We start from the raw sequence: 72089 nt of genomic DNA on the forward strand, positions 1-72089 counted from the left end.
ATCAGTAATGGTGCAACATGCTCGCAGTGTAATATTCCAAGTATATTCAGTGTTTCGTTTTGTTAACAGGCATGCTGTAGTAAGGTGGAAAATATTTCACTATATCTCGTGGCAGGGTCACAATCCGAATACCAGGAATGTGGAAGAATCTATCCAACTCACAACCTAACCAGGAATAAAACAGGTAAGACGAATCTCCACTATCTTTCTTATCGTTAGCATTATTACGCCATAATTATCTATAGTAACGTAACGTGTGATTTTGAGTTGCGGTTTTAAGAAAATTTCGCGAATAAAAGGAAATAAATAGAATGTCGTAATGATCATGAAGTAATGAAAATATTACTTTAACTACTTGGATATTCTTATAAAATAGTATCGAAAAAAACAATGCCACGTCTCTTTTAAAAAGTGACTGTTTTTATCAAGAAATGTTCACATACTAATTCATATTTTTCAACAATTATTTCATATAAAAATATTTAATCATAAAATTAGTGGGCACCGGGTTTGAACCGGGTGCCATTCACTCGGCAATCGAATGCTCTAGCACTGATCTACACCATCGTTTGGTTTTAATATGACAATGAGAGGGAATACAGGAATCAAAAAGTTGTGAAGTTAATTTTTTCTAGCACGGAGGAATGGCTGGATAAAAAAAATGTGTACGACAAAACGTTAAAATTGATTTCATTTTGGTCGTAGGTTTACTTTACTTGGCTACGGCCTCTTTCTGCAAACAAAATATTATGTTTAATTTAACGACGCTCGCAACTGCAGAGGTTATATCAGCGTCGCCGGATGTGCCGGAATTTTGTCCCGCAGGAGTTCTTTTACATGCCAGTAAATCTACTGACATGAGCCTGTCGCATTTAAGCACACTTAAATGCCATCGATCTGGCCCGGGATCGAACCCGCAACCTTGGGCATAGAAGGCCAGCGCTATACCAACTCGTCAACCAGGTCGACTTCTGCAAATATTCCTACTCATAAAATAAAATATCACTTTTCACACTTGTATCGTTAATAAATAGGGCTACTCAGCATCTCGTTCTACATCATACCATTACAAATTTTTCAATGTTATACGAGCATTACGGTGCTGAACTTCTATTGTGTATTAATCGGGTTTAATGCTCACTTTAACATATTGTCTTCTGTTTCTCTCTGGTCTCCTTGGTAACTGAGTAATTCTAAATCTCTTCCTTTCAGCTGGCCATCATGATCCCATTTATCAGCAACATTTAGTAAGTATATCATTGAACTTCCTTTAACTTCTTGTACGAGTATGTGAACGTTTGTTATACCGTAGAGGTGGGTAAAGTCAATCAGTGGGTGTATAATCGATCATTCGCGATTTTTATTGAAATTTATAGATTCTCTGAATTACTTGTTACAATTTTGTTATGCAGACTTCATTGCCTGACATTGTAAATGTAAGCGACAGGGACAACAAAAAGCCTGCGAATGTCAACAATGGGAACACTGTGTAATCACCGTTGAAGTAAACACTGTTATTCTTAACTTTTTTCTCTTAAACGAAAACAAAATCTTATAAACTCTAAATTATCGTCAGCAGTGAAAGGAGATAGTAAGTATACGTAAATACTTTTCGTTGAGATTGTATCCTGAAATAACAGTTTTGCAGTTCTTAAATTAAGTATTGAAACTGATTACTTTAAGAAAACTGTACCTTTGTAGGGTTAAGTCGATCATGCCTTCGACCTACTCGAAGCAGATAGGACCAGCAGGAAAAAAAATTATTCACCGCAATATCTCGAACTAACACTTATAAACAGAAAAGTGTCCTAGTATAGCTTATATTGATGGCATAGTGGGAAGAGGGGAAGGCGGAATTATGGTGATTTTCTTGCAAAAGAGAAGCACTACCAAAGGAACATATTTTGTATACCCCTTTGTATCTGACGATGGGAACAAAGTAGTGATAATGACAAGAAGAGGGGGAAGATTTCAAATAACATCTCACATAAACCTAAGCAATGTTGAATAGCATTTTAGATTATAATTGAAGGGTGGTATTTCAATGCAAGTTTTTAATTCTTAAATCTTTGTTTGTTAGTAGGCTTATGCGAAGTACTAAATGAGATTTTATGTTTTATAAGTTGTCAATCATAGTCAGGTTTGTATAGTGTAGACCTATAGGCCTAATTGCATCGAATTGTATCATCACAGTAAGAAAAGATGCACTATATATTCCTGTAGGCATATATTGTAGATTATTATTCTTTTCTACACCCCTTATCTATACTAATAATAAATCTGTAGCCGAAATTTTTCCGGTAATTTTCGATTTTCCAAAAATAATTGGTCCTAACATATATAATTAAACGCCCTGAAACCGAAAATCGCTTTTTTGAAATGTTTGTTTGTATGTCTGTCTGTCTGTCTGGATGTTTGTTACCTTTTCACGCGATAATGGCTGAACGGATTTCGATGAAAATTATAATATAAATTAAGTTCGTTGTAACTTAGATTTTAGGCTATATGGCATTCAAAATACGTTATTTAAAAGGGGGGTTATAAGGGGGCCTGAATTAAATAAATCGAAATATCTCGCTTATTATTGATTTTTGTGAAAAATATTACACAACAAAAGTTCTTTAAAAATCATTTCCGATAAGTTTTATTCTTTAAAAAATTTTGATAGGACTGATATTTAATGAGATAAATGAGTTTTAAAATTAAAATAACTGCCATCTAAGGCGGTAGAGTGAAATAAAAAACAAATGACTTCGTCTATAAGGGGCCTTGGACACAACAATGGAAAGCTATTAAACATAGCCTACAGAGAATGTTTCTATGTTTGTATGAAGTAATATCGGAAGCTAAATTAACCGATTTGTATAATTAATTATTATTTCACCATTTGAAAGTGTAGTTTCTCTAGATGGACATAATGCTATAATGTTATTACAGTAACTTCTGAGTGAATTGAGGACAGGTAAGATTAAAATGGCTTCTTATGCACAGAAAACTTGATACCCTATTCTGTATATTCGTTTCCTGTATTTCTTAAAATAATGGTTATGTAAGTTACATCCGTTATCAACACACTTTTCATATAATATAATATAATATAATATAATATAATAACATATAATGTAATATAATATAATTTAAGTTATTTCAAGGTTTCAGAACCATAGTGGGCCAAGCGCCATTTACTGAATACGTAGAAAACAAGAGTGAAAATAATTAAGTTATTATCATAATTCAATGGAAACATATAGCAAGTAAAATAAAGTATACACATTAAATCTAAATTATGTTAATGTTCATTAAACTATGGTTGCATGTAATAAAAATTAAGAAACATGTTAAAGGAATTGTCATTGCACCAATGAGTGGTCTCTGGACCAAAATGATCGCATTTTAATTATTTTAAATACAATTTAAATTAAGTAACATATTAAACAATTTATCCTTCTATGAAACACGAATGTTCCCTGGATCAAATGTCCTACTTTAATTATGTAATTACTTTATATTTATTTCTAACGGGTGCAGCGGAGCGCACGGGTACGGCTAGTAACAAATAAAATATATGCAATAAACTTCATTTGCTTTTTAAAAACATGAACAGTGATCGACTTTACTCCGCAACATTTTATCATTTTGAACAGATGCTATTCTTTTAAGTCAAAGAATCGAGTAGCAATTTGCTGTTGTACAACATTTTGAATAGATAGCATTCCCGTAAATCCAGGAAACAAAGCAGCTGAGGAGAGCATGGGGATATAGTGTGAATAAAATGTAACGTGGACTGCTGTACTGAACATCATTGTGCGGACCAGAACATGAAGTGGTAAAACAATTAATGTAATACAATGCATTGTTATTTTTGCCAGATCTTGCGTTTTCATGAGGTTCCAAATACGAAATGCTAGTAGATTTTCAAGAGATCATAATCATAACACATGTTCGATAATTTCTATTCCAGTGTCAAGATGCATGCACTTACGCAAAGACTGGATTGGTGAGTAGTACATGTAATGGAAGTATGATGTATGACAGTTGACCCCATGGGACCATTACGTACTGCTGTAACACTGGGACCTTCTCCCACCACCTGGGTTGGAAGCAGAGACAGAAAGAAGAAGAGAATCGGTGACCGATCCTGTTTGTCCTGAACGTATGGAATTCATTTACCTTAAATCAGACTCTCAGATTTGTGGGTTTGCCATGTAGTAAGTACCCACAATTTCATACTTTCAGAGCTAAGACAATAGCAATATTGTTTTCAACATATATGTGTGAGAAATTATTTTCTCGCATAAATATCATAGTATATTCCGTCAACGCAATTTTTTCCGATTTTGCTTTCTTTTCCGAGATAAAAATTGTTTTATATAAATACATTTCGTAGCGTATTTCTAGAATATCATTAATTTAATTCTCAATATGCCCAGTCAATTTAAAAAAGCAGTATATTGTGATAACGCAGGGATCCTACAAAAGACCTTTCCGATTTCGAACAGATTTAATTTACGTTCTATAAAACTGAGGTGCATGAAAATAGCACTAATGGAAAGAGAAACTCAAAACGTTTAGTTCCTTACCCTATAGATGTTCAATGTGTCCCCCCTCCTTAGTAACACGGCACACATCAAGCCTATAGTCAAGTTCCACGTAGGTACCGGATTTTCGAATCCCCAGATTCTGAGGTTATGTCTGTTCATCTTACCAGAAAGATGAGAAGTGGCTTAGTCAGAAAACACCACGGAACGAATAAATACATCATCGTTTTCAATCAAAGTATGCATACTTATGCATAAATTTCTTCGTAGCAATTTGTCCTCTGGTTTTAGGGCTTGTAGTCGATACGGATGAAATCGCAACTGCTTACGACGAATCTTGCATTAAAATCAGTGTAGATACCATTTACGCATTTTTCATAAACAATGAACGTTTGGTACGGCCGCGAACATAATTTCATCGACACACACTTGTGTTATAACTAAGGAGCGGATTTCTATGTAATTAAATATTCTTTTTGCGTGTGATAAAAACAATTAACAAAGTTAAAAATTCCGAACATGAAGTTTCAAGTTTAAAACTCGAATTTTATATAACATAAAAACACATATTTTCACAAAAAATTGTGTAAATACTGTAACTTTTTATACTGAACAACAATTTAATTTTATTATCTCAACAATAACTCTTCACTCTCTACAATTTAACTGCATTCCCGTCAACAATGGGATTTGCTCTCCGCACAGCAACACAGCGTTCGTTAGTGCACTCCACAGACGACAATGACAATTTACTTGGACTATTACGAACAACAATGAACTGTTAATCTTAACTAATATTTACAAAGCACTATTTACAACACAGAACTGTCAGTTCTCAGTTCACAGCTCGTTTGTCTTGGCTAGTTCTTCTAGCTCAGTCACTCGCGTTCACAGAATCTCGAACCCCAGACCTTCAGAGACAGTCCACTGTACTCGAACTCAGGTCCCTCCAACTGCGGTCCACTGCACTCAAACTCAGGCCTTCTAATGCTCACACAGCTGCGGACGCACACTCAAGTCGAACTCCGGTATACAAGACTGGCTGGCTTGCTCTGTTCACTGACTGTAACAACGCTGGCTTACTGACTGGCTGAATAAACTGCTCAAGTTCACTCGCGTCTCTTCTTTTATAACTAAACCATAGTTACGAGAAATTTCTACTGTTGTCCAGAGATAGCTCTCTCGAATTATCTGGATATCTCCGTCACTCGAACAATCCGGACCCCTCTCCTCTCTACCGCGGTCGCTCTTTCCCCTGTCTTCTCTCCGCAGCACATGCCACAGGGAGCAGATGCGCGCGTAACCCGCCCAAAACACGGCCGACTTAGCACTTCCTTCTGCTGGTTGTGAGTTCGAACCTCACGTGGCCGTCACAATACATATTTTCAGGATATCTATTATAAACACATAAATCTTGTAGTTTTGTACTTAAATAATTTTTTACAAGAACTTTTAAATATTTTAAAACTAAATCAATTATGTCACTCAGAAGTACGTTATGTTTTAAGAATTCTCGGTTGCTTCGTGTTTCTAAGCGCTCCGTGGTGTATCCGTGATCCATTTTCGTAATAGTATCGCCTCAAGTTCTGAGAACTGCTAGGCAGCATATCAGTGTTATTATTAGAGAATAAATTAACATGGACAAGGAGGAGAGATCTTGCAACACATAATTAGGAATGTTTATTGTTGCTGAAGATAATTTCATTCCACGCTTTGTTTGTGAAACACAACAGATAAGAGCTCGGGTATGAACATTATTTAATTTAAATAAATCTCTCGCCTCTCGCTCATGTCTATCAAGTAAGGCAATACGTCTTGTTGTGACTCCCTGTTATCGGGCTTCGTCAATCGATATCCTTCAAGATATACTGAAAGATGGTTGTTTAAGAAACGATTTAGCTTTCTTATTAGCAAATCTAAGCTTCTTGTGTGATACCATAAAAAACTCGAAATATCCAAAAACCTGTTGTCTGAAACAGGAGGTCCATGCCGTGAAAATTAAACTAGACTCGCTACCAGGTTCAGAAGTACATGTACTAAGGGACAAACTCCAGAATGTTTGGGAAAAACAGGGCATATAAAAAATGTGTAAAGTTGCTCAAGTATTGGAGGGTGTGTCTGTAGGTGAAATTGACGGTGTTTGTGTTTGTGACATTCCTCTCCTTAAATATGCACGTCTGACGTCCTGTGATGTAGAAATCGTTGCTCAGAGATAATCGGCATGCATTTGTGATGGAGAATTTGGAGATGACCTTTGTTGTTCACTGCAATTCTCGGCCAACTACTAGCACTCAAGTGTGGTTGGTGAGTATCTAGTAACATTTTTTTTTCGAGCTAAGTAAGGTATTTTTGTCATATTTAAATATATATATATATATATATATATATATATATTTTATTTCTATCAAATATTTTCGTACTTTTTATCACATAAAAAATAAATATATTTACATTTTTTAGCACATTAAAATCCGCTCCCTAGTTATAACATTCATTTACACTGAAAATCGACATTAACACAAACACGTACTTTTGTATCGTAGGCCTCCGTTTGACAGTTATTTACAAGTCTCCGGCTTTCTATATTGATGGCTCTGAACTGAGACACTATTCGTCTGTGAACGGTTCTCATTTTAAGCATCTGTGATAGTTTGGTTAGTTATAGTGTTTTGTTTAGTTTTATGATTTTACATACTTATTTGTCTCAACTTTGAAGTCCACGAAACAAGTTTAATAAATCGTTAAAAGACATGAAACAAGTGAATGGGTCAAATTTCTACACAGTCATGCTTTCAACTTAAATGAGATTCGGAATATGTAAATTTTAATATAGGATGCTATTTAAAACAAAAATAAAGTTCACTGTCACAATCTCATGCCTGAATAACTTTTTTCTAACACTGGTATCATATTGTATGGTTTATCTCCAACAGATTTTGTATATGTAAAACTTTTTTTTTTCTGTAAAATTAAATTTAAGAAGTTATAAGTAATATTCCATATATTTTGAACACTATTGTAGCCTTTAATTATTGAAACAAAAGCAAGCATGTTTAGAAAATAATTCTCTAGTTTAGAAGTTGTTTACATTTAACTTCTTCCCACAGATTAATAGACATGGGTTCATAGATCCAAAGAAGACGGAAGCTTATTTGAGCGCAAAAATTAAAAATGACTACAAGAGGAATATGGCCTTGAAATACAATCAAGAATGTGCTGATTATGCTAATGCGATAGCTCCAAGTAAGTTTATTAGAAGGGCATTCCATTAATTTAATAACAAACAATAATTAAGCGAAACTTCCTTGCGTCAAGTTTTGCTTCTATTAATTTTGTTCTTCAAAGCGACCTGTTAGGAACTTAATTCCATCTGACCCCTGCTGATACTCCTGGACCGAGTAAGAGCGGGCGGGAGAAATTTTGGTCATTTTTCAGCCAATAATCGCATTTTTGTCAAAAATGAATCAGCAATCTCTTATTTTTATGTTTAACAAGTTTCAGTGGTCTGGGGAGGCATAAAAATTGTGACATATCTAAATCTCTTCACCCTTGCATTTGAATTCCGTGCAAATTTTACAAGTTGTTTTTTAATCTCCTTTCAGCACATTTCGTCACCCTCAAAGTGTAAAGACTCTTACAATTTTTATGCTAGGAGTGTCACATTTTTACTGCATAACGTGGTTAACGAAAGACAGTATTATTACTTGATAAAGTATGTAAATACTTCCGAAGTAAAAAAAGAAAACATACTTAGTCAACACTAAAAAAAAATTATATTTTGAAGTTTCTTGTTAAAAAAGAATCTCTCCATTTATAGATTTCCATTAAAAGTTTTGGCTACTTAGATTTTTCAAACCATATCAGAGATTCTGTAAAAAAAAAAAAAAAAAAAAGAGGTTTCAAATTTTGTAAGACGAGATAGATTTTGAAAATACATTTTTATTCTGCTTAAATTTGAATAACTCGAAAACCACTGATGTGAACATAATGAGACATAAATACAAGAGTACTTATGCCAAGGGGATGAAGTTTACAAATCATAAAACCTCTATCTTAAAAATTGTAGAAAATATAAATTTTCCGCGCCTGGTAGTAGTTTTTTCTGTAACACTACTAAAATGGAAGTGAGGTCTGAGTGACCATTGTGAATTAATTGTATAGCCATCATCATCATCATCATGAATCAGACTTGTTGGCCTATTATATTTTCAGGAATATGAAGAGAGTGTTTGTCCTTCCAACGCATTAATTGATTATATTTTTCCAATTAAAATTGTCGTAAAAACCCTAACCCTGGTTACCAGCAACTATTACTTATACTGAAGCTCAGTTACATTATATCATTGAAATGAAACGTTCTATTCAACAATGCCTCAAGGCGAACAAGTGATTAAGGAAGAGGAAGCAGGGGAAGGGACGAAAAATCGAAGATTGTGCAGGAAAGAAAGACAAACGAATAATAATTAGGAAGAAGAAGAGACCCGACAATGACGCAAAAGTCTTCTCTTTACCTCAGCTCCGTTTTTGGTAACATTAACGCGCATCGGAATCAATTTCAAGTTATTCACTCGCATATTTTTATTTGCAGAGTTGGCAGAAGGCATGAAGCTGAAATGCCCAGTGACAGCCACCATGTATTACGGCTGCATTCTAGCGTACTGCAATATGGTAAATATATTTCAAGGACGAAAAGCACTAGAAGTTACTACCACCAATTGAGTAGTCTTTGAAGTTATTAAAAACCTTAATTTAGCATAATTTACTAACACATTCCATACTCCTATTTCGCTAACAAGCATTAACTACATAATTATAAAATTCAGGCTGTCAGCTGGAAGGTTGTTCGCCTATTCCAGTAAGTAGAATAAGCATACTTAAAACGTTAAGGTGGAGTAATTAACTATTAATTTACATATTTTGTAAAAGAAAAATATCCATTAAATATAATAAAGTGTATATATGATACATTATTTTCAGCGATGTCCGAGAGCTGATCTCGAAAAAGGTAAGAAAACACAACATTTCGGTAATTAAATATAGAATTTCTGTTATCTGCATTGTTACCTCAGGTAATATTAAATAAAATATACTTTATTCTGGTATGAAACAGAAATTATTTACTCAGTTTATATGTGCTGAAATGTAGCTTCATATCCATAACGTTGATTGAATAAGTTTTCATTTCTTGCAGATGGCGACTGTGCGATATTCAAGAATTATATGCAGGAGAATTGTAATTATAAGTAAAATGATGAAGGTGTAAATTGCAAAAAAATAAATAAATAAAATAATACTACATTATAATATGAATTACTAATTTGTGTAAATAATTATATAAGAGTAATGAAATAAAATGAACACGATATATTTTTTGTGGAATATGAAGCATACAAATCATACATTATTGCGGCCTGCACCTCATTCAATATCTTGTTTCATCTGAAGAAATTTAGGAATTGTGTCATTTCAGTACCAAATCTAACAAACTAGACACACTTCTCCTATTTTTTCGTTCCCGCCACAGGAGAAACTACTGCAACAATGTGTCTCCGAGCCACAGAGCTAGGCAGTAGCGCGTTTTCCTACTGATCAGGAGCTGTGCTCGGGTGTGGGTTCGATTCCCGCTTGGGCCGATTACCTGGTTGGGTGTGCTTCGAGGTTTTCCCCAACCGTAAAGCGAATGTTAGGTAATCGACGGCGAACCCTCGGCCTCATCTCGCCAAATACCATCTCGCTATCACCAATTCCATCGAGCTAATTAACCTAGTAGTTGATACAACGTCGTCAAATAACCAATTAAAAAGTCTCCGGGCTGTATCTCACTGAACAACTTGCTTGTTGTTGTTGTTTAGTCAACTGTCCGAAGACTAGGTGGAAACTCATAAGTGACATTGATAAGGCATCACTCATGAAGCAACTAGGCCAGGAGATAACAGGGTATGGTGGCCAGTTACTTTCCGCTTCCATTGCATACATCACTGACTAGTTAGTACATGTTACACTAATCAGACTTCACATGTATACAAACAAATTTGTTATTCGTGTGATACATATCATCCCGAAAAGACAAAGTATATGAATATGTCTCATGACCAGAATATAGTAAGAAATGGAAATATAAAAATTGGAGATTTATCCTTCGAAGAGGTGGAAAATTTCAAATATCTTGGAGCAACAGTAACAAATATAAATGAAACTCGGGAGGAAATTAAACGCGGAATAAATATGGGAAATGCCTGTTATTATTCGGTTGAGAAGCTTTTATCATCTAGTCTGCTGTCAAAAAATCTGAAAGTTAGAATTTATAAAACAGTTATATTACCGGTTCTTCTGTATGGTTGTGAAACTTGAACTCTCACTCTGAGAAAGGAACATAGGTTAAGGGTATTTGAGAATAAGGTGCTTAGGAAAATATTTGGGGCTAAGAGGGATGAAGTTATAGGAGAATGGAGAAAGTTACACAACGCAGAACTGCACGCATTGTATTCTTCACCTGACATAATTAGGAACATTAAATCCAGACGTTTGAGATGGGCAGGGCATGTAGCACGTATGGGCGAATCCATAAATGCATATAGAGTGTTAGTTGGGAGGCCGGAGGGAAAAATACCTTTGGGGAGGCCGAGACGTAGATGGGAAGATAATATTAAAATGGATTTGAGGGAGGTGGGATATGATGATAGAGAATGGATTAATCTTGCTCAGGATAGGGACCAATGGCGGGCTTATGTGAGGGCGGCAATGAGCCTCCGGGCTCTTTAAAAGCCAGTAAGTAAGTATAATAATAATAATAATAATAATAATAATAATAATAATAATAATAATAATAATAATAATGTGGTTTTTAATCAACGATACTAACAGCACATGACTCGATGGTTTAGCGATAAACTGCTCATAATATTGCAGTTGTTATGTACCACAGTATTCAGCAGCAGTGGAAGCCCGGACGTGTTCCTGTTAATGTGGGCTCTTTGCTTCCTACACCCCAATTAAAATCGCATTCCTTTTTATTTGTCCTGAAGACTCACAGTAGTTATTTTTTGCCGGCGTCAGACATATGGTTGCTAATATTATAGGATATGCAGAGTGATTTATGGAGGCCATCATTTTGCGCTAACTAACAAGACTGCAGCGTGACGCGCATAACGCAGCAAGTTTGACGGATTGCGCCAGCAAAAACACGAGGCGGTGGCGCACAATACAAATGACCGGCCGCCAGCCGCCTTCTTGCGAGGAGCCAACTGCCGCCGAAAGTTATGTGCGGCCTTTTTGTCGAGTCTACTGCGAGAATCGCTCCATGAAATATCACTTAGTGACTTGGTACAAACTGCGAGGGATGATGACTTTTCAAAACAGGCTAACAAATTAATGTGGTCACGCTGGAGGAGCTGCACTTCAAGAAGTTATGAAACTTTTCCCCCGCCGGGGCACCGCCTGGCTGGATTCCTCTAAGCGGGCAATAGCTTGAAGACTGGCAAGTTCACACCTTTCTTCTGGGATACGTGGGTTATTTCTAGGGCTAGGATTTTGATGACCTATAAATCATGAAAAAATGTCCTAAAAACAATGCATTTATGACCTAAAAATCTTTCAAAAATGCTCTTAAAAATGCTCTAAAAATTGAGGGGTTACGTGGACTAACAGCTTATGTGCAAAACCATACTTCTGAGTAAACTGAAGTTGAAAATTACGATATTACTTTTTGTGTGTTCCTGTGATATTCCAGCAAACTTTTAAAATATACAGGATGTTTCAAAAATACGGGGCATAATTTCAGGTATGTATTTCCCACATGTAGACTATCAAAATAGTTCATTACAAAATGCGTCCGGAAATGCTTCATTTCCGAGTTATGGCCTTCACAACATTGAAATTCGCCGGAACGTTTTTCTTTCCGCAGGTCGTTGTCATTACAGAAGATGTTCAAAATGTCCACCTCCTGCTTGAATACAGACCTCACATCGATGTCTCATTGACCTGCGAACACTATCCCAAACTCCAGGAGTATTGCGTATGTTCTCAGGATACAATTGATACTCTTTCAACAGTCTCCAGACAGTCGTATGAGGAACATTGACTTGCAACGTTACCCTTCGTGTGCTGATAGGAGTCATGTTCACAGCCTCCAGAATCTCCTCCTGTACTTCTGGAGTTGTAGATCTTGGTCGTCCCATTCCCAAACCAGGAGAGTTAAATTTTCCATACTCGCACAGACGGTAATGGAGACGTACAAATGTCTTCCGATCTGGACATTGTCGCTGTGGGTGGGTACCTCTCCTGGTACAAACGACGAGCCAGCGCAGCATTGCCGTCCGCCTTACCGTACATGAAGTGTATCTCTGCCAGCTCTTGATTTGAATACATGTCGCACAGTCTAACGCCTACACAACACTGAATGTAACCTTCGCCTCGGAATGAACTGTCAGAGTACCCTCTTAATGCCTCCTTTGACGGCAACGACCTGCGGAAAGAAAAACGTTCCGGTGAATTTCAATGTTGTGAAGGCCATAACTCGGAAATAAAGCATTTCCGGACACATGTTGTAATGAACTATTTTGATTGTCTACATGTGGGAAATACATACCTGAAATTATGCCCCGTATTTTTAAACACCCTGTATATTATCAATATAGCATTCCTTAAACACAAAAATGTAACCAAGTAATAGCTATTATTGAACTACAATATTTAAAAAAATGTTAATAGCGACTTCCTTTTAAGTTGTTAGTCCATAGAACGCCAATAAATGGTTTCTATCGGAGAATATTATGTAACATAAGAATGCAAACACTTCTATTAACTTTGTACTTTACTGCACAATATCACAAATGCATAAATAAACTCTATTCTTTCGTACTATACTGTGAAAATAACATATACAAAATTAATTAATGATTTTATTATATAAGTTAAATTAAAGACATATTAATATTTTAACTATGTTGACCTTTGTTCATACATTTTTATGACACTAAATAAAAAGTTACGTGTTTTTAAAATTGAAATTTAATGTACAAAACAAACATGGTTTTCATTCATCTTCATCTGTGACTTCAGATCCATCACTGCACTTTTAAATCTGAGTAGACCTATATCTGTCCAGAATTCCCTGTAGCCACATAGCATTATCTTTTGTCATGAATTTCAACAAGGACATGACATCCCCAATCTTTTCATTGTTTAGTCCAGGTGCAGTGCAATCTTCCTTGGTCGATTTGTGTATTTTCCACTATTTTCAGTTGTAGCAACAGCCCCCACTTTCAAAGCTTGCTGACATGTTTTCATACGGGCTTCTGTAATTTGCAACACTTTCAGTAAAAATCCTTTACATACAGTTACATTAGTGCCCTCTAATTTCACGTTGTATACAAATGAATACTAACGAGTTCTTCCAGACGTAAGTTTTTTTTGTGTTACGGAAAGGTTTTTTTTTTTTCAGTGTAACCTAACAACATTGTGTCCTGCAGTTTTTTTTCTCCAATACTCCAAAATCCACTGAAAAGTCTCTGCTGATCAAGATGACTGAATTTACCTGCACAATTCAATTTAGGTCTGCATTTGTGTTCACACTGAACAGACACAACGCACGTTGCCAGTCGGGCCGCTAGACACACTGTAAGAACCAGCTACAGGATGACGGATCTCTCGCATACTCATACAACGCTGCTTCTGCTGCCCTTTAGGAATAAGGTAGAGAAACAAGATTTTGTTACAATATAAAGCACACAAGAGAGTGTCACAAAATGTGATCTGTGAAATAGCGACTTAAAGTCACTTAGGTTGTTAGTCCATGTAACCCCTCAATTGATCTTACATAATTGGCTTAGTACGAAAAGAGGTTTTGTACTACTTAATATTTAGACTAGTAACTAAATTAAATTTTACATAACTTTTTCTAAGTAGTACACTTTAATTAATATGTAGTTTCCATGTATGATCGTTCACCTCTGCGTCGGCATGTGGACGTGAGGTCAGCAGTCGGCTGATCGGTCTTGGCCCTTCATGGGCTGTAGCACCATGGATTTACTTTACTTTTAGTTTCCGTGTAGTCTACCACAAGGCCACTCTTATCCGGAATTAGCAGGTATAGAGGAGTGTATATTGAAGGGGTGGTTGGACTGGTCCATTACATGGGGTGTACTACGTTAAAATGGCAATATTTGTGTAGAAAAACGATTAAAATATTGTAAAAAATAATGATTATTAATAGACAAAATATGTAAATAAAATATCAAAGGAAATAAACATTATTTTACATTAATAATGGGGATTTATGACCAAAATTAAATGAAAATGCCTAAAAAAAAATGGCCGAATAAAACAAAAGATGCTCTTATGAGCTGAAACAGGCAAAAAATGCAAAAAATGCCCTAAAATATGTCTTAAAACACTCAGTTTATCACATAACATATAAATACTAAAGCAGCTATGTTTCTGGCTTACTATAAAAAAGATGCAATGTCATCAAAATCCTAGCCCTACTTATTTCTATACACTTACAGTCTTACTAATAAACCGTGTATAGTTTTTATACGAGACTTATGCAGAGTTGAGACAGAAAACGTTACTAATAAACCGTGAATAAGCTATGGGCGTATAAACAGGCTGTAACTATACAATGGGAATTGCTTTGCAGTAGTTATATACACGAAACCCCTTGTTTAAGCGTTGTATATAGAGAAAAAATGGCCGCCCCTTTAACAGCTGTTCGTATCGACTGTCATTTTATGATGATGTTTACCTTGTAACCACAGAAAAACAAACCAAAGATCATAGAATTATTAGAATAATATTGCTGTAGCTTGTACTCTTTGACCAAAATGTAGTGTAGTAATCGATTAGAGCCAGTTGTACTATCGATATTTAACACGCCACACTAGAGAGCTCTACCGGATCCAGTAGAGAACCTCAGATATTCTATTACCTTTCGTAACGAAGTAATGACGAAACTATGACGTAGCTGTGTAGCAGTTATACTGTTATACACGACGTATGTAGTGATTATTAATAAGGAATTTACACACGACTTATAAACGAGCTACTCATTGTATAAGTATAAGACAGTTAAACGTCAGTATATAGAGTTTTTTATTAGTAAGACCGTATATCTTTCAGAGGTTACATCACTCACCATTAAATTTTAAGGTTTATTAATATTATTTCTCCATATCACAACTTCAGACAGGATCACAAATGAAGTTGTGTTGGAAAGAATGGGTGAAGAAGGAATTATGCTGAAACTAATCAGGAAGCGGAAAGGAAATTGGCTAATAAGAATAATAATAATAATAGCAATAATAATAATAATAACAATACTAATAATAATAATAATAATAATAATAATAATAATAGTTTTATTTTCCCTGGCAGAGTTAAGGCCATCAGACCTTCTCTTCCACCCAACCAGGATAGGCAAAGAGAAATAGCTACTGATAATATACACTACACTAGATAACTGCGTGGACTATCCTCTGCCTAAAGCAGGCCTACGTCATTCCGACGTACATTTCCAGCGAGCTGTTAGACGAGTCTACTGTTCCGAAGAAGCGGGCGCGCTCAATGAGCGCCCTTTGTGCAGGCCTGCTCTAGTTGCTGTCGTACAATTATATCGAAAAAAGCAAAAGGACTTTCTTTTTCCGTTACCTCAACCAGAAGAGATACAGATAATTTCCAGACTCTTAAAATGGGATATATTATCCCCTTAGCGCATCACACTCCTATGGAAGAAATCTTCATGATGGGAGTAAGGTTTATCGGAATGCCTGTTGTTTTAGGTATTCATATACTTAAGGATATGGGATAAGCCTCGTCTGGAAACAACTAGGGGATTAAGAGGAATTTCGCCGTCATGCACACTATTTAAAATCCGCTCAAAAAATACATGCCAGAGTACAAGATCCTGTGCGCAAGTTCTTGTCCCACATTTAATTTAACTGACAAAATTCTAATCCCACAACTCACGGAAAAGAAGGAAGAAGGATTCAGTTTCCAATAAGACTGAGCCTCTCCACTTTGGCATACGGAGGTCCGGAGGTACATAAATCAACACCTACCACGTCGATGGATTGGTCGTGCAACGGACACAGACAGCGCTTTCTACACATGGCCACACCGCTCACCGGACTTCACAGTGTGATTTCTTTCTGTGGAGTTTCGTCAAGGGCAATGTTTACTTCTTCATCTTCTACGTCACGGTTTAGGCTTTGCATTAGCCTGTTCCGGCTCCAAATTGTTGCTGCCTCCATTTTTTCTTAGGTCTTCCTAAGTTCCTTTTTCCTCGTGGTGAGTAATTGTATGCTGCTTTTGGTATTCTATTGTTCGTCATCCTTGTTAAGTGGTTTTCCCAATTTGTTCTTTATTTCACTATTGTTGTATTTAGTTCCTCTACTTTTAGTTGTTGTCTTATTTCTGTATTGTGTTATTTGTCTATTCTTTGATATCCTGCTATTGGCCTGAGGAATTTCATTTCAGCAGCTTGTATTCTAGCTATATGTTGTGCCGTCATTGTCCATGTTTCGGATCCATAAGTAATTGTAGGAACTGCCACCGTCTTATATAATTTCATTAGGGAGTCTTTTCTGGCTTTATTTTTCAAGGTTCTTTTTAGTGTTCCTGTTATATATATATATATATATATATATATATATATATATATATATATATATAACAGGTAGTTAAACTTGTGGACAATGTTTACATACTTCTAATTCCAGCGACAATGGCCGAATTGAGAAAACGCACTAACACAGCAATCAGGAACGACACACAAGACATGCTTGAGAGTGTTTGGCAAAAATGGAATCACCGCCTGGACATTTGCCGTATTACACGTGGGGCTCACATCGAGCACATCTAATTGTCAGTATGAAACTTCAAACTTCCGTCTTTCAAATAGGCCTACTAGTAAGATTATATACAGGGCATATCAAAAGTCCGGTAACACTTTCAATATTTTATTACACAAAAACTACTAATGATAGCACTTTCAAACACACGCCAGTTTAAAGTCAAACTCTCAAAGTTATTCAGCCGCTTAATTTTCAGCGACGAAGCGACATTCCATACGAGTGGGAAAATTAACAAGCACAACTGTCGTGTACACAGAAACCCCACAGAATCATTGAACATGCGCATGATTCACCAAAGGTGAATGTTTTCTGCGCGTTGTCACAACGAAAACTGTACGGACCTTTCTTCTTCATTGAGGCTACTGTGACTGGACATTCATATCTGGACATGTTGGAGCAATGGATGGTGCCTCAACTTAGACAAGATCTCGATGACGATTTCATCTTTCAGCAAGATGGGGCTCCGCCACATTTCCACAATGCAGTCCGTGCTTACCTGAATACGGAGATGTCTGATCGTTAGATAGGACGTGCTGAAGTAAGGGACAGATGTTTCATGACATGGCCACCAAGGTCACCCGATATGACTGCATGTGACTTTTTTCTATGGAGGTATCTAAAGGACCGTGTGTTTGTACCGCCTTTGCCACGTGATTTAGAGGAACAAAAACCAAAATTCGAGAAGCTGCCGCCACGGTCACAGAGGATATGTTGAAAAGGGTATGGGAAGAGTTTGATTATCGTTTGGACATCTGCCGAGTCACTCGTAGTTCACACATTGAATCTCTGTAAGGTGTAAACAGAACTTTGAGAGTTTGACTTTAAACTGACTTGTGTTTGAAACTGCTATCATTAGTAGTTTTTGTGTAATAAAATATTGAAAATCTTACCGGACTTTTGATATGCCCTGTATACACATGCAAGAAAGTATTTTCCACTCTTCACTCATTAAAACGATTGCACCACTATCCAGCTAAATTAAAGCAGATGCTTGTAAGACTCTTATTATGTCTCATTTCGATTATTGTGACGCTTTATTCAGTGATCTCGGGGTGGATTTATCCCAGAAACTGCAACGTGTTCATAATGCGTGTGTTCGTTTCATTTGTAATGTCCGCTACTACGATCACATTTCGCCTTCTTTCGATAAATTATTGTGGCTCAGGTTAAATGAGAGGAGAAAGTTACATTCCCTTTCTCTCTTACACCGAATTTTGCACACCTCTACTCCCTCTTACTTATCTGTCCGATTCCACAGTCTTTCTCGGTATCATAACTTAAATACTCGGTCACAATATGATAACACGCTAGAAATACCACTGCACACATCATCTCTTTATTCTTCATCTTTCACTGTTGCTACTTCTCGTCACTGGAATTCTCTGCCGCCTGAAGTCAAGGGCTACCGAACTTTAATTTCCTTTAAATGTAAATTAGAAAAGTATCTTATGATGAGTTGCCAGACCTAACGTGTTGCAAATGTGTTCCACTGTATTTAGGGCTATTATTATTTTTTTCTTATTTTTATTATCTAAATCGTGTTTATTTATCACTTAACGCCAATATGTATCCCACTGTGTTGTTGTCCTTTATTATTAATCTATTTTTTTGTGTACATTTTATTCAATTGTCGGCTTCTGATTTAATTACGTAAATCCTACTTAATTGTAATCTAATATTAATATGTATACTAATGTGTTTATTTTTATTTTTACTGTGTACATTTTTCTTTTTTATTGAATTATCGGCTTCTGTTTTTATGTGATTCGCATTTGATTCTAACAACATTAATATGTATTCCACTATGTTTATTTTTATTTTATGAGGTAAATTTTATGTAACTACCTCTTTTGATCTCATTATGTAATGAGTATGTAATTACTTAATTCTGATCAAGTTTTATGTTCAAATGTGTAAGCAAGTTTTAATCCTGGTTGAGTGTAAGAGAAGGCCTTAAGGCCTTAACTCTGCCAGGTTAAATAAAGTCATTATTATTATTATTATTATTATTATTATTATTATTATTTATTATTATTATTATTTATATTTATGTTCAATATTGGTGAAAATATAGCCTTCTGAAATCGACCAATAAGTTGTAACCACGGTTAGTTTTTTACGCACAGGGGCAATTAAAAGAAGAAATAGGATAATGAAAGGAAACAAATCAGTCTTAGGTGCCAACGGCACTTCAAGCCCAGATAATCAGCCACCACGATCGTTCTTTGTTTCTCTCCAGAAGTGTGTACTGGCTCCAGTTCCTCGCTGTAATAAGAGACGTGTGTATGGTAAGCTGAATTTTAAGCGGACTCTTAATTCGTTTAGTGGTAATCCTGCGGTACTTATCATGGACTACTGTATTTATCTTATTACGTATTCTGGTCAGAGCTTCACAGATCGTGTATGCGTGACAGATAGTCCCAAACAAGCACACAGCTCCCATTACCAAACAAGAGCCACTGGCATGGCGATGATCAGCAAATAATATCCACACCGAAGTAAATTACTGATTGGATGGCCACATAATTGACTTCATGTCGTACCGAAGAGAAAAAAATACATCTGAAACATTGGGAGTTTATTCTTTGCATCTTCCTGTTGCCATGGAAACATCAAGTCATGGCAGCTAACCACCCTGCTTGCGGCTAATATAAGTACGGGCTATTCCATATGAAATCGATCAGTAAAAAATCTCACATTTTTTATACTCTATTTTTTTCCCTATTTATACAAGGTGCTGAGGAGAGTGCATTTTCAAAAATATACTATCGAAAATCAAACGGTTTTCGTATTGTTGAGCGAAAAATTTAGCGCATTTTAGAAAAAAAACAAGCCTCTTTCAGCGCTCAGGACTCTGGAACCATTTGGGTTACTGCAGAACATTGAACGAGAGCTCATTTTGAACCTGACATTTGGTAGGTTATGTTAAGAAGTAATCCTTATTTTTATTGTATACAGAGAGACAGATAATCTGATTTTACTTACTTTTAGGCTTTTTGCCCATTTGTAAAAATGTAAAAAAATATTGAGAAAAAAACCTTGCATTATTCAGAGGGATTCGGCATTGTTTGCTTAGTGTCATGGCAATAAGTTTCGAGGGCATTAAATAAATTATTTTCATACGCCTGGACTTGAATGGCGCAGTACCGCACGCACTGGCCGAGAGATGAAGATAAGCGAGCGTTGGGCGTCATTTTACTCCTGTGTTTATGAAAACCTGTGATAAAGCTAGCCCAGCTATGCGCTACTAGACGACACGTCATGTGTTTGTCTCCTGGCCTTGCTTGTCTCAGCTAGCTCCCGCCTCACTGTCAGCTGGTTAGTTCACGCGCGTACTATTTATTTTCTTTATTTGATTTTTCATTACTTTCTTATCAACGTTGCACCAGTAAAAAATATGTGTTTATTTGTACTTTCAATGCGGAATCTAACCATATATTTTTTAAATATTTTTTCGTGGACAAAGGCGTCATAATTAAGAAAAATCTAAATTTCTCAATTTCCATAAAAAGTAAGAAAAACTGTTTACATGTCAATATAAACTTTAACTTCTCAGCATCAAAATAAACCATGATTTTGATCATTGAGTGAAAGGGTTTCAGAGCCACAACAGTTTATAGTTGCTAATTTTATGAAAATACGATAAATTGAAATATTTTAAATTTAAACACTATGAAGTTCTGATACCTCAAACTTTGCACAAAGCATTGTATCACAGTTGTCAACGGACAGAAAAAGTTTCATTGTACTTAATAATAGCAAGTTCAATTTTCTCTATATTTCGGTCGATTTGAGATGGAATAGCCCATACAGTGAAATCTCTCTGAAAGAATTGAAGAATTTATAAATAGGGGGACAAAAAAGTTAATAGGCAAGACGGAAAGTACCTCAGCAGGTATTAACATCAATCAATCTTCTTAATGTATGCAGCTGTTTGCTGACAACATAAAGTCCACTGTAGTCTATTCAGTTGTTTTTCATGAGAAATGAGAGATATTTTGATCGGTGTTCATTATACTGTAGATGCCTGTTGCTAGTAGCCAGAGTTGGGGTGTAGTCAATATATACTGCAGGGCTGTGTCTTCTGCAACTGGTACTGATGATTTTAATTTACTTCTTTTGTGGTTTATGGATGGACAGTATAGAAGAATGTGTTCCAGATCTTCATCATGATTATTACACCACAGACAAGTAGGATTATCAGAAAGGTGAAATCGGTGTAGGTACAATAGAGTGACAATGTGACCTGTTCTGACTCTTGTTAAAAATGTTTGAACATGTCTGGGCAAGTTTTTGTACATTTCCAAGTCATTTGGTTTCTTTGTACGGACTGTAAAATTTTTCCTATCAGATGAGAGCCAATTGTGGAACCATAGGTTTATAAAATGAGACTTTACTGAAGCAAAAGCATTGGATAGAGATATCACTTGAAGAGGTCTTGGTTGCAAATATGTTGTCTGTCTTGCAATATTATCGACTTTCTCGTTTCCAGGAATACCACAATGACTAGGTATCCATTGAAATTTTATTTCCTTTTGGAGTTTTTTTAATTTACTTAGTTGTTTCTGAATTGGAATAATTCTATGTGCGTGTAGGTTTGGTACATATTTAATTTTATTTATTTATTAATTTATTAATTTATTTATTAATTAATTTATTAATTTATTCATTTATTCATTCATTCATTCATTTATTTATTTATTTATTTATTTATTTATTTATTTATTTATTTATTTATTTATTTATTTATTTATTTATTTAATACTGTACACTTGAGCTACATTAGGCATTGCAGCTCGAAAGAGCAGAAGCTCGTGCTAGGGTTCAGTTCAGATCAGTTATACAAAATATATCACAAAATTAAGAGAGTTCATTGAGCACAATAACATTAATAAGTGGTAAAATAATACAGCATGTAATAATAGAGTCTATATACAAATAGAAAATACAAAAGTACATACATATTAGAGTATCAATTTTTAACTCTATTAGCTTAATCAATTAAGTAATTAATCTGATTTGTTTCTTAAATCTATGTGTGTTAAGTGTACTTAGCTCAGAGTAAGCTCTAATTAATTCATTATATATTTTGGGTCCAAAACTTCTCCTGTGTTTTAATCCATCAGTTGTGTGGCATTTGGGAGTATTTAGAAAGAAACTGTAGTTTTGTCTCGTATGTTATTAATGAGCATCAAATTTAAATTTATTGTGGTTTTTATGGAAGTAAATCAGCAATTGTTTATAAATTTGTTCAAGATTTGATACACCAAATTCCTGAAAAATTAATTTTGTTGGATAATCAAAAGGTATATATAGACAAATTTTGATAATTCTTTTTTGGAGCAAATTTAAAGGATAATTAGGCCTATATTAAATATAGCCCCCTTGGAGTCGGTAAGTATGCAAATAGATTTTTCAGAAATTTGAGTAATACACTGAAGAGCAGCATCAATAGCTAGCAATTCAGGTATTAACATAGAAGGCAGTAATGGCTCTCAACTTGCTTGATAAATAAGGAGGACTCATCGCTTCGCAGGATATAAAACGCATGGCTGCGGTCCGAATCCATCAAAAGTGAATTTGGTTGCGGGGGACAACGCGCATTGCAATGTGGCGCCCGTCGCGTGCCAAGCCCTTGTTAACAACTGATCCGCACGCTCCAATCAATTCCACTCTCAATACTGTGATTAGCGGCTACGCTGGCAGCAGAACAATCAGGGGCAGCGTGTTCCGGGCCGGGCAAGAAGGTGCAGGAAAAAGACACCAACAAACATATCCAGCGTTTGGTTTGAAAGAAATAAATTTCAATCAACTCTCCCCCCCCTCTCTCTCTCCCTCTATCTCTCTCTCTCTCATATTCTTCTTTATTCTTTTCTTGGTCTTATCCTTTCTGTATTCTTCTTCCTGATCCTTGGCGTTCAAACATTTCTGATACTTTCCACTCCTTATTCCTATCACAAAAGCAATCTGGTTTTGATCAGTATTTCAATAATTTTACGTTGGCTCAAAATTATTATTTTCTTTAGTCTACTGCGTGCACGTAATGTAATGTAATGCAATGCAATACGATACAATACAATACAATACAATACAATAAAATACAATGCAATGTAATGCAATGGAATGCAATATAATATAATATAATATAATGCAATGCAATATAATATAATGTAATGTAATGCAATATAATATAATGCACTGTAATGCAATATAATATAATATAATGTAATGATAATATAATATAATATAATGTAATGCAAATGCAATATAATATAATGTAATGTAATGCAATATAATATAATGCACTGTAATGCAATATAATATAATATAATGTAATGATAATATAATATAATATAATGTAATGCAAATGCAATATAATATAATGTAATGTAATGCAATATAATATAATGCACTGTAATGCAATATAATATAATATAATGTAATGATAATATAATATAATGTAATGCAATGGAATATAATATAATGTAATGTAATGCAATATAATATAATGCACTGTAATGCAATATCATATAATATAATGTAATGATAATATAATATAATATAATGTAATGCAATGCAATATAATATAATGTAATGTAATGCAATATAATATAATGCACTGTAATGCAATATAATATAATATAATGTAATGATAATATAATATAATATAATGTAATGCAATGCAATATAATATAATGTAATGTAATGCAATATAATATAATGCACTGTAATGCAATATAATATAATATAATGTAATGATAATATAATATAATATAATATAATATAATATAATGCAATGCAATATAATATAATGTAATGTAATGCAATATAATATAATGCACTGTAATGCAATATAATATAATATAATGTAATGATAATATAATATAATATAATGTAATGCAATGCAATATAATATAATGTAATGTAATGCAATATAATATAATGCACTGTAATGCAATATAATATAATATAATGTAATGATAATATAATATAATATAATATAATATAATATAATGCAATGCAATGCAATATAATATAATGTAATGTAATGCAATATAATATAATGCACTGTAATGCAATATAATATAATATAATGTAATGATAATATAATATAATGTAATGCAATGCAATATAATATAATGTAATGTAATGCAATATAATATAATGCACTGTAATGCAATATAATATAATATAATGTAATGATAATATAATATAATATAATATAATGTAATGCAATGCAATATAATATAATGTAATGTAATGCAATATAATATAATGCACTGTAATGCAATATAATATAATATAATGTAATGATAATATAATATAATATAATATAATATAATATAATGCAATGCAATGCAATATAATATAATGTAATGTAATGCAATATAATATAATGCACTGTAATGCAATATAATATAATATAATGTAATGATAATATAATATAATGTAATGCAATGCAATATAATATAATGTAATGTAATGCAATATAATATAATGCACTGTAATGCAATATAATATAATATAATGTAATGATAATATAATATAATATAATGTAATGCAATGCAATATAATATAATGTAATGTAATGCAATATAATATAATGCACTGTAATGCAATATAATATAATATAATGTAATGATAATATAATATAATATAATATAATATAATATAATGCAATGCAATATAATATAATGTAATGTAATGCAATATAATATAATGCACTGTAATGCAATATAATATAATATAATGTAATGATAATATAATATAATATAATGTAATGCAATGCAATATAATATAATGTAATGTAATGCAATATAATATAATGCACTGTAATGCAATATAATATAATATAATGTAATGATAATATAATATAATATAATGTAATGCAATGCAATATAATATAATGTAATGTAATGCAATATAATATAATGCACTGTAATGCAATATAATATAATATAATGTAATGCAATGCAATATAATATAATGCACTGTAATGCAATATAATATAATATAATGTAATGATAATATAATATAATATAATGTAATGCAATGCAATATAATATAATGTAATGTAATGCAATATAATATAATGCACTGTAATGCAATATAATATAATATAATGTAATGTAATGCAATATAATATAATGCACTGTAATGCAATATAATATAATATAATGTAATGATAATATAATATAATATAATATAATGTAATGCAATGCAATATAATATAATGTAATGTAATGCAATATAATATAATGCACTGTAATGCAATATAATATAATATAATGTAATGATAATATAATATAATATAATGTAATGCAATGCAATATAATATAATGTAATGTAATGCAATATAATATAATGCACTATAATGCAATATAATATAATATAATGTAATGATAATATAATATAATATAATGTAATGCAATGCAATATAATATAATGTAATGTAATGCAATATAATATAATGCACTGTAATGCAATATAATATAATATAATGTAATGCAATGCAATATAATATAATGCACTGTAATGCAATATAATATAATATAATGTAATGATAATATAATATAATATAATGTAATGCAATGCAATATAATATAATGTAATGTAATGCAATATAATATAATGCACTGTAATGCAATATAATATAATATAATGTAATGTAATGCAATATAATATAATGCACTGTAATGCAATATAATATAATATAATGTAATGATAATATAATATAATATAATGTAATGCAATGCAATATAATATAATGTAATGTAATGCAATATAATATAATGCACTGTAATGCAATATAATATAATATAATGTAATGATAATATAATATAATATAATGTAATGCAATGCAATATAATATAATGTAATGTAATGCAATATAATATAATGCACTGTAATGCAATATAATATAATATAATGTAATGATAATATAATATAATATAATGTAATGCAATGCAATATAATATAATGTAATGTAATGCAATATAATATAATGCACTGTAATGCAATATAATATAATATAATGTAATGATAATATAATATAATGTAATGCAATGCAATGGAATGCAATATAATATAACATGATATAATGTAAAATAATATAATATAATGTAATGCAATGTAATATAATATAATATAATGCAATGCAATGCAGTATAATATAACATGATATAATGTAATGTAATATAATATAATATAATATACTGTAATGTAATATAATACAATATAATGTAATGCAATGCAATGCAATGGAATGCAATATAATATAATATAATGTAATGCAATGCAATATAATATATTGTAATATAATGCAATATAATATAATACAATATAATATAATGTAATGCAATGCAATATAATATAATATAATATAATGCAATGCAATGCAGTATAATATAATGTAATGCAATATAACATGATATAATGTAATGTAATATAATATAATATATTGTAATGTAATATAATACAATATAATATAATGTAATGCAATATAATATAATATAATATAATGCAATGTAATGCAATATCATATAATATAATATAATGTAATGTAATGCAATATAATATAATGCAATATAATATAATGTAATGTAATATAATATAATGTAATGCAATGGAATGCAATATAATATAATGTAATGCAATGCAATATAATATAATGTAATGTAATGCAATATAATATAATGCAATGTAATGCAATATCATATAATATCATATAATGTAATGTAATGCAATATAATATAATATAATGTAATATAATATAATGTAATGCAATATAATATAATGTAATGCAATGTAATGCAATATAATATAATGTAATGTAATGTAATGCAATCTAATGTAATATATTATAATATAATATAATGTAATTCAATATAATATAATATAATATGACACAATAGACTACAATATACGCAAGGCATTCGTTCGCAAAGTGCCTCTGCACACTGTGCTGGTCGCTTGTCATTGTCTGTTATTCTAGACCGAGGTTGAACACACGCTCTGCGGACTGAAATCAGTACGTCCATCGAGGTTGCTGCTCGGAGTCGGGTCGCTGATTAGCCTGACATGCAGACGGGCGCAAGGAGGCGCTTCCCATGGGAGCTGCCACACCTGCCTAATTCAGTTCTAATCATGAATTATACGGGGCTGACAATTAACACCTCCGCCCGGGTATCGCTCTGCCTTGTAATCCACACGGCGAATCTCTGCCACTATCGCTTATGAATGCCTTCATTATGCGTCAATGACGTCCGTCAAAAATAGCGTCGTCCAGCATGTACTCTGTTTTAATGTACTCTGGTGTCAACACGGAGGGACGCACGTCATGTTATTACGTTACACACTGGCTAATTTGTGTGTAAGGAACAAACAAAACCAAAATGCTAATTATTACATATTTGAAAGATGAATCGTAAGCAATGTTATTAGGGGATATTCCTTGGATTTTTAAAACAATAAAATTAATACAATTTTGCTCTTTTCTCTTAATTTTCGAGATAAAATTGTTCTATATTAAACATTTCACAGCGTGTTTTGGGAAAGCCACTGATTTAATTCCCAATATCCCCAGTCAGTTTAAGAGAACAGTGTATTATGATAATAAATTATTAATTCTCCATTTTTCTAAGTAAGGGGACTGTTGTACCTTTAGCATAGTGCACCGTTGAACATATTTTGTTTTTTAATTTTTTTCTGTTATCTAGAGGACTCGAACTGAAGTAGATTGTAGAGAAAGCCGCTAAGTAGCTCTGGTCGTAGTTTCAGTTTGATTTATTGCAAAGTGTGAGTTCCGTCGACAAAAGAAGGTTTTTTAGTACCAAAAGTAAACATTTCGTTCATTGACATGTTTTCTAACACAAAACCAGATTGCATTTGTTAATATCTTCCAAGTACGGTGTGTTCCCTATCATCTGGTGAGTAATGACATATTTTAATCTCCATGATTTGTTCGAATCTCTAGTTATGGGAGCCATATTGGTTTAAAAGGCATCCTCTTGCACCTATGAACACAAAATATCTTGTACCATGGAATATGTTCCAAATTACAAGATACAGAATATACAGAATAAGGAAATATATTTACAAAACAAACAAAGAGAAATACAAATAAAATAATACAAGCAATATAAAAAGAAAATACAGTAGTATTAACAAAATTTGAGACCGAATGAGCAGCGCTCGTGCTCGGTCGCAGTTCAGATATAATATTAAAATAAAAAATAATAATATAAATAAATAAGTAAAATAAAATAGGAACTAAAATATAATTACAGCGGCAATGGAATTATATAATATAATATTAACACTATAGAAGAATAATATCGCACGTGAAAAGTAGGACTAATATATATTTCAAAATTATAGAATACAAATATAATATAGGTTGATTAATTCATACACATAGGCTATAAATTTATTTAATCAAATTGAAGATATTAACACGTTTCTAATTTTCTTGTTATATGTTAGTGGGTTACATGTTAGAAGTTCTGGGTTTTGTTTTTCTTTTATTTTAAGATCATGTCACGAAATAAGTCTGGAGTTAAGAGCCCCCCAATTGATACAGATGCCTTGAAGAAAGGTGTTGAAGCAGTTATTGCTTCTCCAGGAAATAAAATCTCAATCAGAGAAGCCTACTCTGGTTTATGATTGCAAATACATTTTAAATATGATTGTCAGTTTTTACAGCTATATTCTCACCTATATTCCATGTGTTCCAACTTACAAGAGGGTATGTTCCAAGGTACATGAACCTGTTGTACCTTTGAACACATCACATATCCCTTCATTTTATTTTTTCCATCCTTAATAGATCTGTAAAACAGGAAACTACATACAGGAAGTTATAAAGGAATCTTCAATAATTATTTCAAGCATTTTTCATTTAAAAAATTTCATTTCTAAAAATAAAAAAAAAAATTTAAAGTGTTTAAAAGTACAACAGTCTCCCCTACACTTTTAACACTTATGTATCACTGATTAAATTTCTAACTTCTTTACTGTGTTATATTGCTCGACTAGTTTCGAAATCTTGTGCTTCATTGTCCAAAGCCTAGGCCACGGTAAAGAAGTTGGCAATTTAATCAGCAAATTACGGAAATAATTTCAGTTTTGTCTTTTAAATCTGCATTAATTTAGTCGTATTGTTCAGTGGCTTGAAAAAAAATTATTTTTAAATTAAATTTACACTAAAACTGTTCACGCTATTGAAATACGCCAGAGGAATAAATGATTCTTCATTAGATTTTCTATCGATATGGACAAAAATAAAAATTCTATTCGCAATAGTTACTGAATAAGAGGGTGTTGAACATTAAAAAAAAATTCTGAGAAAACTATGAACTTTCCACCAATATGGTATTACACTTTTTTTATGCATACATCATGAGCTTTTTACTCTGAAAATCTGCAGGATTATTTCATTTCCAGCCTGTATATGCCCTATGTTATGAGTGTCCTTTGTTCTGATTTGAGGTGGTTTTAAATTGAATTATGTTAGTTTTATTAATGTTCAGTCCTAGATTCTTGCTTGTGAACCAGTGGTAAACTTTTAAGAGGAATTATTTCTGTTTTATATTTGAATGTGGCAAAATTGTTGTCTGTAATTACAACACTTATGTCATTTGCATATCCAGTCTGCTCTCAAAAAAGGTAAAAGTTAGAATTCATAGAAAAGTTATATTACCGGTTGTTCAGTATGATTTTGAAACTTGGACCCTATCTCTGTTCCTCTCTGAAAGTGAAAGGGTGTTTGAGAATAAGGTGCTTACGAAAATATTTGGACTAAGAGGGATAAAGTTACAGGAAAATGGAGAAAGTTACACAACGCAGAACTGCACGCAATGTATTATTCTCCTGACGTAATTAGGAATATTAAATTCAGACGTTGTTTAAGATGAGCAGGGCATGTAGCACGTATGGGCCAATCCAGAAATGCATATAGAGTGTTAGTTGGGAGGCCGCAGGGAAAAACACCTTTGGGGTGATCAAGACGTAAATGGGAGGATAACATTAAAATGGATTTGAGAGAGGTGGGATATGATGGTAGAGTTTGGATTATTCTTGCTCATAATAGGGACCGATGGAGGGCTTATGTGAGGGCGACAATGAACCTTAGGGTTCCTTAAAAGCCATAGTAGGTAAGTCATTTTCAAATAATAGAGGGAATCTGTTTCTCTAATTAAGGGGCAAAGATAATTTAAGAACATTATAAAAAACGGCAGGCCCTAACACAGACCCTTGTGGAACCCCCTATGAACATGTACCCATACTGAAGTAGATTTAAAAGAGTCTGTAAATCCTACTTACAGTACAGTAGTTACATTTGTGATGCATAGCACAGAATTCAGTGTTTCAGTTATTCTTTGTCGTCGTAAAGATGTTTCACTAATAGTTCGTTCAGCCCTTAAATTTGTACTAATTTTAACTGATTGTCTCATTTCGAGCAGAATTAACGAAGTTAATGTTGTGTGCAAAGCTGTAAAGCGTCATTAAAACCTGACTCTTTCATTTAGAAGTGGTAAATTGGATTCCAATTTTGTAAGAGCCGATGAATTAAAACCAACAAGTGTCGGGACAGTGGCCATTGTATTCAGCAAGTAGGTGCAAACACAGCATTTACCGACCGGTAAATGAGTGAGGGCTAACTGTAGGGCGTGCCCTTAGCACACGCAAGACGAGCAGCGTGTCTGGGCGCCCTCTGCTCAACAGAGCTCTGTGATCGCGGCCCGGGCAGGCAATTATGAAGCTCCAATTTGACATAATCGAACGGAGTCACGAGGAAGGACATCGCTGTGTGCGAGAACGGTACAACTGCGAGCTGTAGTGACATTTGGTGCTCCCTAATTGAAGTACACGAATTAAATTAACTGAAAATATTTATGGCAAAACAAATCTCAAGAAATTATATCAGAAACATTATACTAGAACAGAAATAGATTGGTAAAAATTGTATTAATCAAGAAAGAGACATCAATGATTCCAGATGTATTAGTACTCAATTGAACTATGGTAATGATATAGTCAAAACGATATGGAAATATAATTAAATAATAACTCAAATGTGACAGGTATCACATAAATTCAATAAAATGTCATAATTAAGAGTAATTAGAATAATAGTAGGTGCCAAATCTAGGGAATCTTGTAGGACTATTTTAAAAAAACTACAAATAATGCCCATGGCTTGTCAGTATATCTTTTCATTAATAGTCTTCCTCGTATGTAATCGTGAAAACTTTGTAACTAATTCAACAGTTCATATCATAAATACACGTCAAAGAAATGACTTTCATACTCCATCGGAAAGTCTATCGTGCTGTCAAAAAGGAGTGCGTTATATGGCAGTAAAAATTTTTAATAGCCTCCCTATCGATATAAAAAATGAAACTCAAAACATAAAATTATTTAGGGCCAAATTAAAGAAGTACCTAATTTCTCACGCCTTCTATTCTGTAGGTGAATTCATGACATTCAATAACACTTCATGAAATTGATACTAAAACTTTGTGTTGTACTAGTAGACTATATTGTAAATCAAGTCTGTGTATATATTTCACCTAGACTGTGACTATAAATTAGGGGCCGTATTCATAGACATTCTTAGCGCAGGCTTTCGGTGGATGATCAGCGAGCTAACGTTTTTCGTATTCATAAACCAGTGTCAGCGATATGATATGATATGATATGATATGATATGATATGATATGATATGATATGATATGATATGATATGATATGATATGATATGATATGATATGATATGATATGATATGATATGATATGATATGATATGATATGATATGATATGATATATGATATGATATATGATATGATATGATATGATATGATATGATATGATATGATATGATATGATATGATATGATATGATATGATATGAATTCTGTTTAGCACGCTCGTAGAACGGGCTAGCGAAATGTCTATGAATAGTACCCTAAGACTTTATAATAGTATTAAGTTTTTTTACTTGTTCCATATTCTAGATGTAAAGCAATGTATTAATACCATGGAATGTTAATAAATACAATACAATACAATACAATACAATAAAGTATTAGCCGTTCCAGCATAAATTTATGGTTTAGAGTTCTGCATATTGAAAAACAAGATCATTTTAATTGGGTTATTTTACGACGCTGTATCAACATCTAGGTTATTTAGCGTCTGAATGAAATTAAGGTGATAATGCCGGTGAAATGAGTCCGGGGTCCAGCACCGAAAGTTACCCAGCATTTGCTCGTATTGGGTTGAGGGAAAACCCCGGAAAAAACCTCAACCCCGACCGGGATTCGAACCCGGGCCACCTGGTTTCGCGGCCAGAAGCGCTGACCGTTACTCCACAGATGTGGACAAAAACAAGATGTAAGCAAAACAACTGACAAGTGATTGAGTCATTGTCCTATGGTTCAAAGCCCTCCACATTAAAGAATCAAGTATAACGAAATAGAGATGAAATATTATTAGTCTATAGTTCACAGTTATTGGTATTAAGGAAACAAGATGAAAGTAGGTGTGAAACAATTGATGAGAAATTAAATTATTATCTACTCTATGATTCAGAGTTGTGGGTATTAAAGAAACAAGATATAAATGAAAATTATAATATGAAATTATTACTCTATGGTTCTTAGTTCTGGTTATTCAAGAAAAAAAAAAAGACAAGTAAAAGAATATTGATGAGAGATGAAATTATTTCTCTGTGGCTCAGAGGCCTGATGCTATAGCAACAAGATAGAAGTAAAACAAATGACAAGAGATTAATATCTATCCAAGCCAAGAACCGTACTAATGTACACATTAATGAATAGCTAGGTACATTAGATTTATTTTAATCTAGCATAATGGTTAAACACATTGCACTGATTTGAATTGACGTAATGTGTGTAAAAACGTTAGTTACTATGAAATCTTTACGGGACTATATTTTATTGCGTATACTGGCTCTGGTTTTTAACCAACGGAAAATCAGTCAAGGCCGTCATATTCTTTTGGTCTAGTACGGTTCTTGGCTTGGATAGACATCAAATTATTACTTCATTATTTAGAGTTTTGGAAACTAAGGAAACGAGATAATAACAAGTACGTCTAAAACAACTGACGAGAGATGGAATTATTACGAAATGGTTCAGAATACTGGATATTAAAGAAACAAGATAATGTATATGTGAAACAGCTGATATGAGATAGAATCATTATTCTATGGTTCGGAATACTAGACTTTACAGAACCACTATAGGCTTACAAAACTGCCGAGAGAAGAAATTACTCCGTGGTACACAATAGTGAACGTATAAGAGAATGGACAGGAGTTCAAGAAATTATTCACACATTCAATTAAAATTTTATAAATGAAGGCAAACTATTACAAAGCCACAAATTATTCCGAACGTATAAATATCTTTTGCAATAAATTATAAAATACAGTATGCGCCAAAACAAACAGTACTGAAATTATCACTCAACTGCCGTTCATGTTTCCCTAGCAACGAAATAATTATTTATTATACCGGTATACAATAGTTTGACATATTGTGAATTCAGTGTTGTGTTGATTTCTGCAATTATGTTTCTCACAACAGAGGAGAAGGTCTTTATGGTCGAGCATTATTTCCGGTCATATGGAGTGGGGCGTCAGAATGGGCCGAGATTGCGCCACGTTAAAGAGCAGTACCAGGAGTGATTTAACAAATAACACAACAATGTTAGCTGTTGTCCAGAAGTTCCGTCGTACGGGATCAGTATTATGTCGTCTTGCATGTTATAATGACTTATCTTGATTTGCAGAGTATTTTTATAATTTCAGTAACCATAAATTGCAGATATCAACACGAGACTGAATTCACAATATGTCAAATTATTATATACAACAAATATAACATAATCGTTGCTAGGGAAACGCGAATAGCAGATGAGACATAATTTCAGTATTCTTTGCTTTGGCACATACTGTACATACATAGGCTAATAATAAAACTGCGAAGATCATCTGAGTAAGATGAAGGAAGAAATTTTTTCAGTTCATTTTGAAGAAGTTTTTCCGATAAATCTTTGAAATACAGTATGTGGATTCAATGTTCTTCCGTTAATGACTTAACATGTTATACATAAGGTATAAAACCTTTATGCTCGACCATGCCGAAATGTAGTAATTATATACCTGGTAGTAGCCCTTTAATGCACCTCATTAAAGTACACCTATCCATTAAAGTTCAGGTGTTCAGCAATCGAAAGACAACTAGAGAAAAGTCACGGAGGCTGGAAATCCAATACTGTCACAGAAGGGTATGTTCTGTTACTATAATAATTAGCGTTAATTGTAAATAATATACAAATAAATTCAATTTGTCATCTCTTTTTTCAATTCTAAATCAATTTCCAGGTTATGTCAAGGCTAATGTTCATCTTATTCTCTACGTTATATCAAGGTCGATGACATTCGGCCTCGGAAAAAAATCAATACTTTCGCGTCTGCGCACACCTCACAATTCAGGTCAGTTAGCTACTCACTTACATAACCATAACATACGCTTGCGCTCGTTTCATAAACAAACATACTTGCGTCTTAATTACTACCATTATAGGCTCGTTGCATTATGTAATATTATATTACATATTTAATTGTTGATATTAACTTTTTCGTACCTTTTACTTGCGACATCATCTGATATATTTTTTACATTCATAATATAATAACCTCTGTTTTTGTATACCATTGATATCAATAAAGTTAAAAGCTTAAAAATAAATATACAAAGATCAATATAAAATTACAAGTCTTCATTATTTAAATTACATTAAAAATTCTTGTGAATAATATCACGTTATTATTGGGTGAAATATGAAAACTTTCTTCCAATTCGCCTTTGACTATTGTGTCGTATGAAATTTATTGCGAGTGTATTGATGTATATGAGCCTAATATTATAACAATGATAAACTTATATCGACTTACAATAAATTTAAAAACCACATTAAAACCATAGTCAGGTTGGTCGGTCTGGGGATTTGAACCGCGGACCTCTCGATTGCGAACCCCTTGGGGAACGTATGAGATATCTGACTCGGTTGAGTTGAGAGAATAATTGAACCCAAAATCTGTCGTGAATCATTCTTTCAGTTGCTGTTTGTTGTTGTTGTTTAGTCAACTATCCGAAGACAGGTCTGAACCTCGCAAGTGATAGCAAGAAGGTACGATTTATGAGGCAACTAGGCCAGAAGATAATGGGGTAGGGTGGCGAGCCTTTCCCTCTTTCAGTATTATCCAGTAATTGTCTTTACCGAGCCCCACCCTATCATTTTCACCTCTAGAAATTCATTGCCCTTCCTAGTAATAGACCATTTCTCTTAACGTTTGTTCACAGAAATGCTTTTCAATTATTACACCTAGTTACGGTTCCTATGGTTACGCCATGTTTAAGCTTTGTAATTGTGTTCAATTAGCGGTCAGGAAAACAGTCTTCCTTGGTAAGCTGCAGGGACAGTCTTAAGGCTGGTTCACAATAAACCGGAAACGAGAATCAAAACGAAAACGAAAACGGTAAAATTGTTAAAATGTGTACATTTAAATGTGAGCATTCAAAATTAACGAAAAAGCTTCCCGGGATCGGGAATGGAGAGTTGGCCAAGTTTCAACTTTGGCGTTCACGTTTCCGATCACAGCCCACTAGATTCATTCTATTGCCATCTAAAAGCTATTTTGTCGTCGTATATTTTGTAGCAAGAAGACCGTGACATAACCTATGCATTATTTTGTTCTGTGCTGTGCATCATGGAGCAAGTTTCATTTGATGAGATTCTAATATTGAGTGTTGAGGAAAATCCTCACGTTTACGATAAGCGGCGCGCCTCGTATAAAGATGAGAAAATGAAGGAGAATACGTGGCTTTCAATAGCTGCATCTTTGAACACCGATCGTAAGTGAATCATATTTTATTACTGTATTAGTTGTATTACACACTACATATTCATGCTTCAATTCAATGACTACTGTTGTGTTCATTTTTGTTCTATTACAAATGTTTCTTCTCTAATTATTTTACGTCATGGTAGACTTAAAATACGTTGTGATAATAATGATGCATGGGCATATTTATAGTACCGTACCTAATGAAATGTTTCAGTTGAAATTTCGAAGTTGGTTAACCTGTGTTTATGTTGGCTGCATTGTACTCATGAGAGAACGCCATTGGTCAATTATACACAAATAACATCAGAATGCGTAATATCGACTTTACATATCGTTATTGACATTCATATCGATATGCATAGTCATCTACGTTCTCGGTTTATTGTGAATCAAAAATTTTCATATTCACGTCCTCTGCTTCTCGTTTTCATTCTGGTTCTCGTTCCCGGTTTATTGTGAACCAGGCTTTAGTGTCTATGCGACGCAGTGTCAGAAATCTGCACTCGATGCTCTGTTTCTTTTTCGACTCAGAGCGCGGAAGAATTTTGGCTTAAGTCCGCATATGGATTCTTTATGCATTGTAAACGACATAAAATGTAGTTTAACTCCGAATTTCCATATAAGAAAACATACGTCATCACACTACAGTTCCCATCATATTTCAAAGTGTTACTACGTAAGAAATGCCGGAGATACAAATTGTGCTGCTTGTTGTCACAAAGGAAAAGACAGACAAAGCATTCAAGACTCACCACAGAAGATTTAAGCAATACGTTCCTGCACTCTGGTGTCGTTGGGCGTGAGTAGTCATTCGCTTCTTCTAGCTGAAAAAAAGAGATAAACAGAGTGAGCAAAATCTTTGGCACTGTCATCTTGAACGTCTTGCTGCATTCACATTCTACGGCGAAATTTAATAACCTATGGCTTTATAAATATATAAAAATTAAATTACTATTCATTCATTGTGTTCTGCCCAAGAGCAGGTCTTTCACTGCAAACCCAGCATTCTCTAGTCTTTCCTATTTTCTGCCTTCCTCTTTGTCTCCTCATACGATCCATATATCTTAATGTTGTCTATCATCTGATATCTTCTTCTGCCCCGAACTCTTCTCCCGTTCACCATCCCTTCCAGTGCATCCTTCAGTAGGCAGTTTCTTCTCAGTCAGTAACCCAACCAATTCGTTTTCTCTTCCTGGTCAGTTTTAGCGTCATTCTTTCTTCACCCACTCTTTCCAACAGAGCTACGTTTATTACTAAATTACTATATCAAACACAATCTTCAAAATTACGAACAATCAAGCTCATCAGCTTAAACAAAATCATGTGCAGGCAATGTAGAAACCATGCTTAGTTTATATTTTGGTGATGCTGATGTGTGATATGTATAAGCAATAACAAATAAGTAGTAACAAATGTTATATTAAACATAACACAATACATTTAACTGAAACTTACTTGACGAAATATCCAGCAAAATAATCACAGGTTTAACACCGAAATCATCCATTTTATTTCAACCAATAAGAAGACGGTCCCAATGTATTACCGTTATCGGACTTCATGTTCTACTGTAATATTATAGTATCATCGTTGTCAGTGTATTACCCGTACTTAAAAAATTATAGTTGTTTTCGATATACTAATATTTGCTTTTACCGCATATCCGAAGTGCAACCCCTATACATAGACACGGTCCTAACATAAAAGAAGACTAATCAGAAGGCCTTTGGATGAAACCAAAAATTATCCACTATACTTGTTGGTGTTCTATAAGCAGTAACATGAGCTGCTGCCAGGAAGTCAAAAGGAGGATAGCAATGGCAAAGGAAGCTTTCAATATAAAAGGAGCATCTTCTGCGGACCTCTGGAGAAAGAACTAAGGATGTTATGCATAGACTTTTCGCTAGCCCGCGCTACGAGCGTGCTAAACTAGCCCCGGCTATCGACTGATTACTTGTACAGGATTCATATCAATTCATATCGCTAACAATGGTTTATGAATACGAAAAACGTTAGTTCACTGATCACCCACCGGAAGCCAGCGCTAAGAACGTCTATGAATATGACCCTAAGAGACTAGTGAAGTGCTCTGTATGGAGTGTGGCATTGTATGGGGTAGAAACATGGACATTACGACGAAGTGAAGAGAAGCGACTAAAACATTTGAAATGTAGATATGGAGAAGAATGGAGCGTGTGAAATGGACAGACAGACTAAGAAATGAAGCTGTGTTGGAAAGAGTGAGCGAAGAAAGAATAATGAAAGTAATCAGGAAGAGAAAGAAGAATTGGCTGGGCCACTGGCTGAGAAGAAACTGCCTACAGAAGGATGCACTGGAAGGAATGGTGAACGGGAGGAAATTTCGGGGCAGAAGAAGATATCAGATGATTGAGAACATTATATAAGGTATATTAATCGTTTGCGGAGACGAAGGGGAAGGCGGGAGAGAGGGGACATTGGAGAATATTAGGTTTGCGGTGAAAGAAAAACCTGTCCTTGGGCAGAAGAGCACTAATGAATATGTAACTCGTAAATGGTGAATATGATTACCACATCACCACCACTATTACGACTACACCAGCACCACTACTGATATTGTGTTAAAATGCAAAGCGCGGCATTGCTGATGGCAGTTTTGGATAGCCCTTGACCTGCTGGCCGTTAACATGCCACTGTACACACGAATCGTATACCCCCATCAAATTTAAACACGATTATGTTGGCAACAGCATCAACAAACTGTTAACAGCATTGCAACTACCAGCTCGCCACGCGAAGTTGTTAATTTCGTTTCTGTTTTCAACAGCTGGAAACAAACTGGTACTCTAATTCCAAGTACATGATGTGAAAACTGACAAAAGAAGGGAAACGAGCCATTTGGATGTCAAAACGTTTTGAATTTGCAAGGCTCGACGGCTGCGAACACGGGACACTTCACACCGTGGCAACAGTTACACGCACTTCTTTGTTACGTAACTAGTTACATGGTGTAATTGTGGGTCAGTCGTTCTTGCTGCATGGCAATGTTTTCGACCACAAATGCACCGCACCGGATTCGATTTGGTGGAGATTTAACTCTTTTCGCAGGAACACTGGCATGCTAACATCAAGTTCGTCAAAATAAGTATCAACGGTTTGAGTAATCGAATAAGATAATAATAATAATTATTATTATTATTATTATTATTATTATTATTATTATTATTGTTATATCTGGGAGCTACAGTAACAAATATAAATGATACTCGGGAGGAAATTAAACACAGAATAAATATGGGAAATGCCTGTTATTATTCGGTTGAGAAACTTTTATCATCCAGTCTGCTGTCGAAAAATCTGAAAGTTAGAATTTATAAAAGAGTTATATTACCGGTTGTTCTGATGGTTGTGAAACTTAGACTCTCACTTTGAGAGAGGAACATAGGTTAAGGGTGTTTGAGAATAAGGTGCTTAGGGAAATATTTGGGGCTAAGAGGGATGAAGTTACAGGAGAATGGAGAAAGTTACACAACACAGAACTGCACGCATTGTATTCTTCACCTGACATAATTAGGAACATTAAATCCAGACGTATGAGATGGGCAGGGCATGTAGCACGTATGGGTGAATCCAGAAATGCATATAGAGTGTTAGTTGGGAGGCGGGAGGGAAAAAGACCTTTAGGGAGACCTAGACGTAGATGGGAAGATAATATTAAAATGGATTTGAGGGAGGTGGGATATGATGATAGAGAATGGATTAATTTTGCTCAGGATAGGGACCAATGACGGGCTTATGTGAGGACGGCAATGAACCTCCGGGTTCCTCAAAAGCCAGTAAGTAATAATAATAATAATAATAATAATAATAATAATAATAATAATAATAATAATAATAACAACACTGAGATCATAGATTATACAGTATTATTCGACCTGTTCTAAATTTAGAAAAAGCTTATCCATTGTTTTCTGGCTGACCTGTTGTTGATATTTGAGGAGAAAAATTTGCTCCGGCGCCGGGGATCGAATCTGGGTCTTTGGTTCTACGTACCAAGCGCTCTGACCAATGAGCTACGCCGAATTCAATCCACAGCACCGGACCGAACCCTCCTCCTTCATTGTTTCCCTTTGTGGCCTGACTCCAAGTTAGGCGAAATCGAAAAATCGAAAAATCGAAGGAGAATTGGGAGGAAAATTTTAAAAGGTACGCAAAACGCGTCCTTGCAAGGGGTTGGGGGCTGTACAAAACTAAATATGTGAGCTCCAAGCCTGTTGGCCACTAGTCTCACTCCGGGTTACGCTGCTCCTCTGAAGGAGCTCTAGAAAATTTTGAAGGGGAAGCCGAAATTGGACGTAACCTCTTAGGTACCACATACGCGAGGGGGGCTGAGATTGATCAAGTGATCACGGAACGGGGCGAGGAGGAGTTGGCTGGTGTTTGCCGTTAGAATGGCAAGACGCCGTCATCTGTTGTTCGATGACAAAGCATGTGAAGGCCGTCGGAAGAAGCGCCGTGTAATCTAATCTGCAATTTGAGAGGTCCCTGTCCTTTCAATTTGCGACTTATTGAGTGACCTCGTATATTTAATAGACTACTTATATTATCTGAACTAGGGCATACATCGTTTATAATAAGGGTGGAATATATATGGGGAAGGGCATATAGGTCCGTGGCCCATTTCTTATAGGGCTCATCCCGACATTTGTCTTACGCCTGAGGAAAACCACGGAATACCTTAGGCAGGATGAGTTGTCTCATATAAGAGACTAGCCAATTTGGCTATTATGTAGGAGGTGATTGTTGTCCTGAGCCTTGTTGAATCGTCTCAATTTTGAGACAAGCCATTTGGCTATATGATGGCTCAATTACGAAGAGGGGGGAGAGATGTAATTAGTTAATTAATTTAAAGTAATTAGGGAGATTAATGGGGATATGAGTGCAGGTCTCCAAGTTAGGCATAAATGTTGACGTATATGTCCAATGTCAACTGCCATTATACTAGGAGCGCACTCAGCTGAGTGACTTGTTTGGCCGGGATTCCGCAGTTAAGTGCACAGTAATCTGTACAAATATAAGCACTGCAGCTATACAGTGCACATAACTGCGGAATCCCGGCCAAACAAGTCACTCAGCTGAGTGCGCTCCTAGTATAATGGCAGTTGACATTGGACATATACGTCAACATGTAATGCCTAACTTGGAGTCAGGCCACAAAGGGTAACAATGAAGGAGGAGGGTTCGGTCCGGTGCTGTGGATTGAATTCGGCGTAGCTCAGTGGTCAGAGCGCTTGGTACACAGAACCAAGGACCCGGGTTCGATTCCCGGCGCCGGAGCAAATTTTTCTCCTCAAATATTAATTGTCATTATCACAGATATTATTCTGTAGGACAAATTAATAAATCTATAATATGATCTGTTGTTGTTTACCATCGGTTTATGATTTAGAACAGTCATGGGCATTCGTGCCACTGTGTACCACGGTAGTCTCGCAGGATTGTCGTCACTCCTCGCTCAGTTCCTTCAGTACGGTATTGAACTCAGTGCATATGGCAGTACGTTCCAAAACAATGCAGTGGCTGCCGTCAGTTCCAATAGAGAGCGTAAAAAAACGAAACTTCCCTTGTACAAAGAAGAATGCAGAAATGCATACTTAACGACTCTTAAACATGACGAAATATAGACAAAATTGACATGTAGTTGAAAACTAGGAAGTTCAAGCTTTCAGATTATAGGCCTATAAAGATTTTTATGCTCGACCATGCCGAAATGTAGTAATTATACACCTGGTAGCAGCCCTTTAATGGACCTCATTAAAGTACACCTATTCATTAAAGTTCACGTGTTCCACCAATCAGAAAATACCATTGTAGCAATATGAAAGCGCAGGTATCGATTATTCCCGGATATGCAATCGACATCACAACATTGAAACGTCACGGAGGCTGGAAATCCAATACTGTCGCAGAAGGTTATGTTGAAGAATCGATCCAAAATAAAATTGAAATCTCAAATACAATATTAAACTCAGTCGAAAAAAACAACACACAAATTAACATCAATTCACCGTCATCTTCCAGCCTTTCACAAAACACATTCCCGCAAATTAATTTCACCAATTGCACAATAAATCATCTGTATTTGAAATAAAGTCAGTTCTGTTACTATAATAATTAGCGTTAATTGTAAATAATATTCAAATAAATTCAATTTGTCATCTCGTTTTTCAATGTCTAATTCAATTTCAAGGTTATATCAAGATTAATGTTTATTTTACTCTCTAGATTATATCAAAGTCAATGTCGACATTTGTTTCTCGGAAAAAATCAATACTTTCGCGTCTGCGCACATCTCACAATTTACGAGGTATTGCACAAGGTCAGTTCTGCTCCTCAGACAGATAAAAATAACATGAATACTTATGAATAATTCCAAGTTAGAAATATGGTCGAGCATAAAAAGTCGTATGAAACTTGACTATAATGGTAATGAAGACGCACGCATGAAAATTATGAAACTCGCTTGTGCTCGTTTCATAAACATACTCGCGTCTTAATTACTACCATTATAGCCTCGTTACGTAACGTACTATAAAAAATCCAATTTTTTAAGAAAAGTTAAAAATTTAGGATAGATGAATACCTTAAGGTAGGCTATGTATTAACGTTTTGGAGGAAAATCTACATTTTTTAACCAACCTTTTTAAGATATTTATCAGACAACATATGAAAGTAGACTAACATAGCCATATATCAGAAACTTCAATTTCACTTTTTGATTCCTTAAAAAAATAATTAATTAAAAATTATTCTATTTCTTCAAAATGCCATATATTTTCTAAAAATTACTCAATTTTCAAATTTCTTTCACTAAGTTATTGCTGTTTATGCGTACAATGCTCTGTACTAGGATTTTGCAGCTAACATTATTACAAAGAAAGTTTTAGTCATAAAAACGCCATTTCAAACGTTAATACATACCTTAAATCACCCTTCTGTTACACTCAATACAAGATGATGGACCAATAGGCCTATTATTACACGAAGAGCGTCTGCCACGATTCTTAACGCTTCTTTCGGAGCTCGTGGTAAATGCGAGTAATTTCTGTAGGCCTACTGTGCGATGACGCAATAGGATTTCCACATATCGCAAAAATGTTGTTATTAAAAAGTTATTTAAAAAAAATTCAGTAGAAGAATGCAGTACACATTTTATACATAACGGCATGTGTATGTGGAACACGCCCCGTCCAGGAAACACCAGGGGGTGAGGGCGGCGGGGGAGGAGCCTGGTAGAGAGGGAGGATTGTGGAGAGCTCACTTTGCTGGAACTAACTGGTAATTAGAAAGTAATATAGACCTTAATGGACGCTCCAAATCACAAAATAATTATATTATTAGACTACACATAGACAGTGTATAGCTGGGGCTTGCGTTATGAAAATTAGCAGCCACTCTGCGGGTATTTTTCATTTATATCCACCCTCCCTCTCCCCTATTATATTCGTCGTGATTTCGGTCCCTGGTGAGTGAAAGGGATACAGAGAGGGACAGAAATAAAGAGGGAGACGGGAGAGAGCTGCTGCATCCGGAGAGGAAAAGAAGGAGAGGCGAGATTTAACGTTTTAATTTTTATTTATTTGTGAGTATAAAAAACGCGACCCAATGCTACGACCGAGGTGCTGCACAAGCCCCGTTAATTAGGCTGCTCCGTAAATCTCCATTGTGCTGCCTGCGTATGACGCACGGCACAAACTGCCCGCTGCGTAATGCACAACCGTACCTGGCCGTTATGTTACACAGAGGAGTGCATTAAACCTGTACTCCTCTGCTCTCCTTCAGAAACATGCAGCTAACAACCTCAGCGATGTATTGATGTCCAGCAGAAATTTTAACATCCTATTCTGTCACTTGTATAAACGAGACGATGCATGGCAAAGGTTGTGAACCCGTTTATGAAGATTTTGTCTACCAATTTAAAAAGGAATTAATGAAAAACGTGTGAAATATGTTCTCAAAACACAGGAAAGGGGATGAAAATTAAAGATAAAAGAGTAAGTTAAAAAAATTATTATTATATGCACCACCACCACTATTGATATTGCTGCTTCTCTTACCACCACCATCACCACCACTACCACTACTACTATTACTACCATTACTAATAATAATAATACTTGCTTACTGGCTTTCAAGGAACACGGAGGTTAAGTGCCGCCCTCACATAAGCCCGCCATCGGTCCCTATCCTGAGCAAGATTAATCCAGTCTCTACCATCATATCCCACCTCCCTCAAATCAATTTTAATATTATCTTCCCATCTACGTCTCGGCCTCCCTGAAGGTCTTTTTCCCTCCGGCCTCTCAACTAACACTCTATATGCATTTCTGGATTCGCCCATACGTGCTACATGCCCTGTCCATCTCAAACGTCTGGATTTAATGTTCCTAATTATGTCACGTGAAGAATACAATGCGTGCAGTTCTGCGTTGTGTAACTTTCTCCATTCTCCTGTAACTTCATCCCTCTTAGCACCAAATATTTTCCTAAGCACCTTATTCTCAAGCACTCTTAACCTATGTTCCTCTCTCAAAGTGAGAGTCCAAGTTTCACAACCATATAGAACAACCGGTAATATAACTGTTTTATAAATTCTAACTTTCAGACTTTTTGACAGAAGACTAGATGACAAAAGCTTCTCAACCGAATAATAACAGGCATTTCCCATATCTATTCTGTGTTTAATTTCCTCCCGAGTATCATTTATATTTGTTACTGTTGCTCCAAGATATTTGAACTTCTCCACCTCTTCAAAAGATAAATTTCCAATTTTTATATTTGCATTTCGTACAATATTCTCGTCACGAGACATAATCATATACTTTGTCTTTTCGGGATTTACTTCCAAACCTATCTCTTCACTTGCTTCCAGTAAAATTCCCGTGTTTTCCCCAATCGTTTGTGGATTTCCTTCTAATATATTCACGTCATCCGCATAGACAAGCAGCTGATGTAACCCGTTCAATTCCAAGCCCTCTCTACTACTACTACTACTACTACTACTAATAATAATAATAATAATAATAATAATAATAATAATAATAATAATAATAATAATAATAAATGGATTTTTAAGAAGAGCATCCAGCAAATCAAGAACAGAAAGAATACTGAATACAGAGATTCTACGAATAACAATCTGATTGGCTATGTATTGTATATTTTTAGTAGAGCCATCGCTGTAGCTCAGTCGGCAGACTCGCTGAGCTGCTGATCTGGAGCTGCGTTCGGGTTTGGGTTGGATCCCCCTTTGGTCTCAGTGAATGGTTTCTTCCGAGGTTTTCCCCAGCCGTGGGACTGAAGCCGGATGGTCTATGGCGAGTCCTCGGCATCACTTTATTTCACCCCTTTGATTTGATTACCTGGTTGGGTTTTTCAGAGGTTTTCCCCAACCAAAAGGCAAATGCCGGGTAATCGTTTGGCGAATCCTCGGACCTCACCTCATCATTGTAGAAAATTACTGAATTGTAGAACTGTAAAAATTGTAAAATATTGTAAAAATTTGTAAAAACTGTAATTGTAATATTGTAAAATTTTGTCTTGTTCCACATCTTAAAGGTTCATTTCTCATGTAAGATCTATGGAATATCATGAATGAATGAATGAATGAATGAATGAATGAATGAATGAATGAATGAATGAATGAATGAATGAATGGAGGTGGAAGAAGATATATCTACAATAGTGAGAAAAAGAATATTACGATGGTACGGACATGTACAACGAATGGGAATATTATTACTATTGTTGTTGTTATTATTATTATTATTATTATTATTATTATTATTATTATTATTATTATTATTATTTTCTTTGCAGTTCCCTATTAAGGGAGAAGATGGGTAAACTTCAGTGATTTTTGGAGTAAAAAAAACATTTTCGATATTTGCAGTTAATAATAATAATCACTGACTCCTCATTTCTATGTTGGCCAATTTTATCAACATAATAGTCTTTAACCCTTAAATTGACAAAGAATCCTATAGGATACAACAGGTTAATAGGCTATATGCTATAATTTTAATAGAAGAATAGAAAAAAATTGCTAGGAAAATTAAAATTAATACTATAATATTGTACAACATATAATATATGGACATTGCGATAGTTGTTTTCTTTACGGTCCGACAAGGTTTAATAAACTAGTGTGAGAAATGAACCTTTGCCAATTTGAGGTTAAAATTTAATGATCTAGTTGGCCTTTGGTGCAAATGTACTACGTATCTCAAGATTTTGTATCAATTTCTTTCATCTTTTCCATATCGATCTTTTGGAACTTCAAGATATAGCCATTAATGTTTTAAGACATTCCTTGTTAATCTATAATAATAATAAATCTGTAGCCGAAATTTTTCTGGTAATTTTCGATTTTCCAAAAATAATTGGTCCTAACATATATAATTAACCACCCTGAAACCGAAAATCGCTTTTTTGAAATTTTTGTTTGTCTGTCTGTATGTCTATCTGTCTGTCTGTATGTTTGTTACCTTTTCACGCGATAATGGATGAACGCATTTCGATGAAAATTGGAATATAAATTATGTTCATTGTAACTTAGATTTTAGGCTATATGGCATTCAAAATACATTATTTAAAAGGGGGGTTATAAGGGGGCCTGAATTAAATAAATCGAAATATCTCGCTTATTATTGATTTTTGTAAAAAAATGTTACATAACAAACGTTTCTTTAAACATAATTCGCGATAAGTTTTATTCCTTGAAAAATTTTGATAGGACTGATATTTAATGAGATAAATGAGTTTTAAAATTAATATAACTGCCATCTAAGGCCGTATAATGAAATAAAAAACAAATGACTTCGTCTATAAGGGGTCTTGGACAGCAACAATTGAAAGCTATGAAAGATAGCTTACAGAGAATGTTTCTGTGTTTGTATGAAGTAATATCGGAAGCTAAATTAACCGATTTGTATAATTAATTATTATTTCACCATTGGAAAGTGTAGTTTCTCTAGATGGACATATTGCTATAATGTTATTACACCAACTTCTGATATAATATAATATAATATAATATAATATAATATAATATAATATAATATAATATAATATAATTTATAATGTAATGTAATATTATATAATATTATAATTTAGGTTATTTGAAGGGTTCAGAACCATAGTGGGCCAAACGCCATTTACTGAATACGTAGAAAAAAGGGTTAAAATTAAGTTATTACCATAATTCAATGGACACCTATAACAAGTAAAATAAAGTATACACATTAAATCTAAATGATGTCAATGTTCATTAAACTATGGTTGCATGTAATAAAAATTAGAAACATGTTAAAGGAATTGTCATTGCACCAAATGAGTGTCTCTGGACCAAAATGATCGCATTTTAATTATTTGGATGCAATTTAAATTAAGTAATATATTAAACGATTTATCCTTCTATCAAACACGAATGTTCCCTGGATAAAATGTCCTATTTTAATTATGTAATTACTTTATATTTATTTCTAACGGGTGCAGCGGAGCGCACGGGTACGGCTAGTTATAAATAACTATCTATACAGTTCTATATATTAAAAAAAATTATGTTGAGGATAGTTGCCCCCCAAAGATAAATTAAAATAAAATTTAAATTTAAAATATAATATTGTTGATCTACAATTAATTTAGGTGCTGTTACAGCTTGGTACCCCTTTTTCAAGGGCAGCTATCCTTTTTGGATTCTTCTCTCAAAGACAAACGGGTTCTCGCGACGGAAAAAACGACTTTTGTAGTCATTTTGTCACACTCACTTTCGTATACTATGCTTCGCAAACAAATTTCATTGCAAGAGGTTGAAATTTTTACTGTGTTAACAAACCTACAGAGCCTTTTTTTTAACAAAGTCAATATTTTAAATATTAAAAAGACTAATTTTTTATCCCCACACCAAAGAAATTTATTTTCTGAACTGATTTTCAGGTCACTAACATTCAAAATTCAAATTATACCTCTGCTCTTAAATGTTACGTATATATGTAGAGAAAGATGCTGTGCAATTTTTTTCAGGCCTGTCATATATTTCGTGGCAGTAGACACATTTTTAAGAATTCAAAATTCAAAAATATGTAGTAACTCAAATAATAATAACTGATACTAATGAAGCTTAGAGATATTAATATTAATAACTAGAGTTGCTGTATAGAATAATTAAGTTCTTGGTTCAAAATATAGAAAGTAGAAATTTCACTTATTCCTTCCCTTAATTGCTCTTTGGCTCCACAGAGGGCCGTGATCTTCCGATCGATAATCTCTGTTCTTTTCTTCATTTTAGGTCAGAGGGCCACACTAAATTAAAGTGGGGGAAAAGGGGGCCTCATCATGAAAAGGTTGAGAAGCATTGGTTTAAGAGATGGGTGAATGTGTACTTGTTTTATTGCAGAAGATCTGATGGTTAACGTATAATTATATATAATATGTTTCAGATCTATCTTTTTATAATAATAATAATAATAATAATAATAATAATAATAATAATAATAATAATAATAATTCTTTACTTATACTGGCAGAGTTAAGGCAATAGGGCCTTCTCTTACACTCTACCAGGTCACAAAGTATACAAGCAGTTAAAATTTAACAAAAAGTTAAAGAACAGAATACTAACATATTACAAAAAAATAATCATAGCATAATAAAATCAACACTAAACAACATGAAAATAATACCATAATAGAAAAAAAAGAAAGTGAAATACTTTGGGATATAGTGAAAGCAACTCATTTAGTACAAATGGTTAATATGGAGAACGTAAGGAAAAATATATCAAAATGGAATGTAATAAAATAATAATAAAAAAGGAACGAAATACGAAAATTAAATAAAATTCACGATAAAAAGCCTATTACAATGAATTCATCGGCTGATAAAGAGAACAAAAAGGGGAAAGGAAGAAAAAGAAATATATAGCCTATATTTTTACAAAACTATGGCAGAGAAAAGGGCTTATAATTGAAAGGAATCTAATTCAAAAAGTGCAATTTTAATTTATTTTTGAAACTAGACAATGTCCGACAGTCTCTGACATGTTGTGGTAGAGAGTTCCAGAGATGAGCTGCAGAGACGGTGAAAGATGAAGAGTAGAAGGATGTTCTTGTTTAGGAATGGAGAGTGTGATATGGTGTTGTGAGCGAGTATCTATTTCGTGATATGAGGACAAATGTTGAAAACGAGAAGCTAAGTAGCTAGGGTTAAAGGTGTGAAGAATACTGAAGAGTAACGTGAGAGAGTGAATAGTTCTTCACTCTTTGAGACGGACCCAGGACAGTATATTTAGTGAAGGTGTGATACGGTCAGATCTACGGACGTTGCAAATAAATCGAACGCATGCATTATGAACACGCTGTAGTCTGTCTGTCAGTCTTATGTTAAGGTCAGTGTAGAGAGTGTCACAGTAATCAAAATGAGGCATCAAGTACATGGGGTTCATGCTGAGAAAAAAGCTAGAATTCCGCTTTAAAATAGATTACAGCATAAGAAAAAAGGTGCAGGCTAATTGAAGATAATGTATTACGAGACAAGAACAATTAAATTCCTGTAATTGAACAAGCCTGTGCAGTAGAAGAGTAACTAACTAACTAACAAGGTTTGTGTGTGTGTCTATTTCTTTCATAACGGTGACTGCATTCAGTATCCTCTGCATAATTTTGTGAGTTTCATGTTAGTAAAAAGTGAGTGAGGGAAGTCCGCCCAAAATGTCTTTGTTACATAAAAGAAGCGCCGCCCGTCCTTTGCGCTCGCAGTGTTGTATGATAATATCATAACTGCTCTGCTGACGTCCTTAGGGAGCAGGGCTTACAACAATAGCAGAGATGCGTGATCCAAAAGGGACGGTAGGTAGGGGAGGATTCAGCCGCCCAGGAGGGGTTGTGAAGTGAAATGTGGTTGCAGACGCCGTCACTCTGTGTGCTGGTCCTGACAGCCCTTGTCCCTTGCAGCCGGAACCCCTCGGCACTATGCAACCACCCTCACTCTCGTAGCAGGCAGCCAAAATCTCCCTAGCTGTAGATTTCAGTCTAAGAGTGTACCTGCCACGAATTTTTGGACAGTTAAATAAACACTGCAACGTGAACAGCAGCTCCGAGTGACGTGATCACGCACGCCGGAGTCCTCGCTTCAAATTCCGGCAAGGTGGACAAAAATGCTTGTCGCTGGATAGCACCATTCCATTCTCGACAAAAGTGCCATCTCGTCCCAGGGTCTGGGTTAAACAATGTGTGTTGAGGTATTTAAATCGTCTAACAATTTAAGAGGTAAAGTGAGCTTCTAATGTCAAGGAATAAATAGGCCTCGACATTGTGGCGTAAGTGAAATGGGACAAACACAAGAGCTCTCTTGGAGCTCAACAATAAATATCATTCAATCATGGGAACCCACTGTCCTGTGGTTCAAATGACCAGTTAAAATCTCAAATAGCATTAATCCATCTACTTATAGATCCATTCCTTCATTAAGGGGACAGATAATGATTTTTAAAACTTCCACAATTTTCATCCAAAAATTTGTTAAATTTAAACTACATAAATACAATACTATTATCTGTACAACATTTGATGCCATTAGGGTCAATAGTTTTGAAATTATTCCTTTCAAATATATTTTATATTGAGGTCACTAAAGAGGTTCCTCGCCTGAAAGTTTCCAAAAGTTTAGTTCATATTTGCTCAAAAGCTTGGAAATAGACATGGGAATAAAAATTCATTACCTTTTGAGTTCAGTCTGAATAGAAAGTCACAAATTCTCAAATTTCAAGAATGCACGATTAAAGCATATTAAAATCTCAGTGAAATACGAATTTGCCTCCAAGATTTTAATATGACCTCTGTGAGAAATTCCAGACCAATCTGACAGTAACTATTGTGCAAAGAGCTTTTTTGTATTTAATAAACAGCTTAAAATTAAAAAAATCGAGAAAACACCAATAAAAAACATTTCCCTCAACTCATTCACGCACCGTATGTTACGCCGCATTTGATTTCATGGCTAGATAATTTAAAACAGTCTCAAACATAATTTATTACGATCATAATAACAAAAAAATGGATTTTTCTTATTTTTTCAGCATTATTTCAGCCAGTGTCCCCTTAAGGACACACTCGTCTCGACCCCAATATGCTCAGTCAATTTAAGAGAGCTGTGTATTGTGATAATACATGATTGAAAGAAATTTAGTTTTGTCTTCTGGATGTCCAGAAATTTGATCCGAACAAATGTAACTTTTCGCTACAAGGTTGGGAAGTGTTTTTACAAAATCGAAGAAAAATTTGAAAAAAAAAAAAAAAAAAACGAGCACAGCGAGTACGTACATTACACTATAAACAGCTGACTGAAGGTGTGCAGTCTGGCCAACGTACAAACTTCAGCATCAACTTCAATGTGGAGTAAAAATGATTCAGGAACTTGTAATATTTCGTGTTCAATTGGAATAATTTGTATTTCTTTTTGTTAATTGAAATTTGAATTGTTTAAATAAAGTTCAGTGCATTTCAAATGCAGTGATTTGCTTCGTATAATGTAAATTAATTAACTCTGCTTTTGCGTATGAATTTTGCATGCATTGTAGGACTGTAGCATAAATAGAAGGCAGTGATTTTCATTATAACTCTAGAGCTGTTATTTGTAATATTTCAACATACTTCTCTAGGTTAGCAACTCTGTATTCAGTAAAATCAACTTTCAATCCTGGTGGTCGTTTGTTATAACGACGAGAAAAAACACTATCGTGTAAAAATGAATTATATTTGTTCGGGTCACATTTCTGCACATTTAAAGGTCAAAACTGAAATTCTTTCATTCATTTATTATCACAATAATCAGCTCTCTTATATTGACTGAGCATATTGGAAATTTAATTTAATTTTAATTTTATTTATTTATTTCGCTAATAATTGTAACATAAAATATAATATATACAGAAAAACTTTAGCTCACCCCTGAAAGAGTAGAACTCGTGCTCAGGGGCGGATTCCTGAATTGAAATTAAGAAGTATACAATACAATTTGTCTTATGTCTACTATGCAATTAGAATAAATAAATTTAAATTTACAATTTTTCAATTTTTACAAAATCCATACTTAACTTTTTTAATTTAATACTAGAACTATTAGAATTGACAAGATTAGGATATTTAAATGTAAATTCGTTACATATTCTTGGGCCTAAATTACTACTATGATTAAATACAGTAACAGTGTTGCATTTTGGTCCAAACAATCATAAATTTTATTTTATTGGGTTATTTTACGACGCTGTATCAACATCTAGGTTATGGCGTCCAACACCGAAAGTTACCCAGCATTTGCTCATAACAATCTTAACCTTTTGTTTCATAACTATGAGAATACAATTCAAAATTATTTCGATTTTTATGTATGAATTTTATTAATACATTATAATAAATCTGTCTTACGTTAAGTACATTAAAGTCTAAAAACAATTTTTTAGATGGAAAATCAATAGGTAATTACTCAACAAAACGAAATAATATATACTGTAATTTATTATGAAGATAATTAATGTATTGGTTCCATTTTAAATGATTATCGAAAATTATGCCTAAATACTTAACTACAGAGGACTCCTTAATAATCGGACATTTACAGCGTATAAGACAACAACCAGAATTATGTAATTTAATATATTGAATCAATGGTTTTCCCAAACACACTATGAAATGTTCAATGTAAAATAATTTTATCTGGAAAAGGAAGCAAAAACGAGCAAAATCGTTGTAATTTTTTGTTTGAAATATCTCGAAGAATAACCACACCTGAAATTAATTATATTACTTACGGCTTAGCTGTATGTATCGATTGTTTGACTTGGGGCATTCTACATTTCCTTGTAAAGGCATTCCACTCTGGAGAATAATGCGGCGCAAAAGTTTCCCGTCGGTCTCTACACTGGTATAAGGATGACTGCCAGATACAAAGAGGCGGTGAAACGAGTATCTCGCAGACAGTGTCTCTTCGTCCACGGCAAATTTTTTGGATCCGCCGGTGTATGCACCGGGGTCTCCTGCAGTGGCAGATTATCCATCGGGGCTCTTTCGCCAGTCTCCGAGCTTCATAAATCATCGCCCTGCGCGAATCGACGCCACAACGCAAGTGTGGGACATTAAACAAGGAAGCCACGACGGGGTCGGAGCTTCCCCTTGAAGGTGGGCAGACGGCGCGGCGCGTCTTGCTGTTGTATCGGGCACCCCACTCCACCCCCCAGCGAGGGTTTATCACTTTGACAAATGCTTCCCCGAGGCGCCGAACAATGGCACTGCTGTAGAATTATACGTGCTCCATATACACGCGACCCATCACTTATCTGGACGTGCTGGCCGGGAGCGTTTTGTACAGACATCCGGTCTGGTGACGGGGCGTGATACTAGGAATGCGGCTTTACTGCTCTCATGTCGAGGACAAGGCGTTTAAAAGACAGTCACAGGACCCCATCCAAAGTGTGGCTGACCTCTCCGCCAGATTGCTTTCGATCTCCAAAGTTGACTGTAGCAATTCCTTGTAATGGACAAGACAAGAGAGTAAAGGCTGGTTCACAATAAACCGGGAACGAGAACCAGAATGAAAATGAGTAGCAGAGGACGTGAATATGAAAATTTTTTATTCACAATAAACCGAGAACGTAGACGACTATGCATATCGATATGTATGTCAATAACGATATGTAAAGTCGATATTACGCATTCTGATGTTATTTGTGTATAATTGACCAATGGCGTTCTCTCATGAGTACAAGGCAGCCAACATAAACACAGATTAACCAACTTCGAAATTTTAACTGAAACATTTCATTAGGTACCGGTATAAATATGCCCATGCATCTTTATTATCACAACTTATTTTAAGTCTGCCATAACGTAAAATAATTAGAGAAGAAATATTTGTAATAGAACAAAAATGAACACAACAGTAGTTATTGAATTGAAGCATGAATATGTAATGTGTAATACAACCAATACAGTAATAAAATATGATTCACTTACGATCGGTGTTCAAAGATGCAGCTATTGAAAGCCACGTATTCTCCTTCATTTTCTCATCTTTATACGAGGCGCGCCGCTTATTGTAAACGTGAGGATTTTCCTCAACACTCAATATTAGAATCTCATCAAATAAAACTTGCTCCATGATGCACAGCACAGAACAAAATAATGCATAGGTTATGTCACGGTCTTCTTGCTACAAAATATAAGACGACAAAATAGCTTTTAGATGGCAATAGAATGAATCTAGTGGGCTGTGATCGGAAACGTGTACGCCAAAGCTGGAACTTGGCCAACTCTCCGTTCCCGATCCCGGGCTCCGGTAAGCTTTTCGTTAATTGTGAATGCTCACATTTAAATGTACACATTTTAACAATTTTACCGTTTTCGTTTTCGTTCCGATTCTCCTTTCCGGTTTATTGTGAACCAGCCTTAACAGTTATCGCGGGGTTCTCAGCATGACATGTTTAATTCCAAGTCTGCGCTCTTTAGCGCATTCACACGGCAACATTCTCTGTCAATATTTTGGAACATTACCAGCCTGCGGTGCCACCAAAAGGCTGGATAAATGCTTTTCTCTCCAGCTCATCTCTGTGGCTCATTCTGTTAGTATTTAAATCTAGGCATATCGTTATTAATAAAAAAATGGTTTGACATAAATTATCTTTCTATCAACGAAAATAAAACCATCATTATTCCATTCTCATTATCTGAAAAATGTAACAAACCTCCTACATCTATATTAAGTATTAAATTACATAATTCTGATTGTTGTCTTATACAGTGTAAATGTCCGATTATTAAAGAGTCCTCTGAAGTTAAGTATTTAGGCATAATTTTCGATAATCATTTAAAATGGAACCAACACATTAATTACCTTTGTAATAAATTAAGTAAAATAGTATATTACTTTGTTTTATTGAGGAATTACTTGTCAATAAGTTTATTACGCACAATATATGTAACTTTATTTCAATCGGTAACTATGTATGGAATTATAGGATGGGGTAGCTCATTTAAATCCCATTTTGATCCACTTTATTTATTACAGAAGAAAATAATTAAAATATGTCTTCATAAATCTATTGATTTTCCATCTCAAAATTTGTTTCTAGACTTTAATGTACTTAACGTAAGACAAATTTATTATATTGTATTAATAAAATTCATACATAAAAATCGAAATAATTTTGAATTGTATTCTCATAGTTATGAAACAAAAGATATGAATTCTTTAAGATTGTTTGAACCAAAATGCAACACTGTTACAGTATTTAATCATAGTACTAATTTAGGCCCAAGAATATATAACAAATTTATATTTAAATATCCCAATCTTGTCAATTCTAATAGTTCTAGTATTAAATTTAAAAAGTTATGTATGGATTTTATAACAATTGAAAAATTGTAAATTTAAATTTATATACTATAATTGCAAATTGTATTGTATAATTATTAATTTCAATTCAGGAACCCGCCCCTGAGCACGAGTTCTACTTTTTCAGGGGCGAGCTAAAGTTTCTCTGTATATATATTATATTTTATGTTACAATTATTAGCAAAATAATAAATAAATAAATAAATAAATAAATAAATAAATAAATAAATAAATTTAAAGGGAGGGGATGGTAGTATTTTTACTTTTTTTTCCTATTTGGTGTAAAATATTAATTTTTTGTATGTAGAGAGCTCATAGCTGTAGCAACTCAACAAAATATAAATATTTTGAAAAAAAAAATTATTTGGGGCCCGGATTTGAAAAAAAAAAAATATACCCAATGCAGGATTTTACTAAAATCGATATATCTAAACCATTTTTAAAGGTAGATTCATCCCTTTTTTTGCAATGTTCTGGAAAAAGCATGCTCTACAAACTGTCTGCAATAGAATTTTGATATCAGTCCCAACGTTTGTAAAATAAACAATTAAAATTTAATAACACTTTTCTGAATTCCTTTCTTGCAAACAAATGGACGTAGTTTTAAAATTAAATCAATTAACAAAATTCTGTTAAAGAGAAAAGTTTCCTAATAGTCTAAAGAATGTGTGTTCTAAATTTCATGCACGTATCTTTAATAGTTCAGAAATTATATCCATTTTTGTCTGGCAATGTAGCAAAAAAAAAAAAAAATGAAGTTACTGTAAACCGATAAAAGAGGGCCAGTGATTTAAAAATCCATAGCACAGGAAGTTTCAAAATGGCGTCTCAACATCCGATAAGGGCACAAATACCCACGAAATGTTATGCAATGCATTCCATACATATCAAAGAGTATTTTAAAGATTTTTTTTTTTTTTTTTTGAAAATTCAATTTACCGGAAACAACAATAAAAGAGGGCGAGTGATTTAAAAATCCATAACGCAGGAAGTTTAAAAATGGCGTCTCAACATCTGATAACGGCACAAATACCCACAAAATATTATGCTATGCATTCCACACAAATCACAGGGTATTTTAAAGATTTTTTTTAATTCACTCATTTTTCACAAAAAAAAATACCATCCTCTCCCCTTAAAATCAATCCCTTAACGCTTCTTGTACAAAACAGTTCAAATTTCATCGTCATAGCAAGCTGTAATGAAATAAAAATATAATTTTTTGTGGACGTCTATAAAAAGAACTAAGAAAGAGACAAGTTAAGTGTTTTGTGTGGAGTGTGGCTCATTTTGTTAAGTTTATTTATACATGCTTTAACATCTGTGATCATATCGGGTGTTTAGGATCTGTGGGTATACCAGTAGGCCGTTAGAATTATTGAGTTCGTGTTTCTATTGTGTGTTGTAGATGGCTTGTGTTCATGTAACTGATTTCAGATTTAGATTTAATTTTAGATGATTGGTGATTAAGGCGGTAATGAATCACGGCATGTAGATATCCAATCCAACATTTGCCTTTGTGACTGAGGGAAACCATGGAAAACCCCAGTCAGATTGACCAGCCAAGGGGTTTGAACCCGGGATCTCCCGAATGCGAGACTCAAACGCTACCGTCGGGGTCAATTCGCTCGGTGAATGTGGCATTGTTTGGGTAAAAACATGGACATTACGACCAAGTGAAGAAAACCCACTTGAAGAATTGAAATGTGGATATGGAGGAGAAAGGAACGTGTGAAATGGACAGACAGAATAAGAAATGAAGCTGTGCTGGAAAGAGTGGGTGAAGAAAGAATAATGCTGAAACTGATCAGGAAGAGAAACAGGAATTGGCTGGGTCACTGACTGAGAAGAAACTGCCTAATGAAGGCTGCATTGGAAGGAATGGTGAACGGGGGAAGAGTTCGGAGCAGAAGAAGATATCAGATGATGGACGACATTAAGATATATGGATCATATAGAAGACAGAATATAGGAAGGATTGGAGAATGCTGAGTTTATAGTGAAAGACCTGCCTTGAACAGAAAGCTATGAATGAATACTAACAAAAAAAATTGCCGTACTCACAATGACATTGTAAGATGTATAATTACCATTTGTTAAAATATATTCTTTAAATTAAGCAATAAGTTTTAAATTGCCACATTTCATTGAATATTTCTGAAATATGTACCCCCAAACCATACAGATAGCTAAAATCTGAATACAAATTTAAAAATCTAGTATTTACTTATTGTTTGTTACCCACGAGATGAAGAGCGGGAGATGAAGCGGCAGGGGGAGAGTATGTTTGTGATATGAATGCTTACATTATGTGACGCAGTAGCGATACTATTCATTTAAAATTATGCAGACTTAATCAATTTCTGATATTGCTTTTGTACTTAGGGAGTGAGAAGTTAAACTATTAATTACAATTCGTAGATACAAGACTAGGAAAATATTTGGGGCTAAGAGGGATGAAGTTACAGGAGAATGGAGAAAGTTACACAACGCAGAGCTGCACGCATTGTATTCTTCACCTGACATAATTAGGAACATTAAATCCAGACGTTTGAGATGGGCAGGGCATGTAGCACGTATGAACGAATCCAAAAATGCATATAGAGTGTTAGTTGGGAGGCCGGATGGAAAAAGACTTTTGGGGATGCCGAGACGTAGATGGGAAGATAATATTAAAATGGATTTGAGGGAAGTGGGATATGATGATAGAGACTGGATTAATCTTGCACAGGATAGGGACCGATGGCGGGCTTATGTGAGGGCGACAATGAACCTCCGGGTTCCTTAAAAGCCACTAATTAAGTAAGTTTTAAATTGCCACATTTCAAGGAATATTTCCGAAATATGTGCCCCCAAATCATACAGATAGCTAAAATCTGAATACAAATTTAAAAATCTAGTATTTACTTATTGTTTGTTACCCACGAGATGAAGAGCGGGAGATGAAGCGGCAGGGGGAGAGTATGTTTGTGTTATGAATGCTTACATTATGTGACGCAGTAGCGATACTATTCATTTAAAATTATGCAGACTTCATCAATTTCTGATATTGCTTTTGTACTTAGGGAGTGAGAAGTTAAACTATTAAGTACAATTCGTACATACGAGACTAAACAATTAATGATAATTACTTCATTAAAATAATTGAACCCATTAATTTCCATACTCATATTGTATCTATGCTTTCGGCACGAGTAATAACCTGGCTATTGGGATGGTTATCTGAGCAATTTTTATAAAAATTCACTAACCACAGTAGAGATCACATTCCTTCCATTCGTCTTCTCCTTGGTAACCAATAGGCTAATACAGGGACATCATTTTATTTTTACTTCAATTTTTATTGTACCTGAGTTTTTGAATGTAGTTCACTCCCACCCCTTCTACTAATGAAATTCAACCGTCCTCCACACAGATCCAAGACCGCATATAGTCACAGTAGCCTTACGGTCATAGTAAACAGTACGTTCCAAAAATATGTTTTCCATTGACGAAAGAGCTTTCAATATTGAATCATTTTCGCACAGGTACTGTTGTCCATTTGCTTACGTCGTATCCCGGTTTCCCCCACCAGTTTTTATTCGCCAGTTAGTGGCTGGGCTGTTTTAGCTCTTTTCTGAGAACATTTATTCCTCTTAGGAATTGGACGTCTACGTAATATTATAGGACTGTTTAAAATAACTTAAGTAAAAGGGCCTCGTTAAGTAATTAACTGCCACGTGATTTCCTCCCTTTCTACGACCCTACGACATAACCACTTGTACGAACAGTAGATAGTATGTCTGAGTAATTTTATCTTTTCGGGTCGGGCAGAAGTGAAGATTGAATTTACAGTACGTAAGGTACTCTTTTATAGACTAGGTACAGAATTCTTTCAACATGAGTTACTAGTACGAAGGACGAAGATGGTAATTGGGATTAGGTACAATAGTCTATAATGCGATAATATGCACATTAGAACTGAAGCCTGTATCGAAATGAACGACCATCATTTTCAAAAATGTGTTTAAATATCCATATTATGATTATTTTTCAATTTAACTTCATTCTCTATATTGTACGCTAATGTGCTGTAGACAGTATAATATACACTGCATAATGAATATGTCCACATGGACAGCTCAGTTCGTGAGGAAAAACACTCAATGTTAATACTGTACTGTATTTTGATTAAACAAAAACCTTATGAAAATGATCAAACTCAAAAGCACGATATTTCCTAGTTTACGTAAATGGATGAACTACTTTTCTTCCCTCCTATACCTAGTAAAGTGATTTGTTTGTATATTACGCAGTATCATCGAACTCCAGTCGTGGAAGGGGGTAGCAAACGGCGTTCATCCAGAGGATAGCCAGGTTAATATTAAAAATGTTAGTAAAAATAAAATGATGTCTCTGTATGTATTTCACTCTCAATATGTATGACGCCAACTTTTGCATTTTGAGTGTTGCAAGCGAATGAAGATATGAAATGAGCGAAAATTGTTGCATGGTTTCAGTAACTTCTCCAATACTTACTTACATACAAATGGCTTTTAAGGAACCCGAAGTTCATTGCCGCCCTCTCATAAGCCCGCCATCGGTCCCTATCCTGTGCAAGATTAATCCAGTCTCTATCATCATATCCCACCTCCCTCAAATCCATTTTAATATTATCCTCCCATCTACGTCTCGGCCTCCCTACAGGTCTTTTTCCCTCCGGTCTCCCAACTAACACTCTATATGCATTTCTGGATTCGCCCATACGTGCTACATGCCCTGCCCATCTCAAACGTCTGGATTTAATGTTCCTAATTATGTCAGGTGAAGAATACAATGTGTGCAGTTCTGCGTTGTGAAACTTTCTCCATTCTCCTGTAACTTCATCCCGCTTAGCCCCAAATATTTTTCTAAGAACCTTATTCTGAAACACCCTAAACCTATGTTCCTCTCTCAGAGTGAGAATCCAAGTTTCACAACCATACAGAAGAACCGGTAATATAACTGTGTTATAAATTCTAACTTTCAGATTTTTTGACAGCAGACTGGATGATAAGAGCTTCTCAACCGAATAATAACAGGCATTTCCCATATTTATTCTGCGTTTAAGTTCCTCCCGAGTGTCATTTATATTTGTTACTGTTGCTCCAAGATATTTGAATTTTTCCACCTCTTCGAAGGATAAATTTCCAATTTTTTATTTCCATTTCGTACAGTATTCTGGTCACGAGATATAATCATATACTTTGTCTTTTCGGGATTTACTTCCAAACCGATCGCTCTACTTGCTTCAAGTAAAATCCCCGTGTTTTCCCTAATCGTTTGTGTATTTTCTCCTAACATATTCACGTCATCCGCATAGACAAGAAACTGATGTAACCCGTTCAATTCCAAACCCTGCCTGTTATCCTGAACTTTCCTAATGGCATACTCTAAATCGAAGTTAAAAAGTAAAGGTGATAGTGCATTAGTGTGTAAAATATTCATTATGACAAAAAAAATAAATTGCATATGTAGATAGCTCCTTCTTCACTCTTTAATGTCATATTTGTTTGTTTTATCTACCTTTTAAAAGTTCTGAGACATTGACATTTAAATGTTTCGCCTCAGCCTGACTTCATTTTGAGCTCACAGATTAACATTATTCAACGTTAAAAATGACTCAATTGTAACGCTATAAAGAAGCTGGTTGTGCACCTCACATTATGTCAGTCTTACGTACCGAAGTATTCATTTTTTTAACTTCTCCGTTTAGAAGCTGAGAGAACAATAAGAATTTTAAGTTTTAATTCTGGCTCCGTATACCAAACCATTTAAAATTCCATTCACAAACTCTTGTACCAAAATCCTCCAGCTTTCTCTATATGTTTGCTTTTGGTTTTCAAACAGCGGGGCTTTCTAGTCTTTTCCGTTCAACAAACTTTGTGTAATACAACACAAAAGGGGGTACTTTTTTGTACACGTGTTTGCGTTTGTTACAGCTTGCAGCCTTTTTTGGACGGCCGGCGCAATAAATCAATGTTATATGCGTACTAGACCGAACTGTAAAGACAAACAACACGCAGTACTCTTTTGCAAAACTTGCGAGAGAAGGTGAAGGGGTGGAAGAGCTATGCTGGAAGCTCTTCAAAGCTTTTACCCAAAATGTTTTATTATACATACATACGATCTGGAACTATCTGAACACTGCCAGTGCTATAATTGGGAGGTTTCTGAAAGGACTTGTATGCAAGCTGCATAGACAGAGATAGAGCACTGGTCGGGGGTAGCTTTTTAATATTTTTACTCTCTCTTTCCCTCTCTTGTGAGTGTACTATAATAGCTATATGGTGTTCGCTGCCTTTAGACAGACCCGTCAGTATTAATAATTTAATAATACATCCCGCTGGAACTCATGAATTTTATTGTAGCTAGGTACGCCTGCCTTCGCACTTTGCATTACACAAGCCCCTGACGTCACAAACCGTGGAGGGAGTGGGCAGGTTTCTTTCTGAGCTGCAAGTCAGAACTCTATGCGTGAAGGACAATAATGCCGGCACAAACAAACACGGATGTTAATTAGATTTTTAAAGAGAACAGATTTATTCCACCTCCTGTATAATGTCTACGAGGAATTAAAACTCACAAACACGTAAGGCAAACTACTTTCGGACCTAGGATCGAATCATGTTTTCGTATGATTACCTGGTTGAATTTTTTTCCGAGTTTTTCGACAACTCTATGGGGAACGCCATACATTCTATTCATCTCGGGAAATACCATTTCGCTATTATTATTATTATTATTATTATTATTATTATTATTATTATTATTATTATTATTATTATTACTATTATTATTATACTTACTTGCTTTTACGGAACCCGGAGGTTCATTGCCGCCCTCACATAAGCCCGCCATTGGTTCCTACAGTGAGCAAGATTAATCCAGTCTCTATCATCATATCCCACCTCCCTCAAATCCATTTTAATATTATCTTCCCATCTACATCTCGTCCTTTCTAAAGGTCTTTTTCCCTCCGGCCTCCCAACTAACTCTCTATATGCATTTCTGGATTCACCCATACGTGCTACATGCCCTGCCCATCTCAAACGTCTGGATTTAATGTTCCTAATTATGTCAGGTGAAGAATACAATGCGTGCAGTTCTGTGTTGTGTAACTTTCTCCATTCTCCTGTAACTTCATCCCTTTTAGCCCCAAATATTTTCCTAAGCACCTTATTCTCAAACACCCTTAATCTCTGTTCCTCTCTCAAAGTGAGAGTCCAAGTCATTATTATTATTATTATTATTATTATTATTATTACTATTGGATTAAATACTCAAAATTTAAAACTGAATACTGTATTACTTCCTTTTATATAAAACTTCCTTAATAAAATAATTAAATTTGATAAAGTCACCAGGCCCACAAAATGTAGAAAGTTTAAAAATATAAATTACTAAATTTGGAAATAGGTTTAATCGTTTTATAATTGTACAGAATTTTATCTCAATGACAAAAATTTCACAGGGCAGAAAGAAGTTGTAAATGTTTTCGTTACATACTTTAAATCTGTTGAGTAAACCCACGATGTTGCTTATACAAACAATAATATGGTTAGTACAGACTCTATCTTTATCAATCTTAACCCACTACAATATTCTAAGAAGAAAAAACTGAAACCAACAAAATCACTTATAATTGTTGGCATAGCCAATTTTATAATTAAAGACTGCCCAGAAGTTTTTGTTCCTACGATTAATCACGTATTTTATATCCGTATTAAAGAATACGGCTATGTGGATACAGCATGCGCTTCCGGATGCAGCGGTCCGATGTTCGATTCCCGGCGTGGGTAATGGAAGAAATTTTTTTTCCGTCCACGAGACTAGGTGTTTGTCCCTTGTCTTATGATTTTCCTGTGATGTCTCTGTGGTGGTTCTGTGCCATGCTGATACCATCATCAGGGAGTCCACACTTGTGAGACGTCTAGTGCGTGATTTAGTGATAATCCTTCTCCTACCCACAGTGGTGTGTATGACGGAAAAGTGGGAGGTTAAAGGAAGTTAAATGAATTTTAAGTTCCGAAATTAGGCCGATTTAAAGTAATGGTAAATTTACCGGATTGGGGTTTTTCTGAGGTTTCACCTCAACCACTCGAAGCAGAATTGCTGGTTAACTTTCGGCGTCGGACCTCGGACTCATTTCGCCTTCATTAGTATTTTTTTTATTTTAGTAGGTTATTTTACGACGCTTTGTCAACAGCTTAGGTTATTTAGCGTCTGAATGAAATGGAGGTGATAATGCCGGTGAAATGAGTCCGGGGTCCAGCACCGAAAGTTACGCAGCATTTGCTCATATTGAGTTGAGGGGAAAATCCCGGAAAAAACCTCAACCAGGTAACTTGTCCCGACCGGAACTCGAACCCGGGCCACCTGGTTTCGCGGCCAGACGCGTTGACCGTTACTCCACAGGTGTGGACCCTTCATTAGTATCATTGCCATTAATCATCTCAATAGCTTGCAGATCGATCAGGTTTACACGGCGGATGTGGTTCAGGATGTCTATAGGCGGCATCTGTCTGCGGGAGCTGCACATATCCAGAGATGCCGCAGTGCCTTCAATAAGCGGACTACGGGTGACTGGGGAGTGTAGCTCCCTCGGATAGATGGCGCTTTGTTGAGTCGTGGAATCGATGGCGGTATGGCCTTCTGGTTGAGGATGCAACAGATTCAGGCACATGAATCCTTCCATCCTTCCAAACTCTAAACTGACTACGGCTTAACCAACGTAGAAATTTTCATTCTCTTGTTCTCCTTTTAAAGTCCTTCACACTTCTACACCTACCTACCTTGCCTCCCGTTTCAGTTACCTGTCATCATATCATAATCTCTTCACACGCACGCAAAATAGCCGCATACTAGCCATACCAACACATAAGACATCATCGTATTCATCATCATACACAATCTCGCTCTCGCGCTTGTGGCATACCCTACCCAGTGACATTAGAGACTGTCGGAATTTAGTAGCGTTCAAAAGCAAACTTATTAAGCATTTTCTTACTGCGTAGAGTAGGTTTAATTTTTACTTAATTAATAAAAAAAATGTTTATCTCTTCTTAACTTTTACAATAAACTGTCTAGCTTTTATTAATCAGTTAATCTTTTAGTACTTTAATTTTTATTGTATTTGTAAATTTAATATTAATTATAATTATAATTGTAATTGTATTCTTAATATTGTAGTTGTAATCCCCTGGTAGAGGGGAAGAGAAGGCCTGATGGCCTTATCTCTACCAGGTTAAATAAATAAATATAAATGAATTGCGAATAGATGTCATCGATCTGAGGAGGCTGCGGAATAACAACACAGGCAGGCGAAGAATCAGGTCTCCAGTCAGAACTGGATGCTGTGGCTGAATCGATACGATAGTACCAAGCAGTGAATCATGCGCTTGAAAAAAGCGATCCTAAATGGACTTCAACAATCATTGCAACATAAGGAGGCTGCACAATAAGCCTAAACCTGCGGGTCCTACTCCGAAAGAAAAAAAAAAGAAAGGGTATCTCCTTCATACCCTGAGGGAGTATAGGGTTTATGGAGGAAATGTTTCATGCTTTCTTGACCTCGACACAAAAATGATGTGCATCTCGCCCAGCAGCCTTTCTGTCACAGTAAAATCCCACTACTGGATGTTTCAGCAACGAGAACAATCCCGCCATAACTCTGGATTGAACTCGGGACCTTACAGTTCGTAGCCACTTGCTACCCGGCTTCCTGGTAGTCATCTATGGTGACTGCATCAAAGTTCACAAGTCTGCGAAGATCGGTTATATTAATCACCATGAGTCGCAATTAATGGGACATGTAAACACAACAAGCTAACTGCTGGAAGTTTTGGATTCGAGTTGGCTGTCCGAGTGACGACTAAGACTTCAGAGTGAAATATGACATGATTGAATCTGTGCTGCGCTCTAACGACAGATCCCGATACAACGAGGTGATTAATTTGATTCCGGCATGATGAAGTGCCCCCTGTCCACCTTATCTCTCGGCTAGAGTTATGGGGACGAATAACGAAGCAATGATAGCAATGCAGAACTCTACGTATTGTATTGGTGTCTATGGCAACAGCTGCAGGCAAACTTTCAGCTCTAATTGGCTCTGCATTGTAACGGGAGGTCACTTTACATCGTTGAGGAGTAAAGAATGTGTCATGGAGGTTACACGCATATCACAGAACTGAATGGGGGACAAAGATTTTACGATCCTTAATTAGGAGGAAATGATATTCGGTTCAACAAAATATATACTTTTGCAGAAAATAGTGTAGGTCTACTTTAATTGTTCCGTGAGGATCTGAAATGGATTTATATGCAGAGTGGAAGTGATATTCATCACTCACACTTTTTTACACAAGACCAGGTCTTTCACTGCAAACCCAACATTATCTAATTTCGGAATGTAACTAGTACGATGATGATTAGTAAATAGAGCAATAGAAACCATAACGGGAAATAGCAAGCTAAAACAGTTCCGGGTGTACATACTTACTTACTTACCTACTTACTTACTTACTTACTTACTTACTTACTTACTTACTTACTTACTTACTTACTTACTTACTTACTGGCTTTTAAGGAACCCGGAGGTTCATTGCCGCCCTCACATAAGCCCGCCATTGGTCCCTATCTTGAGCAAGATTAATCCAGTCTCTACCATCATATCCCACCTCCCTCAAATCCATGTTAATCTTATCTTCCCACCTATGTCTCGGCCTCCCCAAAGGTCTTTTTCCCTCCGGCCTCCGGGTGTACATAAGTAACATTGAAGATGAGCACGGATTGAGTAAACAGAATTTCTATCATTCTGTGAGGTTTTACCCTCCCCTCGAAGCCCGACATTCAAATGCGGGTGTTATGTGGAGCCCATATCAACCCAATCCCGCACATTGCAATTTATCTTAGCTGTATGGAAGTTCGGAACTTTTGGAAAGCGTGACAAGTTTTTCCAATAAGGGGGCTCAACTTTAAGTTCTGTTCAACTAACTGTTAATGGCACAATCAGTTCGTTTCCATATTGTTACACTGCGTATCTTAGTGTATGTTAAATACAGGGAGATCCATGTAGCAATCAAAATATACGAAAAGCTATTTACTGATGTAGCCCAGGAATGCATAAGAAACAGCATGTGAACGATCTTCGATCACTTCCCGTCCCAACCGTTTTCTCTGGCAAATTCTCGTTTTACGTCTGTGAAAAGTTGTGCAAAATATAAAAAAGAACTGAATAATTAATACAACATGAAAATTTCTGTTAGTCTAGCTTCTCAGAGCCATTTTCTCCTCTTTGTGTTTACATATATTCGTGTTTGTGTTTGCTGTAGTGCAAATTAAACAACATCAAGTGTAAGTAAAGTTAAGATAAAGGTCAGAAATTCACATTGAAATAAAAATAACCAAATGTTTACGCTCTAAGTTCCACAACATGTAGGAGTAAAGTGCTCAGGTTCTCGAAGGCATTAAGTCTACTTTAATACTGTGCGTGATTTTATATTTCCATATTACAGTATATTACGAGAGTCAATTATCCAAAGAGATGAGAAAGGCTTGATATTTGAATAAGACCATTTCGAGAATAATAAATACATAATTAATTAAAAGATGATATAATTACAATAATAACAAATAAGATATTTAAGTAGCTAACTTAATATATTTTGTGCGAGATCGTGCTTATTTGCTTGGTTTCCGCACAAAACCAATCCGCCGAAAGTCTAAAATTCCACATTCAGTATTCCCAACCTAACACACATAACAATTTCCCTCTTCTTATCGCTTAAGTGACATATTGATATTACTGCTTTAGGCTTTTACCATATTATTTTTAGCGACGTTCAATATAGTAATAATTATAAATTGAAAACTTACCACTGCAATTTCACCTAAATTGCAATGTTAATTATTGTTTTTAAATATTTGCAAAAATTGAGTAAACCCTACAACTCCACTAAAGTTACTGCATTCGTGATGCAAGTAACATTAAGAAAGCCGTGAAAAAATCCACAACATTCCAGACTCATCATAAACTGGGGGAAAAAAAAGACAGATGTATATCACGGCCTGCTGGAGTATAGTAAACACAGAAAACATTTTAAAGCAACAATGTTGAAGATAGATATTTTTGTTTTGCAAATTTGCCGTCATTGAACAGAAACCAAGATGGAGATTTCATTGCAACTAATTAGAAATTCCTCTTTCAGGTATGTAATAAACGATCTTCGCACAAAATAATGTACGATACACGAGCGGTATGTTTTCTTTCAATTGTCGGAAATTAAAAAAGCTCAACTACGTTTCGCTTTTTCAAACTTTTCCTCGAACATGAAAACTTCAACATACCGCTCTTGTAACGCATATTACTATTATTGGCCTGTCTTGGCCTTATGCAACATCAAATTCATGGGTAAACACTTGACAATAGCTGTAGAATTAATCATAGCATAATCATTTCCGGATAGCTAATGCATTGAAGGAAAAACATAGTATCTTTATTCATTGCCATAATAATAATAATAATAATAATAATAATAATAATAATAATAATAATAATAATAATAATAAAGGTCCAGTGTTAAAATAAATAGCTGTATATCCGAAAGAAAATTAGTTAATAATGCAGTTCGACAAGGTTGTCCACTATCACCAACTTCATTTAATATTTATCTAAATGAAATTATTTTAAAATGGAACCAAATCTACACATCAGGAATCAAAATAACCAGTGCTCTAACATTAAATACCTTACTCTTTGCCGATGATCAAGTCATAATTTCCAATTCAGAGGATAATTTACAAAGAGGATTGTATACATTAAATAAAATATTAAAATATTTTGGGATGGAAATTTCAGCACAAAAATCAAAAGTAATGGCATTTTTAGGGCAAGACCCAGTCAGAAGTAAGATAATACACAATAACCAATGCCTCGAACAAGTGCAAAATTTCAATTATCTGGGTTGTGAAATATCTTATCAAAATGAAAAAGATGTGAACAAGAAAATTACCAAATTTACACAAATTCTAGGAATAATAAACAATGCATTAAAAGCTAAATTAGTACAAAAATCTACAAGAATAAAAATATATAATACACTAGCATTACCCTCCCTTTTATACGGAAGCGAGATTTGGACATTAAAGAAAAAAGACATGAACAGAATCAAAGCAACGGAAATGAAATTTTTGAGGACAGCAGGATATACTCTTTTAGACCGAAAAGGAATTAAGAAATTTTAGAACAATAGAAGTATAGTCAGTAGAAGAAAAAATCAACAGATACAAATTAAATTGGCTAGATCATGTAAGAAGAATGGAAAATTCAAGAATCCCAAAAATTGTGATGCAGTATAAACCTAGAGGACATCGTCGACCAGGAAGACCTTTTAGAAGACTGCTAGATGGGGCCGAAACAGGTCTACAGAGGCCTAATTCGTGAAGGATGAGGATTATAAAGGTCCAATTGATTAGCTGTACAATAGTTCCTAATTGAATTAAGTGAACCCAATGCTAGTTACTGGACATCATTGATGCTGCTCCAATTATTTTCAATGATCGTATACTTCTTTTGTTGTCTATCGCTAATATTGCCATTCTTCTGAACTAAATCCATTCTGTGCTTTGCTAGGTATGACACTACTTAATACAAAGTTGGACATCTTACCGATAACGGTCATACATAGAAGTTCGGGATTTCAACTCACGACTTCCACGCAGCGTCAAACTTGCTCAACTAAGTACGCCTATCACAGCCAACGTCTTTGTTTAAAGTGTACCTGTTCCTATAGAACTTGAGACCTCAGACGCCTCCATTAGTATTTATATCGGCAAGAACTTGTGGCAGAGTTTCCGAGCAGCAAAATTCTCCTGGCGGGGATATGGCTCATTACAATTAATCATTAGTCAAAACTGTTACTACGTAGTGAACTTGATAATGATAAAACTTATAGCACTGAATTTATTACCTGTTAGATAAAGCAAATTAACTTCAAGAGGTAACACCTACTCCGAGAAGCGTCTTTTGTTCTGGGTGACGCAGAGAAGTTAAGATAACTGATGTTTTTTTCATCTGATGCATAGTAGCATTACGTCTGCCCTAAATATGAAATTACCTTCTAAAACGAGTTAGATGCGCTTTTAGAATTTTTACTAAACGTGACCCACGTACGTAATAGCTACAATCTACTTTGACATTGCACGCGAGCTAGAGCCGTGAGTTCGTATACCAGCGAGGACATTTGTGATTATAATTGTAATTGTATTCTTAATATTGTAGTTGTAATCCCCTGGTAGAGGGGATGATGGCCTTATCTCTACCAGGTAAAATAAATAAATAAATAAATAAATTTTCCAGGATCCGCTTGGAAGGAAATTAGACTATAGAATTAATGCGCATGCATTCATCGTTAAAATTACAATGGAACTTATCGTTTTTGTTAGTGGATTGAGCCAGGTACATAGATTATATTTTTTTAACAAATTTGGAACGATATTAGCACTTTATGTCCAGTCTACAATTATTTATAGTTCCGTTTCACATATAATTGTATTACGTGATCATGTTTTTCGAGTATATATCATTTGACTTTTGGTTTCGTATATAGTCCTAAATAACAGCCAATCAGCACCCTTGCTCAGTCGTCCTGATTACCATTACGTAAGAGCCCAACAGAGTAGATGATGGAACCTGTCTATGTACTCCCGAAACGTTGCAAATGTCAAGTTCCAGGACATGGTAGAATATCCAAACACCAATTCTGATTCATTTCTTTGTTACCCATATTGTAGAACTAACTTTTTAGTATATTAAAGATATTTTTATTAATTTATCCTATCTGTAATATTGAAAATTAATATTTGAGGAGAAAAATTCGCTCCGGTGCCTGAGTCCTTGGTTCTACGTACCAAGCGCTCTAACCACTGAGCTACGCCGAATTCAATCCACAGCACGGAACCGAACCTTCCTCCTCATCTTCTCATAGCTAGTAGTGCATATTTCTGTACAGATTACTGTGCACTTAACTGCGGAATCCTGGCCAAACAAGTCACTCAACTGAGTGCGCTCCTAATATAATAATAATAATAATAATAATAATAATAATAATAATAATGGCTTTATTTAACCTGGCAGAGTTAAGGCCGTAAGGCCTTCTCTTAACGGCAGTTTACATTGGACATATACGTCAACATATGTACCTAACTTGGAGTCAGGCTAAAAGGGAAACATTCACTGAGGAAGGTTCGGTCCGGTGCTGTGGATTGAATTCGGCGTAGCTCAGTGGTTAGAGCGCTTGGTACGTAGAACCAAAGACCCGGGTTCGATCCCGGCGCCGGAGAGAATTTTTCTCCTCAAATATTAACCAACTTTTTAGGTTAGGTATGTCTGGTGATTTAATTCATAAACAAATTAAAGAACAGTGAGCTCAACGAATCATCTTGCATAAACCTTTCTTTTCACTGGGATTTTCCAGGATAATTTTCCTTCAGATTTCATTAGGGTTCGAACTCCGGTATTAGCAGCTTCACCTTCACCACCTTGACAAGCAATCGGTGGTGTTAATCGCTTCTTCCTCTGCCAGTGAAGTTACGTGCGGGATAACAGTAGTTTCAGTTCATACTTCATATCGCACAATTCGAAGTTTCTCTTCATCTGCCTTTCGTTTTAATCCGCACTTACAACACCTGTTCTTCTCTGTCCTCTTGTAAGATTTCCGAATGAACTCTTCTTCTCCGCGTGTACTTTATATTTATGTTTATCTTTCTCTCTCTACACTGTGGCTATTGTTGTCTCCTCAGATTACGGGTTCTAATTAAGGAACCCAAGTAAAGGAGGGGGTTGGCGCCTGGATAGCACCTTCACTTAGAAGACATTCTACTCAACTTCCAGCTTAAACGGACTGAAAGGAGAAAGAACTACACTGAGATAATTACCTGTTCGTCCACGTCAAAATCTCACTCTGGAGGTAGCGAAATGGGCCAGCATGGTTTGCTGTAATCCATCCAGCCCAAGAGTGAAAATTTGGGTCAAATGCACGTGTTGTAATGTCTCATGGTTGGCCACCTAGCACAGTACAACTCTCGGCATAAAAGAATATAGTTCGACACATATTTTATATATAAAATTAAAAGTAAATAACACTTTAAGCAAGGAAGCTAGAACAATAAATCAAGGAGTAAAGCAAGGCTGCCCAATGTCACCCACCTTATTTAATATTCATATAAATAACATTACCAAAAACTGGGAAGACGAATTGCTCACAAATTTTATTTATTTATTTTATTTATTTGAATTTAAATATACAGAATAAAGAAT

At 34.8% G+C, this 72089-nt stretch overlaps 1 long non-coding RNA gene and 1 other non-coding gene across 2 annotated transcripts; both read left to right on the plus strand.

The window, feature by feature from the left end:
- The first annotated feature begins 7645 nt into the window (after positions 1–7645).
- On the plus strand, positions 7646–9543 carry LOC138697191 (uncharacterized). The gene is made up of 3 exons (XR_011331555.1): positions 7646–7781; positions 9127–9206; positions 9516–9543. It is a non-coding gene; the product is annotated as an uncharacterized lncRNA (long non-coding RNA).
- Positions 9544–41571: 32028 nt separating this feature from the next.
- Positions 41572–41644, plus strand: TRNAC-ACA (transfer RNA cysteine (anticodon ACA)). The gene has a single exon. It is a non-coding gene; the product is annotated as a tRNA-Cys (tRNA).
- The last annotated feature ends 30445 nt before the right edge of the window (positions 41645–72089 follow it).

This window comes from Periplaneta americana, chromosome 3, assembly GCF_040183065.1.
Source record: "Periplaneta americana isolate PAMFEO1 chromosome 3, P.americana_PAMFEO1_priV1, whole genome shotgun sequence".
Classification (NCBI taxonomy): Eukaryota; Metazoa; Arthropoda; class Insecta; order Blattodea; family Blattidae; genus Periplaneta; species Periplaneta americana.